Source organism: Trachemys scripta, chromosome 3 (genome assembly GCF_013100865.1).
Source record: "Trachemys scripta elegans isolate TJP31775 chromosome 3, CAS_Tse_1.0, whole genome shotgun sequence".
NCBI classification, from domain to species: Eukaryota; Metazoa; Chordata; order Testudines; family Emydidae; genus Trachemys; species Trachemys scripta.
Genome location: NC_048300.1, coordinates 174260391 through 174332479, shown reverse-complemented (window position 1 = coordinate 174332479; position 72089 = coordinate 174260391). Strand labels below are relative to the sequence as shown.

Sequence of the window (72089 nt, the reverse complement as noted above, 5' to 3'; positions counted from 1 at the left end):
AACAAACACCGACTATCAGAAAGCCAGCTAGTGTACAAAGCACATAACAAACACAACCCGCACCAAGACAGAGAGAATGAATTACTCTATATAGCTTGGTGTTTAGCGCATTCATCTGGGGGGTGGGAGACCCAAGATCCAGTCTCCCTAATCCAATAACTCTTTAATTATTTATCCAGAGTGCAACAGCTTCAACGAGTGAGATTGAGGGAGTCCCATATCAGAATATCCTATAGCCCAATGGTTAGAGCACTCATTGGTGCAGTGGCAGATCCCTGTTCAAATCCCTTCTACCCCTCAGATGGAAGGGTGTCTTGAACTGGGAGGGGGGAGTCTACCACATCCCAGGCAAGTACCCTGACCACAGGGCTAAAGGTTACAAGGAAAGTTTTCTTCCTTCCCTCTGGGGCTTCTTGCTAATGGCATAGGCACCTATAGCCAAAAAAGAGTTTGCAGCTGATAATCACAAGCAGAGATAGGCACCTAGGTGGACTTGGGCAACTATCTCCAAGAGCGGGGCAGTGCTCCTCTCATAGTGACATCTCCCATTGGCTAGTTTAGGCATCTCCCTGCCTAGCATGCTGGTTTTGTGGATCTCCATCTGAGGTGCCTAGCTCTTCCCATTTGTTTTATAGGAGCCTAGGTTCCTAACTCAGGCTTTGTGAAGTTCAGTGGTTTTTCTAAGTGCCTAAAAGATAGGTATTGTGACACTCAGCATCACAACACCTAATTCCTTTTGTGTATTCTGGCCTAGGTGCCTAAAGATGCAGCTAGGTGCCTAGGATTTTCAAAGGCACCTAAACAGATTAGGGGCCTAACTCCTGTGCTATCAATGGGAGTTAGGCACTTAACCTGTTTAGGTGCTTTGGAAAATCCCACTAGGTGTCTATGTGCATCTTTAGCTTAAATGCCTTTGAAAATCTGGCCCCTGATTCCTTATTTAGGCTCCTAAGTAAAAGTGAACTGATTTTCAATGCTGAGCATCTGCAGTTTCCATTGAGTTCATCTAGGCGCCCAGGTTTGAAAATGGTCTTTATCGCTTGCGTGCCTAATGAATATTCAAGTTCCATTCAAAAAATTATGAAAAACCAGATGTTCAAGCATCTAATTAGTTTTTCTGTTTTTGAAAGCTCTGAAGTTAAACAGTCCATTAAGGCCCACATTCTTAGGGAATTAGGATGACAATGCCCTTTTGAATTACTTGCCAAATCTGAACAACACGAATACACAACTTTGCCTCGCCTATCTCTCTGCTCCCACTTCCTCCCACTCGCCCTTTCCCTCTCTGCCCTGCTTTTAATCCTCTCTTTCAACCACTCCCTTTTATTTCCTTTTCCCACTCTTGGCTTTGCACCTTCTTTCAATCCAGCCCTTTTGCTTGGGACAGCTGCCCATTTCTTGCATGTCAAGAAGGTGCCCTCCCACTCTCAACTAAAATTCCTTTCATTAAACCCACTTTTTCCATAACACTTTTTAACATTGAGCTCCATGTCTCCAATATCCCTTCACCCTCTCAGGATTGGACAGATGTCTGTGGTGTGTTATATTTGTCTAAGGACTTGTCTATACTATGGGCACTACAGTGGCACAGCTCCAGCGCTGTTGCTATGCCACAGTAGCACTGTAGTGTAGATGCTTCCTACAGCGATGGAAGGGGTGTTTCCATCGCTGTAGGTAACCCACCAGCCTGAGTGACGGTCACTAGGTCAATGGAAGCACTATTCCATCAATAGCCACATTTACACCAGGGATTAAGTTGGCATAGCTACGGCGCTCAGGGGTGTGGATTTTTCACTGCTGTAGCTATGTCAGTCTAAATTTTAAGTGTAAACCAGGGCTGAATAAGGAACTTAGACCACAAGCAATGTGCCCTCTAATTTTCCCACCCATGTGCGGAATGAATTTTGTTATGTGCAGCAATATGGAGGTGATGTGTGATACATCACCTCCAGATTGGTGCACATAACACAATTCATGTGGTGAGGGGGGCCGAGGGGTTCGGAGTGTGGGAGAGGGCTCAGGGCTGGGGCAGAGGGTTGGGGTATGTGTGGAGGGGTGAGGGGTCTGGCTAGGGGTGCGGGCTCTGGGGTAGGGCTGGGAATAAGGGGTTTGGGGTGCAGGCTTCCCCGGGACTATGGTGGGAAGAGAGGACTCCCCACAGCTCTCTCTCCCTGCAGCAGCACCTGGGCTGGGGCAGGGGGATAGGTACCTCTCCCCTGGCCTTGGGCTGGGGCTGGGCTGGGGCCAGGGGAGGGGCACCTTTCCCCCCAGCCGTGGCAGGTCCGGGGCTGGGCTGGGTTGGGACGGGGGAAGGGTGCCTCTCCCTAGCTGCTGCAGGTCCCGGGCTGCGGGAGAGGCATCTCTCCCCGCTGCAGCCCTGAGCGCCTTTGTGGCACTTAATAAACTGCTGCGCAGCCACGCGGCTGAGAGGGAACTTAGCCCACCAGCTCTATCCATCCATTGAATTCAGTGGAAACTCAGGATGCAGCGACCTTGCAGGATCAGCCCTTAGATTGTTAGCGCAGGGATTTTGTCTTTTTTGGATCTGTAAAGGATGTGCAAGCTCACAGCCCTCGATAGGTAAAGCTGTATACGTGGAGGAATAATGTTCTTTGATATAGAATAACGTTCTTCCCATCCACATGATGCCCATCCATGATTTTGCTCTTAGAATTTTGTTGGGCAGCAAGATCTTCCAAGTTCCAAAGAAGGAAGAATTACAGTACATCAGCATGGTTCCTGATGGCTTGTCTACACACAGAGGCCTGGTCTACACTACGAGTTTAGGTCGAATTTAGCAGCCTTAAATCAAATTAAGCCTGGACACGTCCACACGACGAAGCCCTTTTTTTCGACTTAAAGGGCCCTTTAAACCGGGTTCTTTACTCCACCTCCGACGAGGGGATTAGCACTAAAATCGGCCTTTCCGGGTCGGATTTGGGGTAGTGTGGATGGAATTCGACGTTATTGGCCTCCGGGAGCTATCCCACAGTGCTTCATTGTGACCGCTCTGGACAGCACTCTCAACTCAGATGCACTGACCAGGTAGACAGGAAAAACCCCGCGAACTTTTCAATTTCGTTTCCTGTTTGCCCAGCATGAAGAGCACAGGTGACCACGCAGAGCTCATCAGCACAGGTAACCATGATGAAGTCCCAGGATCGCAAAAGAGCTCCAGCATGTACAGAATGGGAGGTACGGGATCTGCTCACCATATGGGGAGATGAATCAGTGCTAGCTGAACTCCGTAGCAGTAAACGAAATGGCAAAATATTAGAAAAAGTCTCAAAGGCCATGAAGGACAGAGGCCATAACAGGGACGCACAGCAGTGCCGCGTGAAAATTAAGGAGCTAAGGCAAGCCTACCACAAAGCCAGAGAGGCAAACGGACGGTCCGGAGCAGAGCTGCAAGCATGCCGCTTCTACGCGGAGCTGCATGCCATGCTAGGGGGTGCTTTGAGTCCATCAATGGAGAATCACGCAACAGGGAAGCGGGTTCGGGGTACAAGGAAGATGATGATGAAGACTATGAAGATAGCTCACAGCAAGGAAGTGGAGAAACTGGTTTCCCCAACAGCCAGGATATGTTTATCACCTTGGACCTGGAACCAGTAACCCCCGAACTCACCCAGGGCGTGCTCCTCGACCCTGAGGGCACACAAGGGACCTCTGGTGAGTGTACCTTTGTAAATATTACACATGGTTCAAAAGCAAGCGTGTTTAATGATTAATGATTAATTTGCCCTGGCAATCACAGCCAGTACAGCTACTGGAAAAGTCTTTTAACGTGTATGGGGATGGAACGGAAATCCTCCCGGGACATCTCCAGAAAGCTCTCCTTCATGTACTCCCAAAGCCTTTGCAAAAGGTTTCTGGGGAGGGCTGCCTTATCCCGTCCGCCATGGTAGGACACTTTACCACGCCAGGCCAGTAGCACGAAGTCTGGAATCATTGCATAACAAAGCATGGCAGCGTATGGTCCCGGTGTTTGCTGGCATGCAGACAACATCCATTCCTTATCGCTCTTTGTTATCCTCAGGAGAGTGATATCATTCACAGTCACCTGGTTGAAATGGGGTGATTTTATTAAGAGGACATTCAGAGGTGCCCGTTCCTGCTCAGCTGAACAGAAATGTTCCAAGCTGTTAGCCACATTGCAAACCCATTTTAATGGGTGCTTGTTATGGGAAATAAGGGCGCTACTGTTTGAAACCATTCCCACATGTTAAGAAGGTTAAAAAAGCCAAAAGACTGTGGCTTACCATGGCTGCCTGCAAGCCGAAATCTGTTGCCTGGCACTGCGTGAGTGATCTCTCACACCAAACCGGCAGGCCCTCAATGTAAGAGGAAAAATGCGACCTTGTAATGAAAGCACATGTGCTGTGTAATGTGAACAGCAAAATTTAACGTGAAAGAGAGTACCCATTGTTCTCTAAAATGTGTCTTTTTTAACCACCTCTCCCTTCTCCTCCACCAGCTGCAAACGTTTCTCCTTCACAGAGGCTAGTGAAGATTAGAAGGAGAAAATGGCGGACTCGGGATGATATGTTCTCGGAGCTCCAGATGTCCTCCCACGCTGACAGAGCACAGCAGAATGTGTGGAGGCAGTCAATGTCAGAGTGAAAAAAGCACAATATGAACGAGAGGAGAGGTGGCGGGCCAAATTGCGGGCTGAAGAGAGCAAGTGGCGGGCTGAAGAGGATAGGTGGCATCAGCTTGCTGACAGAAGGCAAGAGTCGATGCTCTGGCTGCTGGAGCATCAAACTGATATGCTCCAGCGTATGGTTGAGCTGCAGGAAAGGCAGCAGGAGCAGAGACCGCCGCTACAGCCCCGTGTAACCAACAGCCTTCCTCCCCAATTCCCATTGCCTCCTCACCCAGACACCCAAGAACGCGGTGGGGGGGCCTCCGGCCACCCAGTCACTCCACCCCAGATGATTGCCCGAGCATCAGAAGGTTGGCCTTCCATAAGTGTTAAAGTTTTAAAGTTTTAAACTGCAGTGTGTCCTTTTCCTTCCCTCCCTAGTTGTTATCTCCCTAGTTGTGTGATGAATTATTAAAGAATGCATGAATGTGAAGTAACAATGACTTTATTGCCTCTGCAAGCGGTGCTCGAAGGGGGGAGGGGAAGGTGGTTAGTTTACAGGGAAGTAGAGTGAACCGGGGGGACGGAGGGTTCATCAAGGAGAAACAAACAGAAGTTTCACACCGTAGCCTGGCCAGTCACAAAACTCGTTTTCAAAGCTTCTCTGATGCGCACCATGCCCTGCTGTACTCTTCTAACAGCCCTGGTGTCTGGCTGCATGTAATCAGCGGCCAGGCGATTTGCCTCAACTTCCCACCCCGCCATAAATGTCTCCCCCTTACTCTCACAGATATAGTGGAACGCACAGCAAGCAGCAATAACAATTGGAATATTGGCTTCACTTGGTCTATCCGAGTCAGTAAACTGCACCAGTGCACTTTTAAACCTCCAAATGCACATTCCACCACCATTCAGCACTTGCTCAGCCTATAGTTGAACAAGTCCTAACTACTGTCCAGGCTGCCTGTGTACGGCTTCATGAGTCATGGCATTAAGGAGTAGGCTGGGTCCCCAAGGATAACGATAGGCATTTCAATATCCCCAACGGTTATTTTCTGGTCCGGGAAGAAAGTCCCTTCCTCCAGCTTTTGAAACAGACCAGAGTTTCTGAAGACGCGAGCATCATGTACCTTTCCCGGCCATCCCACGTTGATGTTAGTGAAACGTCCGTTGTGATCCACCAGGGCTTGCAGCAACATTGAAAAGTACCCCTTGCGGTTTATGTACTCGGTGGCTTGGTGCTCCGGTGACAAGATGGGGATATGTGTTCCGTCTATCGCCCCACCACAGTTTGGGAATCCCATTGCAGCAAAGCCATCCACCTGCACATTTCCCAGAGTCACTACCCTTGATATCAGCAGGCCTTTGATTGTGTTGGCTACTTGGATCACAGCAGCCCCCACAGTAGATTTGCCCACTCCAAATTGATTCCCGACTGACCGGTAGCTATCTGGTGTTGCAAGCTTCCACAGGGCTATCGCCACTTGCTTCTCAACTGTGAGGGCTGCTCTCATCCTGGTATTCTGGTGCTTCAGGGCAGGGGAAAGCAAGTCATAAAGTTCCATGAAAGTGCCCTTACGCATGCGAAAATTTCGCAGCCACTGGGAATCGTCCCACACCTGCAACACGATGTGGTCCCACCAGTCTGTGCTTGTTTCCCGGGCCCAGAATCGGCATTCCACAGCCTCCTCGGCTGGTTTTGCTTTGGCATCTTCTGGCTCTGCATATACTCCAGGACAATGCGTGTGGTGTTCATAGTGCTCATAATTGCCGCGGTGATCTGAGTGGGCTCCATGATCCCAGTGCTATGGCGTCTGGGCTGAAAAAAGGCGCGAAACTATTGTCTGACGGAGGGAGGGAGGGAAGGAGGGAGGGGCGAATGATGACATGGCTTACAGATACAGGGAATTAAAATCAACAAAGGTGGCTGTGCATCAGGGAGAAACACAAACAACTGTCACCCAGAATGGTCCTCCCAAAGATTGAACTCAAAACCCTGGGTTTAACAAGCCGTTGATTTCATGGAGGGAGGGGGAAGCAAATGAATACAAAACAAATCTGGTCCATCTATTTTTTACATCTTAAGCTGGCAGCAGACGGTGCAGCATGACTCATAGCCATCGGCATCTTCTGGGTGCTTGGCAGAAAATGATGTACTACGACTGCTAGCCATCATTATCAAGACGATTCAATAGGCCAGGAGACAAAACATGTCTGCCCACGTGCCTCTGATTGAACTCACTGAGGAATACGACGATGATGGGTATGAATCGTAATATACCATCCATTGCCAAAAGGCAAGGAGCTGCTGCTGTGCAGCAATGCAGCTCCACGTCTGCCAGCACCCAGATAGCCGATGACGGCTACCAGTCATACTACATCGTCTACTGCCAAAAGGCAATTAGCTGCTGCTGTGTAGCAATGCAGTACCATGTCTGCCGGCACCCAGATGACATATGGTGACGCTGAGCTGAGCTGAGCGGGCTCCATGCTTGCCGTGGTATGTTGTCTGCACAGGTAACCCAGATAAAAAGGCACGAATCGATTGTCTGCCGTTGCTCTGACCGAGAGGGAGGGGCCTGACGACATGTACCCAAAATCTCCCGCGACACTGTTTTTGCATCATCAGGCATTGGGATCTCAACCCAGAATTCCAATAGGCGGCGGACTGTGGGAACTGTGGGATAGCTACCCACAGTGCAAGGCTCCGGAAGTTGATGCTAGCCTCGGTACTGTGGATGCAGTCCGCTGACTTAATGCAGTTAGAGCATTTTATGTGGGGACACACACAATCGACTGTATAAAACCGATTTCTATAAAACCGGCTTCTATAAATTCGACCTAATTTCATAGTGTAGACGTACCCAGAGTTATTCTAGAAGAGCTGTTCCTGATTAACTATTCTTGATTAACTCCATGTATGGATGCCCTTATTCTGGAAAAAAATCAAGAATAGTTAATCTGCTTTAAATTCACACCCTACCTTATTCCAAACTAACTTTCATGTGTAAGCAGGGTCTGAATGAACACTCCCCTGACAGCTAGCTGGGAGGGGGAGAGACTTCAGGAGCAAACTGTATTTACGGGAACACACCTACTCTGCTTAGATATCCAGCAGATAGAGCAGTGTTGCTCAAAGTGATCAACTTTGGCTGGTGTTGGGTTACAAATCACTTTAGTACTGAATGCAGGGGTAGTGAAATGATGTTATCAATGTTGTTGTCTTTATTGTATGAATAAAGGGGAGCAGAACTGTGCTTAACCTGTGCCAAATGAACTCTCAACTGAAAGGACCTCGTTAAGTCAGGGGCTTGAATGCCAGACCTCTGTGAAAGTAAGAGGGGTAGGGACAGGTGTCCCAGCCAGGAGGTGTTGATTCTCTCTAAGGGTCCCCGGTCTCGTTTAACCTGTTCCTCCCCACTGTTCAAAGATAGAGCTAAATAGACTTCATTAGGAGCCTTGTGTTATGTTAAGAACTCAATGGGAGCTGAAATCAGTTGTGGTGGGGCTGTGTTTCTGCCCAGCCTACTGAGAGCTAAAAATTACTAAGAGACTGACCGACAGAGGTCACAGCAGAGAGGCAGGAGATGACTGATGGGCGGCTGGTGAAAGTGGCATGCAGTCAGACAGTGAAAGTGGCGAGCAGTCGGCAGGGTGGCCAGGTGGCAAGGAGAAGTGGCTGGCAGGGTGGCCGGGCGGCAAGGAGAAGTGGCTGGCAGAGTGGCCAGGCGGCAAGAAGCAGCAGCGGCAGGGAGGACAGAAGCAGCGGTTGTCGAGGCGGCCAGCCAGAGCAAGTGCTCAGATGGCAGAGCAAGCCAGGTGTCTTCTTCCCCGGATGGGAGGTGAACTCAGAGAGATGCACTTCTGAACCCTGGGTCCTCACTGACCAAGGACAACACTGTGAGTGGGGTATGGTGAGGAGCAGAAAGGGGCATAGAAAAGGAACTTTTGGTTGTAGAACTCAAAAACATGAGGCAGAACTCAAAAACATGAGGCTCACAGTTTTAGGTTTGCGAATCCTGCTTGTTGCATTTTCCCTAATTAACGTTCGGTGACTTCCCTCCTTTCATTAAAAGTTTCTTTGCTACACTCAGACATTTAGATTGTGGGCTGTCTATAGCGGAGCCTGTCCGTTTGCCTGTCAATGATGCCAGATCAACTTTGCTCAATTTACAAGTAAAACAATGGGTTTTTCTACTAGTCAGCTCTACAAACTGCCTGGAACATAATCATCACTTATAATGATTCTATAGCTGTCATCTAGATAACAATTCTGTTAGTGAGGCAAGAGCCAGAAAATAATTCAGGTCATTCTCTCATGGCTGTGTTGGCTTTGCCATGCTACCTAGAGTAAAAAAATGTTTATTTTGGTCAGTGAAGTAAGTGGGTACGATAATTGTGGAACAGATCAGCTGAGTAGGAAGATACCATTTTACAATCATTTTTCAGACCTTAACCTCTCTTTAAAATTTCAAAGTTAAATATGTACAGCCTGAATAGATGATGACTAATAATAACAATCTACAAATATTTGAAGTAAAGGGTCGATAACTGGGAGAATGGAATGAAATTGAGAGGCAAAATTTAAGCCTAACAGCATGGAAAAACACCCTGACCTTAAGATCTCTTAATTATGGAACAGGCTTCCTAGGAAAGTGATGAAAACTTTGGGACATTTAAGATTAGACTAGACAAAGCAGTAGTAAATGTACTAGTTTGCTAGAAGATGATAATGGCTACAATCAGTCACAGGACTGGCTAAAGTAGATGCATCTTCATTCAGGCTATCTGGAAGGAGCAATTGAATAACTCTCTGTAGTGATAGCTGGAAACAATAGAAGCCATTCCTCCCCCCCTGCCCAGGAGCAGCGCCAGAGTTTTTGCTGCCCTAGGTGGCAGTGCTCCTCCTCTGAGCATTCGGTGGCAGGGGTCCTTCCGCTCCGCGTCTTCAGGGCACTTCGGCAGCGGGTCCCGGAGCGAGTGAAGGACCCGCCTCCGAGAGAAGCAGTGGAGAGCATGCTCCTTGGGGCAGAAAACTTGCTAAAGAGGCAGACTTGGATTTCTGAACAAGGAAACTGCCTCTTGTTTGTTTCTGATGCATTTAGGGAATTTTGGGTACATTATTTTTAAATAAATAGGATTGCACTGAAGAAACACCTGGCTCTTGTAATCAGTTTCTCCTCCTAACAGAAACAACTCAGCAAGCCCCCCAAATATTGGCTAACTGCTTGGCTCCAAGGGGCAACAGTACAATAGGATCCTTTGGCTGGAAGTTAGACTAGATGATTGCTGCCAGGTGTTTTCCATCTCCCACAGCTATCACTCTATGAATATTTAAACCCTGATTTGAAAGGGCTCTCCCTAATAACAATTTCTAACAAACTGCAGGTTCAAAACTCAGATATCCAAACATTTAGCTTTGTTTTATTTGGTGCAAGTCCCCATGGTTGGATAGCTATATTAATATAGAGCTAAATTTATAAACTGGTTGAATAACTAGCTGATGACATTTGAAGGAGGTAACAGAGCACTGAAAGTAAACAGAATTAGATCATGGATTAATTTACTGAACCTCTTATGGATGCAGACTTATAATAGATATTTTGAAATATTTTCCTAGTGTCTGGGAGCTGATGTCTTCACTGGAATACAGCACTGGAATCATTCATTCAGTTTTTCAAAGTCATCCAGTGCCCAGCAGATGTGGCATTTCTAAAACGTTACTGGCACCCATCTAATCCAGAGAGACTGAAGTCCAGCAAAAAGGCTGACAGACACAATACAATAAGGAGTTACATAACACACGTCAGTAAATGGTGAGTCATTGATTACACGGCATTTCAGACTAAGTCACGGCAGTGACTCACCATGTCCCACCCTTATTCGGATTCACCTGAATATACACTCCTGCCTGTTGATTCATAATTTACGTTCTGCTTTGTTTTCTCTTTCTGACAAGCACAGCGTTCAAAATAAAGGTCAGTCAATTATACCAAGTACACCAGATCATCTTAAGAGGCAAAATCTTAACCCATCTCACTCCATTTTACCAAGCTGCCCTGTCAGCTTGTAGTGGCCGCTGCTGGAAGGGGTGTGTGTGCGTGTCCTCGCCCTGAGAATTCACTCCCCTCTTCAAATAAAGTAATCCACGTTTATTGACCTTTTTAAAACCACCTTTTGGAATGGGCCAGTGGGGAGGGTTGTGGTGTCTGAGGGCATGTGAGAGCTGAGGGGTTGGGATGTGTGAGGTTCTCTTGTGGGATGGCTGCTTTCTGTCAGGTGGGATTGCCACTGTTTTATTTTTGGTTTTATTCTTTGTTCGGGACTGTGGAGGGGAGTTTGAAAAGCACTTGCAACTGGCCTAACTCTGCTCCTGCTGAAGTGAATGGCAAAATACCCATGAACTTCAATGAGAGCAGAGTTAAGCCAATACTGAGTGCATTTGGAAATCTCACTCTGTATTGTTAACCCTTGCCAGGGCACCTAGAGCCTGGGATAGGCATGTTTGATGATCAAAGGAAATAAAGCAGACAAATATATTTTCTTTTTCCAAGCCGTTTCCTTTTTGTTCTGTTGCCTAGTTGCCTGAAGATACAGGACTGGGAAAAGAGAAGTGGAAGAGCGAATATGTGTCTATAAGGAAACCATAGCACTCTTAACTGTGTAATGTTAAAGTGAAGTTCTTCTCTGAAACATGGCTCTACAAACAGCATTGGAGGGTTCCAGGAGGATTCAGTCTCAGTGGCTTCCCCAGCAAATTTGCTAGATGTACAAGTAAAACATTTATTTTTTGTTACTATTCGCCCAGCACACTCAACCTGATTTTGGAGAATCAAGCTGGGTTCTTTCTGGCTCATTCTCATTACTAGTAATAAAAACTCCATGGGCCAAATTCTGCTCTCTGTTAAACCTGTGCAGTTCCAGTGTCTTCAATGGGGTTGCATGTTGCACACGAGGGCAGCAGTTGGCCCCATAACTGGAATTTAGTTACAAATGAAGTTGGTGATGAATGAACTAGAAGAGACTCTCACTTCCCCATAGCTGTTGCCTCTGCTGCACTCTCAGGAGTATAAAATAGCAACAGCTTATTTGTCAGTAAAATCAGCGGAGATATGTCTAAATACACCGGGGAGGTGAAGGAGAATCCTGGCCCCATCCAAGCCAATGGCAGAACTCCCAGTGACTTCAGTGGGGTAAGGATTTCAACCAGGGAGCAAACCCAGGGAGTTAGAAGGTGCCATTGTTACAGTTGCTATTCAGAGCAGAGCTTCACTTTAAAACGGGAGCCTTAGGTCTGTGGCCCTCTGTTTCTCTTCACCACTCACTGAGAAGGGTGGAGGGGAGCAAACCAATGGAAAAAACACACAAAGGGAAAAGGAACTACCCTCTCCTGGCTGCCTTTCTCTAACTTACCTCCCACGGGGTGGTGAGATTTGTTTAACATTTGAAAAATGCTTTGGGATCATGAAATAAGTTCTACTATTATAGCCCCATTCTTCTAAGCACTGTATGCTGTTTATTCATTCCAATACATGATGATTTTGGCCATAAAATGCAATCTGATTGTCTCAGGAGGCTTTCTGCCAGTGATTACTATCTAATAAATGTGGAAGTTGGAACTACAAAGCCTGTTCACCAGGCAGATCACCGTGCCACATCCAAATGTGCTTTGTCAAACAATCCTCATTACAAAATCCCAAACCTTTACAATTACAAATATTTAATGAAATCCGTATTGTGAGGTTCTCCTGATCCTCTCTTTGCTTTCTTCTCTCACCTCAGCAACAGCAGACTGAGCAATGCTTTGTAAAAGAAAGATGATGCTGTCCTGCAGTCACTCACCAGATCAGGAGCAGGGCTCCAGAAGACTGTCTTGCTTTGGTTACTCACTGAGCCGTGGCTGTGGCTTCCTTTTTTCAAGCCTTGTTCAGGCTGCTGCTCCCCAGACAGCTGAGTTGCTGGGGGGCAGGCGTCGACTGTTTGGACCACGTCTACACTGCAAACTTACATCGGTATAACTATGTTGCTCAGGGGCGTGAAAAATCCCCCCCCCTGAGCGACACAGTTATATGAACCTAAACCCCTAGTGTAGATAGTGCTATGTTGATGGGAGAGCTTCTCCCATCGACACAGCTACCGCTTCTCACAGAGGTGGATTAACAACGCCGAAGGGAGAAGCTCTCCTGTTGGCATAGGAGCATCCTCACTAAACGGCTACAGCGGCGCAGCGCCACCGCTGCAGCTTTGTAAGTGTAGACCTGCCGTGAATGTGTGAGACCTAGCTCACAGCAGAGCTGCCGAGGGTGGATAGCAGAGAAAACAAGGGACGGGGCTTTTCAATAGCAGAGATTTAAACACTAGGGGGTAGATCTTCAGATGATGTAAAAGGGAACTCCGACAATTTCTGCTGGTCTTTATTAGCCATAAGCAGCGTTTCAATGTGTCTCGTACTGTCTCATTGTTCAGCTGTGATTAGACTGTGCAGTTACCATTCAAAGACTATTGTCAAATGGCTGAAATTCACCCTCTGGTTGAGGGCCTGATGCACCACTTATGTTCCACTCCGGTCTCAGAACTGGGCTCAGGAGGAAGAATTGAAGCTTGTGCTGGCCCTCTGCACAGGAATGAATTTTACGCTGCATTTTGATCTTTATAATTTAATATTCATTTGTATTTAATTATGTTTTATTTTATATGCCAGTTCACTTTATGACTATTCTCCTGGGTGGATTAATCTGTCATTAATGTATTAGATTTTAAAGGCTTCTCCCCCCTCCCCACACACCCTATTAAATGATTTAATAAGCTCAATAAGAAACGCAGGGTGTGTTTTATGCAGCCAGTCTACTCACACCCTGAGTGTGTTGAGGTACAAAGTGCACACCCAAGTTGTGTACATGCACACATACTGGCCTGGCCTGTTGCTGACATCCTTTCACCTCCCCAGGCTGATTGAGGTCATTATGCCTTGCAAGAGGTGAACTCTAGACTTATCTCAAAGAAAGCTGTTTATTGTGAGCAGAGCTGAAACTAACTAGCTTAGGTCAGTTGAACTGGATCTCTGCCGGTTTCCAGTGGTCAGTTATAATCCTAGGATCTTGAGCTGTTGTAAGCACTGAAGAGGTGTAAGATATCCGGATCCAGCTGCTGTTTTTAGTGCACTTTGTTTTTTCCGTGTTTGAGCCCTGTGCTAAACCAAGTAATTGGTTTCTACAGTAGAAAGCAACTACCACTCACCCATTGCTGCAGATTGTTCCTATAACAACACACTGAGAGACACTGAAGTTGATTAATATTAATTGGGCTCTGTCAATCTGTGTTCCCCCCACCCCCCAATACAGAGGAAGGTAACTCTTATGCAGTGTGGGGGAGTCCCTGTGATGTAGGGCTCCTGTAGTGTTTCTTATTCCACCACCCCCCTGGTGTACAGGGCATTCCCCGGACATCCCTACACTGTGGCAATTTCCAGCTGCCATAGTGGACCCCAGGGACGATACCTGGGTGTAAATTAAAACAGCCCTGAGACTGCTCTAACCTATGTTGGGGGCTGGCCCAGTTCCTGGCTTATTTGGGGGACTGTAAAACCACCTTTGGTCCCTCTCCTTATGGGTGATGAGCAGTTTAGATGCAGATCAGGATTGGAACTACTGATTTCTTTTGCTCTTTATTTCATCCTCTCTTGCTCTGCTGAACATGCTCTTCTACTGCCTGGCCCCTTTTATACTTCCCAGTTGTCTGGTCCTCCTCTTTTTCTGCATATATCTTCCTGCTTTCTGCCTTCCCTTCTCCAGCCATGCTCTGTGGCATCCTCCCCTCCCCCATACATACTGCCAAGCTTCATTGTTACCTTCCCCCTTGGACATTCCTATCCCACCAGCAGTTCTCATCCCTGAGGGGGCCTTCTGTTTTCTCTCAGATAGCAGTACCTGGTAGCAGAAGCAGCTATGTTGGCTCCACCCCTTTTGTTTGCCACTGCTTTTACAAGCCTCCTCCAGGTGGTTCATTGTAATGCTGGACCCAGGTTTGGGAACTGCTGCCTTAGAGCATTAAAATAGAAATAACTTTTAGAATCTAATTCATGTTTCACCAGATCTGATGTATGCCTGGTTCTTGCATTTCCCTTCACGGGGCAGTGAAATTATACCGGTGTATTTCTAGTCAGTTTTGTGTGACTTGCACTAGCACATGTTGCAATGTTTGAGTTGCAAACACTGCTAGGAGCTATTTAAATTAAGAAAAATGTTTTGATTGAACAATTATTTCAGACTAATTTTGAAAACATTTCTATTAATGTTAAGTTTTAAGTTTAAGCTCAGTGGGGTTTGAGAATTGGCCTGATAAACCAAGGGTTGTGAGTTCAATCTTGAGGGGGCCATTTAGGGATCTGGGGCAAAAAAATCTGTTAGGGACGGTAGTTGGTCCTGCTGTGAAGGCAGGGGACTGGACTCATGACCTTTCAAGGTCTCTTCCAGTCCTATGAGATAGGTAGAGCTCCATATATATATATATAAAAGCTTTTAAATGTTTATTTAAACAAAGCAAATCTGATATCTGCTTACCATATCTAGTGCTTTCAGCTAAGGAGCTTTTAAAAATTAGTTTGCAAGCATTAAGCTTTAGCACAGCCCTCTAAGGTAGTGAGGTATTATTCCTGTTTTATAGATGGGGGACATTGCGGCACAGAGAAGGTAAGTGACTTGTCCAAGGTCACAGAACAAGTAGTAGCAGAGCTAGGAATAGACCCCAGAATTTCAGTTCACTGTTTATTTGCCTTTATAGGTAGTTGTCATCGTACAGATTATACAGTATACTATAGTGGTGCTATTATAATAAGAGATGTGCATAAGATATTGCTCAAACATATGTATTACCTATGAATAATGACAATAAAACCACAGAAAGGACCCACTGAAATACAAGATCAACTTTACCATTGGATCATATATTGACTGTGACAAATAAAATTACTATTTTATGGGGTTGACAGTGCTTACTCAATAGCCACCTCTTTTCTTGAGAATGTGGGAACATGAAGGAAAAGCATAGAAGGTTAAATAAATTTTACATTCACTTTAAAAATGGATGTGCATAAAGAAAAATAAATCCTACTGTCCGCCAAAGGGTAATTCATACATGTGAAAACACAAGAGCCTAGAAAGCTGCTGACAGATGCAGAACATAACCACTGCAGCATGATCTCATACTAAGACCTATATTTCCTCCCTGAGAGGGCATCTCTCCTAGTGGTACTAACAGGAGTTCTGCACAGGCATCCAGAAGAAACTACACAGGCCTGATTCTAAGCTTCCTTACACGTGCAGGTCCCGGATCCTGCAAATACTTATGCATATGCTGAACTTCAGGCACGTGTGTTAAGCACAAGCATAAGTGTTTGCAGGATCACAGCCTAAATCAGGACTAACTGTACTGATGGCAATAGAGTTAAATTGGAAGAGAAGGATGTAAGTGTGACCAGACTCCACCTATATACTACTATCAATGTGTCAGTTGTGTGAGTTTTGGCTGATTCTTATCTTGCTTACCCCAGTTTTATACCTGTGTCTCCACTGACTTAAGTGTGGATTTGTGAGGGGGTGTATAAACCCCACACTGGGACAGAAGGGGTTAAGGAGCAGTTCTGGGCCCAGGTGGTTCCACTCTGCTGCACCTGCAGAGCCTGTTCCAGATGGAGGAGGCGCTTAAAAGAGAGCCAGACAGCTCAAAAGGGGGGTGGGAAATTAAGCTCTATGAGACTATCCAATTTTGTGGCCATTATGACATCTGAATTGGCAGGCATGCTGTTGGCACTGGCCTGGATAAGCTGAGCTACAGTTCCTATCCTATCTGATTTTTTATTGGGTATAATGGTGATCAGAAAGGGAACCTCAGAAAGCAGAAATGACTTAATCAATGAAATATTGTTCGTAACTATGGAGATAGTACAATTAGATATACCTATTAGTAATAGCGTGGATTCTGGTGCACGTCGTAATACCTGGCAATGAAATGGCAGATAAAGCAGTGAAAAATCCCTTAAAAAATGAGGTTGATATAAAGATCCCTCTGAGTACACAGGACTTCAAAAATTTGATAAAGAGAGAACCTAAGAAGGAATGGCAAGAAACATGGACCAAAGAGAAAAATGGACAAAAGTTCTATGAACTATGTCCTAAACTTGAGGATAATATTCTGCTTCACAGCTATGACAGAAGAGACACAGTAACCATATTTAGAGTGCTAACAAGTCACTGTGGTCGGAATGGTAATTTATATCTACTAAATATTGAGCAATACGCAAAGTTAAAGAAACCATTGAACATGTGCTGTGGCGATGCAGCGAGACTTATATGGAAAGAAAGATTCTTTATGAAGAACTGAAACCATCTCAAGGAAAGGATTGGTGAGAATACTGGGAAAATGAGGCAGCATTACAAAAGCATTACTGTTTTTTTAAGGATACAGGACTTAAATAGTGCCTAGTTCTTGAGCTGGCCCCCTGCAAGGGAGTGACTCTCACCCCAACCATGTACAGGATTTGGTGATAGTGACATGATTGGAACCTTACAGAAGTTAGACCCATAACAGTGCCAAGGGGTAAAATGAAATCTCTGTAATATTTCAGGCTGCATGTTGCAGACTCAACCATCATTGCCTTGGGCTCGCAATTGGAAGGGTATCTTTCCTACCACACGGGCTAGAAACTTTTTTTTTTAAATTAAAGCTTTTAAAACAAATTAAATGCTGACTAACTTGGAGTCAATGTATCCATTTTCCCTCCTCCACTCTGTAGATCCCAAGAATGGTAGGTGGTAGATGTCCAAGAACAGTAAGGAGCCAGTGAGGCAACCCAAAGGCTTTGTGAAGATGTCCTGGTCTCTGTAGAATGCCTGAGGTAATTTTGGATGGGTGACAGGATTGCTCTGCTCTGAAGAAAGTCTAGTACACCATATATAGTCCAAACTTCCTGGAGTTAGGAACAGAGAAATTGGCATACTGGATCAGACACAACTAACATCTAGTCCTGTACCCTGTCTCTGATAGAAGCCAGGAGATACCCACACTGAACAACCTGGGGTTAATGAGCTAATGTGGGTTCAGGTAGCTCTGCCCTGTTACACCTGTGTGAAATGTCAGGATTGGAGGGAAGAACTTAAGAGGCAGAGCTCCAGCTCAGTTGATGGCAGGAGGTTGGCTAGACTGACAGACTGGCTGCTGAGATGGAAGACTTTCTGACCTCAAATGAAGTCACTCTGGAAGCTGAAATAGAGCCTGTTAGAAAGGGAGAATGGCTACAAAGCAGGAGGGGGAAAATAAAAGAGTAGAAGCAGAAGCAGATGATGATGACATTCGCAAAAAAGCAAAGTTGAGGAAGGAAATAAATCAAAATGTCATAACTGTAGGATTACTAGCCAAAGAAATAAGATTAGTTGATGTTAACCCTGTGAAAGTAGCTGACTGGATTAAAAAAGGCACAGAGGATATAATAAGAGCCAGGAGATTGCGAGATGGGGATCTTTTAATTGAATGTAAAAACAAAGAGCAGACTAATAACCTGCTAAAAGCTAAAACACTAAGGAAAGTTAAAATAAGTTGCCAGCTACCAAAGAATTGGACTGAAATGAAGGAGGTAATATATGGAGTGCCATTAGAACTGACCAATGATGATATAATAGAAAGCATAGAAACTAAAATGTTAGTAAGTAAATGACTAAATAGTAAACGAGGAGGAGAAAGCAGGCCATCAACAGCAGTACCGATTATATTTAAAGGAAGGACTCTACCTGAAAAAGTAACACCAGGATTTCAGCTATTCAGAACCAAGACATATACCCCCAACTCTTCTAAGGTGTTGTAAGTGCCAATGGTATGGGCATATAGCAAATATTCACAAAAGGGAAAATGAGATGTGGTAAATGTGATGGGGGGAACATTTCTATGAAAATTGTATAGAATGGGCAGAGGTCAAGTGTAGTAACTATGGTAGTAATCACAGTCTGGCATATAGAGGGTGTATTGCAGCAAGACAAACTAAAGAGATACAAAAGACAAAAAATTGTTAATAACATATCTTATGTGTAGGGCCCTATCAAATTCATGGTCCATTTTGGTCAATTTCATGGTCATAGGATTTTAAAAATTGTAAATTTCATGATTTCAGCTATTTAAATTTGTTGTAATTGTAGGGGTCCTGACCCAAAGAGGAGTTTTTGGGGGGTGGCAAGGTTATTGTAGGGGGGTTGCGGTACTGCTACCCTTACTTCTTTGCTTCTGCTGGCATCAGCGCTGCCTTCAGAGCTGGGCAGCTGGAGAGCGGCAGCTGCTGGCTGGGAGCCCAGCTCTGAAGGCAGAGCCACTGCCAGCAGTAGCGCAGAAGTAAGGATGGCAATACCATACCATGCCATCCTTACTTCTGAGCTGCTCATGGGCAGTGGGTCACATAGGCTGGGGGAGGCTTTGCCTCCCAAACAGCCAGGCGTGATGCCGCCCCCTGCTGTGACCACTCCCTGTATGTGGCTCCAGTCCTCCAGCTCCAGTCCAGCCCCTCAGTGCTCTGCTGAGGCTGGGGCCCTGCACTGCCCACCTTCCCACGCCCTGGAGCTGGGGAGGCTGGGGCCGGCCGCCCCCCCCCCCCCAGGCTGGAATGGCTGGGGCTGCGCGCTGCCCACCCTCCTGTGCTCTGGAGCTGGGAAGGCTGCAGCTGGTGGCCGCCTGCCCCATCCCAGGCTGGGGAGGCTGGGTCCGCGCGCCTCCCATGCTCCGGGACTAGGGCCGTGGCCACCCGCCCTCCCGGTGCTCCTTTGTGGCTGGGAGGGCTAAGTGCAGGATTTGGCTGGTGGCTGCAGTAGGGAGGGCGGTTCTGGGCTCCGGTGGGTGGGGCACATGGGGAGCTTCGGCTCTGGTAGGGGGTGCAAGGGGCAGGACTTCAGGTGTAAAGGGTGGGGTTTGGGGCTAGCCTTCCCCAGCTGGCAGTTCACTCATCGCCTATGGTGCTGCTGCTGCTGGCAGCTCTGTCTTCTGATCTGGGCTCCTGGCCAGCCGTCACTCTCCAACTGCTCTCCAGCCATCCAGCTCTGAAGGCAGCAAAGACATAAGCATGGCAATACCACGACCCCCCCTAAAATGACCTTGTGACCCCCCTGCAATTCCCTTTTGGGTCAGGACCCCCAATTTGAGAAATCTGCATAGTACAGGGTAAAAGCACACAAAAGATCAGATTTCATGGGGGGGAGACCAGATTTCACGGTCCTTGAAGCATTTTTCATGGCTGTGAATTTGGTAGGGCCCTACTTATGTGGAAGCTGTATGGATACTCTCAAAACATCAGGTGGAGAAGGAAATGAAAATCAACACAGGAAAAGCAGAACTGCAGACACAACCTCACTCTATAAAGAATATGATAAACATTATGGAAGGAATAGGCAATAATATGCTAGTAGTGGAAAAAAGAAAGGTTTATAGTATTTATGATAGAAGTGATACATCACACATTACAAGCAGGGTAAAAAATCAGAAAAAATGAAAATTATACCAAGGGCAATGGAAAAATGCTTGTATGTTAGCAATCTGTCAATGGATTGAATCCATGTGATTTTGAATGAGGTTAATGGTGACATATGACTAATATGGGGATCACAATCTTTTGTTGGAATATGCAGAGTTTGATAGCATATGGTCAAGAACTAAAGGAAAATATCCTGAAAATGAACGCTAAACTACATTTCATATGTAGCCAGGAACATGGTTGGTTAAAAAGCTTGCTCTTAAAATTCCCAGGTATATTGCCTTTAGACAAGACTGAAAACTAGGAAGAGGAGGAGAGGTTAATACTTTCATAAGGGAAAGGGCAAACAACTTGGAAGTAGAGAACGAAGACATCTCAAATATAATATCTATAACTAATGCGGGAAATTAGAATGCTCTGAGTTACAAGAAATAGTGAAAAGCAACAGAGGGTCCTGTGGCACCTTTGAGACTAACAGAAGTACTGGGAGCAATNGGAAATGATCACTCCCCATTCCTTCTTCCTTATTTATTTCCCAATTGCATCTACTTGCAGTATCTCCTGTTATAATTCCCAGGTCTAAGCAAGAAAAACTAACATCGGCTGCATTAAATCTAGTTGGGGTGCCATCGTTTCAAACCACTAGATTGTTTTCATCAATTAACTTTTCAAAGCATGCACCATTGTTATCCATTGTTGTACTGCTCCACAATTTATTTTGACTGTTTAGGTCACCACACATAATATATGGCATTCTTCACTATCTCTTATCAGAGGGGTAGCCGTGTTAGTCTGAATCTGTAAAAAGCAACAGAGGGTCCTGTGGCACCTTTGAGACTAACAGAAGTACTGGGAGCAATAACTTTTCGTGGGTAAGAACCTCACTTCTTGCATCTGAAGAAGTGAGGTTCTTACCCACGAAAGCTTATGCTCCCAGTACTTCTGTTAGTCTCAAAGGTGCCACAGGACCCTCTGTTGCTTTTTACAGATTCAGACTAACACGGCTACCCCTCTGATAAGAGATAGTGAAGAATGCCATATATTATGTGTGGTGACCTAAACAGTCAAAATAAATTGTGGAGCAGTACAACAATGGATAACAATGGTGCATGCTTTGAAAAGTTAATTGATGAAAACAATCTAGTGGTTTGAAACGATGGCACCCCAACTAGATTTAATGCAGCCGATGTTAGTTTTTCTTGCTTAGACCTGGGAATTATAACAGGAGATACTGCAAGTAGATGCAATTGGGAAATAAATAAGGAAGAAGGAATGGGGAGTGATCATTTCCCTACACTTATTAGTATTCACGGGCAAGGTAAGATTGCATGTAATGAAAAAGTACTCACTGGAATTTTAAGAAAGCTAACAGTAAATGTACTGAATTTGTGAATGATCACTGTGTGAGTGATGACATAGAGAATTTCAATGATAATGTGCTAAAGGGATTAATAGCAACAGCTACTGTAGCCATAGGTAAAATTCTGAAGTACCCCAAAACTGAAAACTCACTTCCATGGTGGAATGAGGAGTGCAAAATGTTGATTAAAGAAAGGAATAAAGCCTATAAAAAGAAAAAAAAAGGTGAAGATCTAATGAAGTATAAAGGAAGTAAGGCAATAGCATAAATAATTATATTTTTTAAAAGTCCAAGAAAGAGTTAGAGGCAGTAGCGTTGCTAGAGGGGTGCAGGGAAAGCAGTCACTTCCCCTGAGCACATTTTCTAAAAGCGGTGCCTTTCCGGGCAGCCAGAACTGGGCTCCGGACTCGCCCCAGCAGCTCTATGCAGAGTGAGGCGGCCGCGCGGCGGGGAAGGCAATCACCTCCTGAACCGTCCCAGGTGAGCTCTTGCTCCTGGGCTGGTGATGCAGGAAGCCGAGACCTTCCCTCAGAGTCAGTATTGAATCAGCGCCAAAGCATGATGCTCAGGGGACACTGTGCCGCCATCTCTCAGAGGAAGCTTAAAACCAACATCCTGACCATGTGTGATCACTAAAGAGTCCACTTCCTCACTGCTTAACCCTCCTGTCCTGGCCAGTGTGGGCGATTGCATCCTGCTGACCCATCTTGCCCCTGCAGTTGTGACAGGAGGAGACATTTTTTCACTTTGTCGCCTCTGTCACACCATTGTGGTACAAATTGGCTGTCAAGTTCCTCCCCAGAAGCAGCTGCATTTCAGGCTGGGATGAATGGTCTCTCTGTACGGATGTATTCTATAAAGCACTACGCATGAAGTGCATCAATGACAAGTACTGGTATCCTGCTGGCATGATAGCCAGGGCACCATGATACTGTGTTGCATTGTCTGCATCTTTAGTTGTGATGATCCCTCACTGCAGGACACTATTGTGTGTCCTGGGACACAGTCATTATGGGACACCATCACAATGCACTACATTAACATGCAGCTCTTTAATGGCTCATGCTCATGGGACACAGGACATTTACAACACTGGAATCATAGGATTGGAAGGGACCTCAGAAGGTCTTCTAGTCCAGTCCCCTGCACTCGTGGCAGGACTAAGTATTATCTAAACCATCCCTGACAGGTGTTTGTCTAACCTTTATTAAAAACTCTTTGTACTCTATATGTACAGCTTCTAGCACAGCGGGGCCCTGACTTCACGTGAGGCTTCTAGGCCCTACTGGACTTGTTATTAATAATAATTAATATGCCACCAAGAAATAAGGGAACCATTGGCTGGAAACCAAGCATCCAGCACTACAATAGGCACCTGTCACTTGGAAGTTAACAAGGCTTCCAAGTTTTCGGTTTTCTCACATCAGGACATCCAAGGAGACCTCGACAGAACAGCACAAAAGCCACAATCTGGTGGGCAGAGCTCCTGGTGGCTCTGAAGCCCAGTTGGTGCCAGAGGAGGAGGTGGAGAAGGAAGGAAAAGAGGGGTGGAGGGGATGTTTTTTTCTCATGGTCTCTCTTCAGCGGCATCTTTTCTCCGCGAGCAGCGGCAGCCCGGGGAATGACTCTGCCACAGCCGAGCCGCCGCTCTGCTCCAGGGGCAAGGGGTGACAATTACAAACTACTGTATTCTGTGATTTACTTTCTAGAATCTAAAGTATATCTAAGTATAATCTAAAGTTCTCCTGTGAAATGCCGGCTGTGCAACCCTTCCATGGCTGGATCATTCTTGTGTTTTTATTTTAAGTACAAATAGGTATAATGAATTTAAAAGTATGTAATTAGTAATTTGATATGTCGGGTGGCACCTTTTTTTAATGTGTTCGCTCCCCCTGATGTTAGAACCTGGCTACGCCACTGGTTAGAGGAAGTACTGCAGGTGAATAAATAAAGATACCAAGAAATCAGAAATATACACGTAAATTAGAAGAACGAAAGGAATTCAGACTAAGAGTAGTCACATCCCAGCTCTTATTGCAACTGACAAAATAATTTGAAGTTCTGATAACAAGAGAACAGAAGTTTTAGCAGCAACTTTCTGAAGGGATGAGTAATGGTGAAAATCAAAGTGTAGTTTTCAATCATATTAAAAGACAATTCATTGAAGAGAGTCTTGATCTATTATGCAGTTGAAGTAAACATGAAGATACTACACTGAATGAATGGTTTTGTATGTGGGAACTTGAGAAATCTATTGGTATCAGCAAGAATACGTCTCCAGGTAAAGAAAATATATGCAACAGAATGTTTCAATAGCTCTCTGAAAGCAGTTTGAGGTTTCTCTTGGAATCATATAATATTATATGGGAAAAAACATATAATAGGGTGGAAATATGCAGTAGTAATTCCAATATGAAAACCTGACAAATTATCCACAAAAGTTGATGCTTATAGACCAATTGCCCTTACAGCCTGCCTGCGTAAAATTATGGAGAGAATGGTGAATGAAAGATTGGTTTTGTATTTAGAAAAGTATGGCATGATAGATAAGATGTGGAGTTGTTTTAGGAGATGAAGATGCACCACTGATCACACTGTTAAATTAGAAACTGAAATTTTAAAAAATTAGATATAACTATTTTGAAAGGCATACGACATGAGATGGAGGGAAGGCTTGTTGTATGAAGTAGGTGCCTTAGGGATAGGAGGAAGAATGTATGGGTGTATTAGAGAATTTTTGAGTAAAAGGACCATGCAGGTCAGAATTGGGAAAGTTATGTCGAATATATATAATTTTAAAAATGGTTCACCACAGGGAAGTGTTATCAGCCCAATCTTATTTAATATTATGATAAATGATCTGCTAAAATGAATAAGTGCTGTGGTAGGTGTCATTCTATTTGCAGCTGATTGTGTTCTATGGGTTGGGAACAGGAATATTGAGGTGGCAAAAAAGAGAATCAACAATGCGTTCCGAGAGATCTCTGACTCGCAAAATGCAAGGGATTTCAAAATTTCCATTGCTAAAACCAAAGAAGTGATCTTTACAAAAAGGGAAGGTACAAAGGAATATAAACTGTATCTGTATGGAGAGCAAATAGATATTGTTAAAAGGTTTAAATTCCTAGGAGTAATACTTGATACTAAATTACTTTGGAAAGATCATATAGACTATGTTAAAGATAAATGTACAGGGGGGATTAACCTGCTTAAAAGTCTTGCTGGGACTAATTGGGGGGCAGATAAGAAAACACTGCTGATAGTATAAAGAGCCTTAATCAGACCAGTTATTGACCTCAGCTGCCAAGCTTTTGGGTCAGCATCGAAACTGGAACTTAAAAAAATAGATTTAATATAAACCCAGGCACTGCAAATTGTGAGTAGTGCATTTATTACACAATCTATACGCATGCGATAGATAGCTTCTAGTTACACTACACATGAAACTACTGAGCCTAACTTTCTGGGCCAAAGTACCAAACAAATATATGAGGATACTTGGGAACTAAGAATGTAAACTATTGCACATGATGTTAGAACTCCACATGCGGTTCAAGTTAACGTATGGCGAAGTGTGCAGAAGTTGAAAGACATGGAAAAGCTAAATAAAGTCAAAAATTTTACTCATGCAAAAATTAGTTATGAAAGGAAAGTTGTGTGTCCAAACATGGATTTACTTTTATTTTATAAACTTTAAGATAAAAAAGAGACAGTAAGTATTAAAAATGAAGTATACTAGTATGTAAATGATAAGGATGTAAGCAGAGTCTGAATGAGCTCTCTCCTGACATCTAGTGATTAGCTGTGGAAGAGGACTTCAGGAGCTGATCTTGTTTACATGGGCACACCCACCCTGCCTAAGTGCTCAGTATGATGGGACTGCTTGCCCAAACGATCACTTTTGGCTGGTGTTGGATCCCCAATCTCCTTGTTATTGGGGCAGGAGTAATAAAGGGTTGTTATCCTTGTTGTGGAAATCAAGGGCAGCAGAACTGTACTTGGCATGCCCTGATTGAGGGACTCACCGTCAACTAAACGACACTCACTAGGCAGGGGACATGAGTTTGAAAGCCCAGTGAGTGGAGAGAAGGTAGAGACAAATGTTTGTCCTTGTGGTGTGGGGCGTGCCCAAGGGACCCAGATGCCTTTGTCTCTCTACTGTGTAATAATGGAGCTGATTAAGATTCAATTGAGAGTCATGTTACACACTGCAGAGCTGAAATCATTGAGGATCATCCGAATAGCTGAAATTATTGAGAGCTGTGTTAAGTGGTGGGACCTGAAAACATCTTGGCAGCAGGGCCGGTGCCTAGGGCGCCAAGATTTGGGGGTGCCAAAAAGCGTTGCCCCCAATTTTTTTTTACAGCGTTCCTGGGCTGGGCTGCCAGCGGCGTGCTGACACGTGCAGCTCAGACTCCCTCTCCCAGCGCAGCAGCCGCTCCACTTCTCCCACCTCCCAGGCTTGCGGCGCCAATCAGCTGTTTGGCGCCACAAGCCTGGGAGGGGAGGAGAATTAGACTGGGGGCAGCGGGGGTGGCGTGCTCGGGGAGGAGGCGGAGCAGAGGTGAGCTGGGGTGGGGAGCTGCCGCACGGCTCCCTGGGTGGGGGGAGCTGCTGTGGGGGGGGGCGCCTCAGGGCGGAGTGGGGGGTGGGGAGCTGTTGCATGACGGGAGGGGAGCGCAAGGTGGAATTTTCGCCTAGGGCGTGAAACTTCCTTGCACCGGCCCTGCTTGGAAGGTTGGTGATCAGCTGGCAGGGCAGCCAGCAAAGTGGCTATTGGAGAGGTGTGATGATTGGCCAGCAGGGTGGCTGGTGGAGAAGAGCAGAGCACCAATCAGCCAGCAGGGTGGCTGGTGAAGAGGAGTGGTGAGTGAATCCCTGGGCAGTAGAGCGAGTAAGGTGCCTTCTTACCACCCCCATCCCCCAGGGAGGGAGGTGACCTCTGCAGATGTACCTCTGAACTCTGGGCCTGCACTGATCCAGGACAACAACTGTGAGTGGGGTCAAGAGAAGGGATGGGCATGTTAAAGGGACTTTTGGTTGCTGGATTTAAGAACCTGAGAGAAAAGGACACTGCCCAACTTACTTGGGGGTGGGTCTTTTGCTCATGATTTATGTTTATGAACCCTGTTTGTGGTGTTTTGCCAGTTTGTTGCTGGGTTATTTCCCTCCTTTTATTAAAAGTTTCTTTGCTACACTCAGACTCTCTTCTTGCAAGAGGGGAAGTATTGCCTCTTAGAGGCACACAGGGAATGGTGCGTAATTGTCCCAGGTCACTGGGTGGGGGCTCCAGATGGTTTTGTGTTGTATTGTTGAAAAGAAACCCCTAGGTACTGAACCCAGATCTTGTTGCTGTCAACTCTGACTGGCAGAAAGGTTATAAGAATGGCCATACTGGGTCAGACCAAAGGTCTATCTAGCCCAGTATTCTGTCTTCTGGCAGTAGCCAATGCCAGGTGCCCCAGAAGGAATGAACAGGACAGGTAATCATCAAGTGATCTATCCCCTGTCGCATATTCCCAGCTTCTGGCAAAGAGAGGCTAGGGACACATCTCTAAGTGCAGTCAATTTTGTTAAATATATACAGATGGGTCCAAATAAGAAAAGACTGGAAGAGTAGAGAAGGCATATTTTATTCCAAAATTTGGAATTAATACATCTAAAAGACTATCCAATTTTGTAGCTGTTATGACAACTGAACTAGTAGCATTGAATTGGATCTAGGATGTATGACCAGGAGCAGCGGTCATTTCTTCAGAACCAAACTCAATCCTTATATTGATAAAAAAGGGCATCTCAGTAAGTAAAAGTGATTTAATCAATGGAATTACTCTAATAACAGAGTTAGTACAGATGGGGATATATGGAGCCATTAGTTTGGATCCCAGGGCATACTCGGACAAGGAACGAAATTGAGGACAAAGCCACTAAAAATGCTGTAAGAGTGGAAGGATAGACATAGAAATAACCTTGAGTAAACAGGAAGTCAAAAGCCTACTACAGAAAAAATTAAGAAGAATGTTAAAAAAAGTTTTAAAAAAATATAAAAAGATTATTTTGAATTGTGCTCCAAAGTATAGGATAACAACATACTTCAGGGCCTGGATTGGAAAAATGAAGTGATTTTGTTTAGATAGGCCATTGTAGCTTAAACAAAAATATTTTTTGAATAAATAGACACAAAGATGGACTATGTGTGCTCTGTAAGGTGGAAAAAACAATTGATCACCTTTTATGGGTATGTAATGGCTTTGATAAAGGGAAAAGTTTTATGAGGCATTTAAATGTCGGGGGGAGAGATAGCTCAGTGGTTTGAGCAGTGGCCTCCTAAATCCAGCATTTGTGAGTTCAATCCTTGAGGGGGCCACTTAAGGATCTGGGGCAAAATCAGTACTTTGTCCTGCTAGTGAAGGCAGGGGGCTAGACTCAATGACCTTCCTAGGTCCCTTCCACTTCTAGGAGATAGGATATCTCCATAAATTTAACAAAAGTTCCATTGTGTTGTTTAGTAAAAGTATCAGGGAAATGAGGCATTATTAGAAAGGCGTTGTTATATTACCTGAAAGACACAGGGCAGAGCAAAAGAATATAAACTGTAAAGTAATTAGGAATGATAGTTGGTGGCAGCTATAGATTATTCAGCCAAGTCTGCTTTGCCATTAAAGAAAGAAAGAATTGATGGCAGACCAGGGAGGAGGTCAGACCTTCAGAGCTCATTTCCTGAAGAGAGGCCTGACTGCAGGCAGGAATCCCCTAGCAAACTGTTGCACAACAATCTCTCACTGAGGAAAGGGAGGGACAGATATTGATGCAACTTGAATGGGAATCTCTATTACCTGTGAATACAATTTATTTGAGTTTTTATTCCTTGACCACTCTGGAAGAGAGACATTAAAGTGACCTGGCCAGAGGGTCAAGTCACAGGAAGAGGCAGACCACCGCAGGTCTGGAGTGACCGTTTGCAGGAGATACCTGACAGGGAGCAAGATGCTATGTCTGGCCACAAGGAGGTGGTAGTCAACCCATTCACAGGCAGGGCTGGCTCCAGCTTTTTTGCCACCCCAAGCGGCGAAAAAAATAAATAAATAAAAGATAAAACCACGATTGGCGGCACTTCGGCAGCAGCTCAGCCGCGCCGCTTAATCCTTCGGCGGCAATTCCTTCACTCTGAGAGGGACTGAGGGACCCGCCGCCGAATTGCCGCCGAAGACCCGGATGTGCCGCCCCTTTCCATTGGTCGCCCCAAGCACCTGCTTCCTGTGCTGGTGCCTGGAGCCGGCCCTGTTCACAGGCCAGTCCAAGATGCTTCAGAGGAAGGTGTAAGCACTCTGCAGTTGTGGTGTAACCTGCCACACACACTTCACTTCCTGGTGTCTAGTACTTAGGGGTTGGTTCAAGTCCTGAAGCATGAGGTTTAACATCGTTTCCAAAATTTTTGTTGTCATTAATCATAATTCTGAATATTCTTGATATCCATATAAATATCTAGTCCCTTTTTTAATCTTGTTAAATTCTTAGCTCAATGAGTTCTACAGTTTTATCACACCTTGTGTGTAAAAGTATTTCCTGTATAAGTTTTTAAGTTGATTCTAGCTTTATAGGCAATGTTATGGTGGAGGTTGGGTGAACCCTCATTGAAGTTGGTGGGTGTGATAGCTGTCTTTTATTCAGGATAAATGTAAGAAGCAATTTAGCTCCTTCCTGGAGTAAATTAGCTGAAACAATAGGCACCACCACCCAAAACATGGGCCACATGCAAGGCTGGTCAGAAGCAGAGCTACATGGGCAGAGGGGTTTTGCTGGTATTTGATGGAGGTGTCTGAATATGTGAGCAAAAGAGCTCAGAAGCAGCCAGAGAAAAGCAAAAAGCCAAGCAGACAACAAGAAAAGAACTAGAAGTATGGCATGGACAGAAAACTGAGAGCGCTTTTTGGACACAATTCTGGCTAGAAAGAGGCTTGGAACTGTGAGCAAAGAAACTGTCCCCAGTTGTTTGATTCCTACTGTGTTCAGAGAAACGGGATTTTGTGTACATTTTTTGTAAATAAACAAGATTGCATCAAAGAAATACCTGACTCCATAGTCCATTTTTCCTCCTGACAGAAACAACCCACTAAACCCTGAATACTGGCTAACTGCTTGGGTCAAAAGGAGTAACAGTGTGTAACAACCAGCAATAACTCATCAGCTTAATCTTTTTCCTCAAGCTTGGCTTTTCCCAAGGTCTTGCCTGCAGGATGTCCTCTATGTTAGATCTCTCCCCTCTCTGAGTGATAGGCTGGAACTAACAAAATCCACTTGTCAGCATAAGTCAGAAGAAATTACCATGGATACAGGGTTCCAGCACTTACTTTTAGGGTGACTCCACAGAAGAGTTCTACATTTTTATGCTAAGTCTTGATAGGCACCATCCTGTTACAATGGCGTCCATTCAAATGCTTTAGATTTCCAAACATTGTTTAGGGGCTTTCCAATTTTCAGATTTTCTTCCCACAATCACTGCTGTAACCAGGAAGTTATCCATATACAATTACACTTTCCCTCAGGACAAAATGGAAACTAATATTGAGCAATATCTTGATTTCACAATCAAACAGGTGGGACCATCTATTTTGTGCCTTAATTGTAGCACTTCCATTTTGGGTTGCAATGCTGAACTTTTTCTTGCTTTCCAGTGCAGGTCAAATGATTATTCATTATTTTTACAGTGCCCAGAAGTGTGGTACAGGCTCTACCAAAGCATATAGAAAGGTCTGGACCCAGATTCTCAAAGATATGTAGGTGATTAACTCCCATAGACTTCAGTGGGCAGTAGATGGTAAAATACCTTTAAGGATTGTTGGTGTGCACTAAAAAGTCTCTAGTGTGCTTTAATATTAAAGCCCACTAGGGAACTTTTAGTGCACACCATCAGGGTCTACGCCGACCAATTAACATGCAACATGTTAGTGTGCTTTAGAAATCACACCCCAGTAGAGCACACACGTTACCCCACTGTATAGACATGCCCTAAAGTCCTGATTCTGTAATTGACTCTGCCTAGGCACTGGTCTCAGATGGTTCACTGAACTCAATGGGTATTTGCATAGAGGCAAGGATGTGCCCATGCACAGTCAGCTGCACAATTTTTAGATTTGCTACAATGACAGGGGGACAAATAGGGTGTATAGGGGAGAAGAGCTAAAGAAGGGCAAGTTTAATATTGCTATCATATGGTGACTCCACTTTGAAATAAGCACGTAGTAAGACTCCGCCACATTTTTTTTAAAATTAACTCACTTTTTGCTGTTGGAATGGCAGCGAGTTTTAAGGAAGGCTTAGGGGCCTGATCCAAAGCCTATGGAAATCAATAGAAAGACTCCCACTGACTTCAGTGGGTCTTGGATCAGACCCTAAGGCCCAATTCAGGAAAGAACTTAAGCATATGCTTAGGACCCTTGAAGTCAATCGGACTCAAACACAAGCTTAAAGTTAACTATGTGCTTTAGTGCTTTCCTACACTGGGGCTACAATGAGGAGAGGATGGTGTTTGGCAAGTAGGGATTGGTGATTGGTGGGGGGAGAGGGGAAGAATCCATGTATAGGAGTGGCCTGGATGAGGTTGTCAAGGCTGGTATCCTTGGCAGCAGGGAAGAAGTGGGGGAAGGCGCACAGCATGATAGGAGGCAAGGTTAGAGATACAGGCCAGGGCAGAGCCTTGAAGCAATAACATCAAGTGTGAATTGACACGCAGGGTAATGGAGAGCCTGATAAAATCTCATGCTTAAATGAATTCCCCATTTGGAAATTTATCAGTAAAGATTTTTAGGATTGCGTCTAGATGATCAGTGTGACTAGGTAAGGAATGATAAATGCTCCAACAAGGAAATACACTAGCAATAGGGAATGTGATTCTGTCACAGACCCACTCCAAGCCATCTCTGCATGTGCTGGGTTATGGACACTGGTGTGTTTGAAACAATATTTATTGTCCACATAAGTCAGGGACATTCTATCTTTTTTTAAGAGCAACCTCATCTCTGGCTAGTCTGGACAACAGTAACAGAAGCAGAAATTCTTTTGTACAGATGCTTATCAGTTAATTTTGATACATGAGGATGAGGCAGGTAATATAATCAACTTCACGGAGGAAGCTTCTAATTATATCATGAACAGATCTGAGCTCTTATAAATTAAGCCAGTTACTGTAAGTACAGACATAACACTGTCTCAGATATCACATCATTTGAGGGCACATTACAAGGTTCCCCCGACTTGAGGTCCTGCCTGTTTCTCTGAACCATACTGCTGCAGCTGGGAAAGGCTGAGGTGCTGGAGCTGAATAGTCCTTGGTTTAAAAGACAGGAGACTGGTGATATAGATACCTCTCTATGAGGTAGGGTGACCAGATGTCCCGATTTTATAGGGACAGTCCTGATATTTGGGGCTTTTTCTTATGTAGGTGCCTATTACCCCCCATCTCCTGTTCTGATTTTTCACACTTTCTATCTGGTCACCCTACTGTGAGGGACTCTGAGATTTATAACCAACTGCCTCCCTAGCCCCCCTCTGCCTTGGTCCAAATGAGCCTGGGTCTGCTACATTATGCAGCATGCCCTGAAGAATCATCCATTTCCTCAGGATTTTGGCGAAGGAGGGCTTAATGGGTGTTGGAGGCTGGTGTGAGGGGTGCCTGAGTCTTTTGTGAGGGGAGGGAGGCTTAGCTGCTCCTTTTCTTATTTGTCTGTAACCTTTGTCAAAGGCATCTAGAGGTACCTTTCTGTTATGTCTGATGAAACATTAATACAGTATTTTGGTTTAGTTAGAAGCTTATTATTCACTATTTGTATTACCGAAGCAGTGCCTAGGAGCCCCCCCCGTCATGTATCAGCACTCCATTGTACTAGGTGTTGTACTAACACAGAACAAAAGGAGCCCTAAAGAGACAAATTATTCATGATTCTGATACTTTACATGGGTGGGAGGCGGGGTCATTTAAATCCACAGAGCTTAGGAAATTGCCACCCAAATGAATTATTTAACTCTGGAGTTGCCACTGTGTGGGAGAGAACAGGATGATAACACTGACCCAGGAACCTATCCTTGTAACAAAGCCCGATGCCAACTCTGTCTACATATCTATTCAAGTGACATCATCATAGGACCTAATCACATCAGCCATACCATCAGGGGCTCGTTCACCTGCACATCTACCAATGTGATATATGCCATCATGTGCCAGCAATGCCCCTCTGCCATGTACATTGGCCAAACCGGACAGTCTCTACGCAAAAGAATTAATGGACATAAATCTGACATCAGGAATCATAATACTCAAAAACCAGTGGGAGAACACTTTAACCTGTCTGGCCATTCAATGACAGACCTGCAGGTAGCTATCTTACAACAGAAAAACTTCAAAAACAGACTCCAACGAGAGACTGCTGAGCTGGAACTGATATGCAAACTAGATACAATCAACTCAGGATTGAATAAGGACTGGGAATGGCTGAGCCATTACAAATATTGAATCTATCTCCCCTTGTAAGTATTCTCACACTTCTTATCAAACTGTCTGTACTGGGCTAGCTTGATTATCACTTCAAAAAAAATTTTTCTCTTACTTAATTGGCCTCTCAGAGTTGGTAAGACAACTCCCACCTGTTCATGCTCTCTGTATATGTGTATATATATATATCCTCACTATATGTTCCACTCTATATGCATCCGAAGTGGGCAGTAGCCCACGAAAGCTTATGCTCTAATAAATTTGTTAGTCTCTAAGGTGCCACAAGTACTCCTGTTCTTTTTGCGGGTACAGACTAACACGGCTGCTACTCTGAAACCTGTCAGGATGATAATGTCATCCTTCCTATTTAGCTGTTCTCCCAGGAGAGAAATGTTTAATCCCTTTAACTGCTCTTTCCTCTGACAATCACTAGGATTGGGAGCAATGTCAATAATGTACCTATTTCTTTTTTAAATAGAATAAGGTGGAAGGGATAAGAATGGAGAATGCTAGGAGCTTCATGGAGAAGGGTATGCACCAGTGTAACCCACATGCTTGCATTGCAGCACTTAGTCGTGTAATTAAGGGAAGAAACAGTTGGGAGGTTGCATAGATCTTATTTTTGTTTTGGGGGACTCTGTGTGCCTACAGACTTGCCAGAACTGGGCTCTGCTGGACAGGCCACAAACATCCAGAAATTGGATGAGGTGGGAATTAGACATATTCCTTAGCTGTTTGAAGCTGCTTGGGTGATTTCCATTGTGGGCAAGCAGCCTGGCAGGATATAACTAGAGTCACTTTCTGAGAGTGGAAGGGGTAGGACTTTGTTTTGTCAGAAAATGCCAATTCACTGGACTTTGAAATGTTATGTCGAATCTATTATAGATTCAACTAAACTTTCACTGAAACACAAGCAGGTTTCCACTGAAATCAGAATGAAAGCAAATTCAAAAATTCTGACAATCTAAAACCCACAAGTTTCAGCCAGCTATAGTCTGCTGTAAGGCTTGTGTTCCAAGAACTTTCCCAGACTGTCAGATTTAGACTTCCTCGTCCCACTGGAGAAGAGGCGGTCTAAAATTGGTTCAGGCTGTGCAAACCACAGACTCTTGTTGCAGAGACTCAAAAGGAGTATCAAGGAGACTGTGGCACTATCATTTGTTTCTGAGACTTTAAGGATCTTGCATGTCCTACAGAGAGTTTGGATACCACTCCAGAGAAAGGTTTCAGAGTAGCAGCCGTGTTAGTCTGTATCCGCAAAAAGAAGAACAGGAGTACTTGTGGCACCTTAGAGACTAACAAATTTATTAGAGCATAAGCTTTCGTGGACTACAGCCCACTTCTTCGGATGTAGTCCACGAAAGCTTATGCTCTAATAAATTTGTTAGTCTCTAAGGTGCCACAAGTACTCCTGTTACTCCAGAGAAACTAAGAGAAAAGCCCTAGGGGAATGTATGTGTGTGATTGAACTTGTGATAGTAACAAGTATTAATACTTGGGGAGCGAGCGCCCTTAAAATTTTGTCAGTAACAACTCTTTCAAATACAATATCCACAATTGTTTCAAGGGTTATAGTAGAATCGTAGATATGTAGGCCTGGAAGTGACCTCAAAGTCATCAAGTCCAGCTCCATGCTCTGAGGCAGGACCAAGTAAACGTAGACCATCCCTGACAGGTGTTTGTCCAACCTGTACTTAAAAACCTCCAACGATGGGGATTGTACAACAATCCTTGGAAGCCTGCTCCAGAGCTTGCTACCCTTATAGTTAGAAAGTTTTTTTCCTAAATCTCGCTTGCTGCAAATTAAGCCCATTACTTCTTGTCCTGCCTTCAGTGGACATGGAGAACAATTGATCACAGTCCTCTTTATAACAGCCCTTCAAATACTTGAAGCCTGTTATCACTGTCTTCTTTTCTCAAGACTAAACATGCCGAGTTCTTTTAAGCTTTCCTCAGAGGTCAGGTTTTCTAAACCCTTTTATCATTTGTTACTCTACTCTGGACTCTCTCCAATTTATCCACATCTTTCCCAAAAGGCGGCACCCAGAACAGGACATGCTACTTCAGCTGAGGCCTCACCAGTGCCAAGTAGAGCAGGACAATTAATTCCCGTGACTTACATATGTCACTTTGAGTTAATACACCCCAGAATGATATTAAATGTTTTTGCAACTGCATCACATTATTGACTCATATTCAATTTGTGAACCACTATAACCCCCAGATCCTTCTCAGCAGTCCTACCACCTAGCCAGTTATTCCCCAGTTTGTAATTGTGCATTCAATTTTTCCCTTCCTAAATGAACTACTGAGGAAACTGTTATGTATTCACGTATATGTAAATGTTTTCCTTTAGAGATTTGGTGTGGCTCTCATTCTATCAGAGACTTAACTCCCATGTAGAGTCCTGAACAGACTAAACTTTGGTCTGTACTACAGCAGACAGGTGAGCTGAGGTACAGGCAGGGGGGGGAAATATACCACCTGTCATTAGCATATTGATTTCCCCAAACCCGTTACACCAGCCAGAGCCTCCTGGTTGAGGCAAGAGTAGGAGGTAGGTTGAAGTAACTGGTGGCTACTAAATTTTGCACTTTCTCTACAAATGTGGCTGATATCCATCCTAGGGGTAGGCTAGGTGACATGTAATCTCTGTTTCAGTTAGCAAAGGTTTTTGGGATCAGAGGTGCTGTATAAATACAAAATATTACATGAATGTGTGTCCGTACACCAGCCCATTTGACAAAGGCCACTAGCCATCAGATGTTAGTGGCCTGATCTAAAGCCCACTGAAGTCAATGATAGTCTTTCCACTGACTTCTGTGGGCTTTGGATCAGGCCCTAACTTGAACATGATCCAGTCCAGGGGTAAGAGGCTCTGTATCTCATTACTAATCTCCTGAACCATCCTGTCTCCCCAACAGATTTACTGCAAAAAAATAATCTTGTCCTCAGTCTGACTAAACTGGCAAACATCCCAGCAAAAGTGCCAAAAAGCCCTGAGTGTCTGATGTGACTAATGTCTCTACTAATGTCCCCTTAGCCACAATACCTTTACCACAGCAATTGCTGCAGCATATGATTTACATCCATCCTTGAGATTCCTGAAAACTTACGGTGACGTCATGTTTAAAGGTCTTGGAAGGAAGAAGTGCTTATACTGCTGATGGCTATGTAAGTTCATGTGTCTCATAAATCTGATGCTGAAGTGTGTTTTTGTCAAAATCAGAGAGTGCCACACACAAGCTGAGGTCTCTCTGCTGAAATGACGCAAATCCTAAATCTTATTTTGATGCAGACAGCTAGCAAGAACACAACTTCCCTGCATTCTTATCCTCCTACAGAACTTGAAGTGGGGATTCTGAGACACAGCACAGGAGATCATGCCTACACTACAGCCCGTGTCCTTGTTAGTGCTGCCATCAGCTTGAAGGACAGATCAAAGGTGTAACCTGATCCTCTCTCTAGCAGAGGACTAGGGTTTTAGCATCTTTGTTGACTTTGTTTTTACACATATATACATATATCTGGGCCAGCCTGTTGTTTCACAATGTCCTCCCCCTCTTCCTGCCCCCGCACACACACACAGTTGCTGCCTCTGTCCCACCTCACCCATGCTATTCAATTCAGGCCTTATGGAGGAACTACAGAGATACTTCCAAAGGGTTGGTAGAATGAAAAATGAGGCAGCACTCACTCTTCTATGCTCCCTCCACCAGATATACCATTTCTCTTTCCTTCCACCTCTGTGACTGAAGAGAATGATAGAGGTCTGAGTAACTATGGTGGAAAATCTGTTGATGAGCAGCCTGCCTCTGAAATCTTAGCTCCTTCCCCTATGAGCTTCAAACCATAGGGCTACACTTGGAATGGTACAGAGGGGCCTAGCACTGGTCCCATGTACTGAGGGGAATGTCACCTTCAATGCATAGGCTGCCAAAGATGAAGGGCTAGATTCTGACTATATGCCTGCAGAAGGGTAATTACTCATCCTTAAAGCCCTCAGTGGGCTACCCAGAGCTTGGGTCTAGGTATGAAGGAGAAAGCAAGACTGCTTTCCTGTTTTCCTGTTGGAGCAGGTGGGCAGAGAGTGGGTGGGGAAATAGGTGAAGCCTTGCCCATTGGCCAGTGCAGCAGGGGGAGTAGTTTATTAGTACAGGTCTATACCAGCAGGAAATTACTACCCCCTGGCACTCCCCTCAGGAACAAGAAGGAAGCAGGGGATAGAAACTGTGACTCAGACAGGTGTCTCTGAGGCACAAGGCCTCCAGGGACTGACTACTCCTGGGTTGATGCCGCTTATGCATCACCCTTTGCTCAGAGCAAAGCCTAAAATCAGGATCTAGCCTGAACAGGAGATGAAATAGCGATCAAATTAAGATGAATTGCATTAAAAGCCATTTCTTGTCTGGTATTTTGATTCAGAGCTGTAATTTGTGGCATTCTAAGTCTTCTAAATGGCCTCCTCCCTTAAGAAAGTAACTAACGCCCAGTGGCTAGGAACTATGAAGACAGCTCTGCATGCTAATATCAAGATGTCTACTCCCTGCAAGATCCTCTCTGGGACCAAGGCTTAAGGATGTTATGTTTAGGGGATGCTTTTAAAACTGTAGTAAAAACTGTGGTTACATTGAATCTCTCTGTTAGTGAATCCGTCAAGGAGGGAGTTGCAGAGGTTAGTTTAAGGGTAGAGCCTACTGCTTTAAGGGGATTGTCCACTCCAGGTGCAGAATCATTTGGGAGAGATAAAAGGAGCCAGGGAGAGGATTGTCTGCGATCAGTACCATTCAGACTCTCATCCAATGTAGTCAGTATAGAGGGGCAGAGACATTGCTGGTAATGCAGGGTAAGAAATGACTAATTTATTATTATTAATAAAATGGGTATTGTGGTAGCACCTAGAGGTCCCAAGTGAGATCAGGGCCTCATTGTGCTAGGCACTGTACCTACACAAAGAAGGCCCTGCCCAAAGACTTACAGTCTAAATACATGTGACAGCCACAGGGTGAAAAAAGCATTATCTCCTTTTTTACATGTGGGGAACTGAGGCACAGACCGATTGAGTGACTCGCCCAGGGTCACCCAGGAAATCTGTGGCAGAGTCAGGAATTGTATCAGATTTCCTGAGTCCCAGTCTAGTGCCTTAATCCGAAAACGATCCTTCTGAAACTAGCAATAAGAGCTGACTTCATGGGCTCTTCCATGATGATAAAAAACTCAGTCTCCTCTTAATCAGGACCCAGACAACAGGCTAGCCAACAAGGTATCCCAGTTAAGAACACTCTATTATAGTAACAAGGCTGTAGGGATCAATTAGTTAATGGTTGTTTCATGTTTTGCAGTGATGAAATTATCCAAGGATAAATAGTAGAGTACTGTATATAAATAAGGTACATTGGCTTACAGGGATTGATTACGATCACACCCTTGAAAACTTGCCAAGTTTTCCTTTGCTAATGAAATATTACCTTAGTATTTGCAGCTTTCCCTGGTATTTCCCCGTTCCTACAACCTGAATACTTTGAACATTACAGATGCTGAAGTAAAGTTATTCAGTGTAATTATCAAAGACAATTGGTAACGTTTTAATGGTAACTCTTGTACATAAGTGTAAATCTCTTGCTTTCAAGGGGTCAAACCTTTGTCACAAAATGTAATTTGACCCATTATTATGAGGGTAGATGAGAATCACGCTGAAAGTCTTTTTACAGTATTTTTCAGGCTACTATAGACTTCAGAGCCTGATTCTGCTATCTTTACTCACATGGAATAGTTCATTACTCCACAAACAGTCCTATTGATTTGAACAGGGCTAGTAAATTATTATTCAGATTGATTTAGGGTGTTAGAAAATTGGGCCCTAAATGGTTCTAGCATGCCTTTCAAAAGCCATTTAACTTTTCACACTCAGATGTTCTTTTATATGAAAGAGTACAACAATGGTATAAAAAAGGTATACAATGGAATAAACTGAAACACAAAAGATATTCGATACTAATCCATCAGTTCATCATTATGGTGTTCTACAGACCCAAATACATATGAAAAGAACCCCTAGGAAGCAGACTTTGTTGTAAAGTATTCTGTTAACAGTGCTTTGAATACAGTCCCAAACTTAGGCTGACACTGCAGGAGAAAGGCTTTGAGTTTTGATCTATGCAAACTAATCTATTGAAGCAAGCAGTGGGAAAGGATTATTCTGTATAAGCAGCTTCATTTGTATTGTTAAACCATATCAGCAAAATAATCTAGTTGCTATTATTTCCTAGACTCCTTACATGTGTGAGGGTGAAATCCCTCAACTTGATTCCAAGTATGATATTTGATTGCTTAATGTGATACGATGAAGCCTTCAGTTTATCTTTAATGACTCCTTTACCTATAGAACATTCTGTTTTGGTGCTCTCTCTCCTACAAGTTTTCAGAACTGGCTAGAATTATAGGGAGAGATCAATACTATAGATATAGCTCTGTGCAAAGGATGATGTGTAAACTGCTTCACCCCAGGAGTAGCTGTGGGAGGCACTGGAATTCAGAGACAAGCTTCTAAGTTGCTATTCCTCTCCTGCTTTGTTCTTGCTTTTGGGATGTATCCTAATTTATTACAACCTCTGCACCAACTCAGCTGTGCTGGCCACATGTAGGGAGCTGCAGTCAAGGCTCTACCCATTCCTAGGCCATTTCCTAGCCACCTGCTCTGGACAAGTACCCTTGATTACTGCTATGTATCCAGATCCAAAGTCTATCTAGTCACATAGAAGTGTAAAGGAGATTCTTACTGCCCTGTGTGTTTGTCTAGTGTGAGTCACAATCTAGCCCATCACGATTTTTCTTTAATTAGTATATATTAACATGAATGCATTATTGTCTCTTGAATTAAACTGCATTGTGATGGAGTTATTTTTCTGTTTAGAAACCTCATATGATCCTTTTAAAAGTTTTGTGCATGTGAGTGACAGTATTCAAAAATATATCTGACACAATTATTTCTTTGGGGAAAAAAGAAATAATGGAGAGAAAACCACATTAAAAATCTCCAAGTTAGGCTAACAGTACTGCGTAGGCCTAGGACATTAAATAGAATAACTGACAATGTTGCCACTCCTCAGGGTTCTAAAATATTAGGAAACATTGGAAATACTGGGCTTATTCTCACTGGAAAAGAGGAGGGTTAATGGAAGTGACCTAATCGAAGTTTTCATGATTAAGGAAATGATATTGGGCCTGCATGGGAGCTTTGCTTGAGTAAGGACTGCAGGACACAGCTCACTCAGTAGAGACTCATACTGATAGGAGGTTAAAAAGCTAGAGGATGTAAGATAAAAATTAGGAAACTCTGGAATAAATAAGAAAATCAGGCAGAATTCATTCACACCAAAGATAAGCATATGGAACAGGGTGCTGGAAAAGGTAACCTGAAGGTACAAATGAATTCAAGAGATTTGCATTTGTTTCTAGAGAATGAGGGAATTAAGGAGCATGATGGAAGAGCACAATGTTGGGATTAAGGTAAACTAAAAATAGGCAAGTATATTGCACTGGACAGTCTTTTCCTGTTTCTGAAATTTATTGTCACTGTTAGCACTGGTTGGTCTGCTCCAAGCCTTAATGGCCCAGGAAGGTTATGGGTCTATTACAGGAGGGGATGGGTGAGGTTCTGTGGCCTGTGATGTGCAGGAGGCCAGACCAGATGATCACGATGGTCCCTTCTGACCTTAGTCTATGAATACAATGCTGGCGCCTTTCCCCACCACAGTGAAAGGCTCCAGCAGTGAGGGGAAGGGGAGTCTGCCAGTCCCTTTCTCCACTGTCTCACTCTTGCCAGAGCCTTTCCCCACTGCTGGATTCTTTCACTGCAATGGGGAATGACTCCATCAGCCTTGAGTGTGTAAAGTACATACCATAGGGTTCAGGCATGTAGGGCACTCTACTCTGCTCTACTCACCTAAGAAGTGCCTCACCATTTACACTGCTATTTATACCCATGCTAGCTGTGTCAAACTCTATAGGCCACCACAAGTGTAGATTTACCCTGGGCCTCCTCTATCTTTATTTGTCATCATGGTGCTGACAAAATTATGTAGAAGCTGAAGAGATCTCCTTATCTTAAAATGTTTTATTCAATTTGCCTCAACATTTCAAAAAGATCCTAATTGAGGACAAGATCTTGCATGTGAAATTTTTGTGTGTATTGGTTTAGTGTTGGCAAAGTTAGTGGGCAGTTAAAATGAGACTTATAATGGAAAGCTAGCTGCTAACTGTCTCTCCAATATAGATGGTACAAGAGTATTAATTAATTCATGTTTGTTAAGTACTTGAGAACCTATGATGAAAGATTCTATAGAAATGCAAATATTATAATTATAAATTCTTTATGAGCTCATATGTTTTGCCTTAGAGGCACAGTCTCATCCTGAGGTGTGTAGTTATATACGTAAATCTCTGAACATTATGATGAAAATATACCTCAAAGGGCCTGACCCTTCCTTGTGAGCTGTCATTCCGCCCACCAAACTCCCTTTGACTGCAGTCAGTTCGGCACATGGAACAGCTGTAGGACTGGGCACTGCGTTCGTGAAATGAAAAGACCCTTGTATGCCTACTGGCATTACAATGAGGCAAGCTTTTATTTTCATTTAATACACATTTTCCCGTTGCTCCTATTTTAGTCTGTCTTACTAATAGAGGAGATGAGATCAGGCCACAAAATTCAGATCTGGATTTTGACCACCCCTAAGCTCGTGGTATTCAGGGTTTTGGTTCGACTGGCAATATAAAGACATCCTAACTCCATTTAAGTCAAAGGGAGTTTTATAACTGACTTAAATTGAGCTAAAATTTCACCCATAAGCTATTTACAAAAATTGAATCCATATCCTGGTTTAAAATGTGGACAACTCCCCAAGTGTGGGGCATTCAGCTCTGGGATTTTGCTTCAGGCCCATCTCCAGCTAATAATATTGAATGAATGTAAAACAGGGAATGAATTGGGCCTATGGATATTGTATAGTTAAAGCTACTTATAGAAAATTGTAATTTACATGCCTCATTGTTTGAAAATGCTTTACATGTTTTATGAGTGAGTGTCATTTGGTGATTTCAGTTAGTTATTTTCCTTTAGACTCATTTTCTTGCTTTTTAAGAGGCTAATTCTGCCCTTACATTCTGCCCAATAACTCTGCTGGGGCTGGTGAACTCCATGCAGTTAAGTGGGGGGCTGTTTGTGGAGAGGGAAGAGAGCTGCTTCACAGAAGTTACTCCAGCTTAATAACACCCATCTCTACCTTTGGGTCCCAAGGCATCATAATAGTTATTTAGGGTCAGGTTCTGAGAGCTTTACCCATGCTGAGTAATTCCTCACTCTGCGTGAACCAGTATTGAATCATTGCGGTTGCCTTTGGAGTAAGGTGCTACTCAGCATAAAGGCATACTCAGACTCTGACCATCAGTACTGTGTGATAAAAGCATTGCACATCAGATGTTCAGTTACTGTCTACCAGAAGAAGTATGGTCTGTCGGTCTGAGCATAGCAGTGATGTGCTGGCAGAATTTTCATTCGGACCTTTTTTTATCTCTGTTCCTGATATAGGTATCATTCCTCTGTTCATGTATATAAAACAATCCATCAATGCCATACTCTTTCCCCTTAGTCAAATGCATTAGTACCATACTATATCCTGAGCCTCAGATTTCAAACTGATGGTATCACTTGAATTAACCGGGCCTTCTTGTCTTTGACATCAGTGGGAATTTTGTCATTGATTTCAATGGGAGTAAGATGAGGTCCATTGTTTGTCAGGATTTGAAGCACTATAAAAAGCCTCAGCATTATTATTATAATAGTACTGAAGCCAAATCTTGAGGTTCAGAGTGCCCCCGTGAGGTTCTGAGCTCCTTTAACACCTAACCAAACGAAGGCTGAGGGGAGATATGATTGCTCTCTATAAATACATCAGAGGGATAAATAACTTAAATAACTCCTCTCCCTTCCTGGTAAGTGTGAGTGCTGACAGAAGAACAGATGGATATAAACTGTCCATCCACAAGTTTAGGTTTGAAATTAGATGACGGTTTCTAACCATCAGAGGAGTGAAGTTCTGGAACAGTTTTCCAAGGGGAACAGTGAAACCTAACTGGCTTCAAGACTGAGCTTGGTAAGCTTATGGAGGGGATGATATGATGGAATGCGGGGCGGTCCATCAGCGACTGCTGATAGCAAAACCTCCCAACAGCTGGAGATGGGACACTAGAAGGAAAGGGCTCTGAGTTACTACAGAGAATTCTTTCCCAGGTATCTGCCTAATGAATTGCCCACATGCTCAGGGTCTCATTGATAGCCATTTTTGGGGTCAAGAAGGAATTTTCCCCCCAGGTCAGATTGGCAGAGACCCTGGGGGGGTTTCGTGCTCCTCTGAAGCATGGGGCATGAGTAACTTGCAGGTTTAAATTCAGAGTTCAGAGTTACGAACACCAGAGTTACAAACTGACCAGTGTGACACTCTGTACCTCGAGGGGAACACCCTGCACTTCCATGTTCATCCTTATAATATGATTGTGTGGTATCCAATGCAAAGTATGTCATGTCGGGTGTCTTCGGAACAGGGCTGGCTCCAGGCACCGGCTTGTCTCATAGACTCATAGACTCATAGACTTTAAGGTCAGAAGGGACCATTATGATCATCTGGTCTGACCCCCTGCATGCTGCAGGCCATAAAACCGTCCCTACCCCTTCCCTGGACTCTGCTGTTGAAGTCCCCAATCCTGTTTTAGGTGACTTCAATCGGCAGAAACCCTCCTGCTAGAGATCCCTGCTCCATGCTGCGGAGGAAGGCAAAAAACCTCCAGAGGCTCAGCCAATCTGCCCTGGAGGAAAATTCCTTCCCGACCCCAAATATGGCGATCAGTAAGACCCCGAGCATATAGGCAAGAGTCTCCAGCCTGACCCCTGTCAGCCATTATACAATTTACCTACCATTGCTTGGTTTTCCTTGACTACTATGTTTTACCATTAAACCATTCCCTCCATAAATTTATCTAACTTAATCTTAAAACCAGACAGGTCCGTCGCCCCCACCGTTTCCCTCGGAAGGCCGTTCCAATATTTCACCCCTCTGACGGTCAGAAACCTTCGTCTAATTTCAAGCCTGAACCTCCCCACGGCCAGTTTATATCCATTCGTTCTCGTATCCACATTAGTACTAAGCTGGAATAATTCTTCTCCCTCCCTCGTATTAATCCCTCTAATATATTTAAAGATAGCAATCATATCCCCCCTCAGCCTTCGCTTTGTCAGACTAAACAACCCAAGCTCCTCTAGTCTCTTTTCATACGACAGGTTTTCCATTCCTCTGATCATCCTAGTGGCCCTTCTCTGCACCCGTTCCAGTTTGAGTTCATCTTTTTTAAACATGGGAGACCAGAACTGCACACAGTACTCCAAATGAGGTCTCACCAGCGCCTTGTACAACGGAAGCAGGACCTCCTTATCCCTACTAGATATACCTCGCCTAATGCATCCCAAGACAGCATTGGCTTTTTTCACCGCCACGTCGCATTGTCGACTCATAGTCATCCTGCGGTCTACCAGGACCCCTAGGTCCTTCTCCTCTTCCGTTACTTCTAACCAATGCGTCCCCATCTTGTAACTAAAATTTTTATTAGTTATCCCCAAATGCATCACCTTACACTTTTTACTATTAAATTTCATCCTATTCCTGATACTCCAATTCACAAGCTCATTCAAGTCTCCCTGCAGGATATCCCTATCCTCCTCCGAATTTACAACGCCTCCCACCTTCGTATCATCTGCAAACTTTATCAGCCCACTCCTGCAATTGGTTCCGAGGTCAGTTATAAATAGATTAAATAAAATGGGTCCCAAAACCGAACCTTGAGGCACTCCACTAGTAACCTCCCTCCAACCTGACAGTTCACCCTTTAATACGACCCGCTGCATTCTCCCCATTAACCAATTCCTTATCCACCTCTGGATTTTCATATCGATCCCCATGTTTTTCAGTTTAACCAATAATTCCTCATGGGGTACAGTATCAAACGCTTTACTGAAATCCAGGTATATTAGGTCCACCGCATTTCCCTTATCTAATAAATCCGTTACTTTCTCAAAGAAGGAGATCAGATTCGTTTGGCACGATCTGCCCTTCGTAAAACCATGTTGTAATTTATCGCAATTGCCACTAACCTCCAGGTCCTCAACTAGTTTCTCTTTCAGAATTTTCTCTAACACCTTGCACACTACAGATGTTAAACTAACAGGCCTGTAGTTACCCGGATCACTTTTTTTCCCTTTCTTGAAAATAGGAACCACATTAGCTATTCTCCAGTCTAACGGGACCACCCCCGAGTTTACAGATTCATTAAATATTATCGCTAATGGGCCTGCTATTTCCCGCGCCAATTCCTTCAATATTCTCGGATGAAGATTGTCAAGCCGGTGCTTGGGGCGGCCGCTCCGGAGAGGGGCGGCACGTCCAGGTATTCAGCGGCAATTGGGCAGACGGTCCCTCACTCCCCCTTGGAGTGAAGGACCTCCCACCGAATTGCCGCCGCAGATCGCGATCACGGCTTTTTTTTTTTTTTTGGCTGCTTGGGGCGGCCAAAACCCTGGAGCCGGCCCTGCTTCGGAAGGCTCATGATGCACTGAGCATTGTTGTTATAGTAATGTTATAGGTTGTAATTTCATTTATATAGTTATGAGGCTAAAAATGTGTCTTCTGGGCTTAAAATTCTCCAGGAGCAGAGGGGCAGTTCACACCTCATCAGAGCATGTATGAGACAAACCCAGCCCAGCCTCACAGGAACAAAGGACACTGCCTAGGCAGCGACAAAGGATCTGTTGGACTCTCGAGTAAGTCACCCCCCTTCCCTTGGTCAGTTTGGGACTATGATGAGGTAATGCTCACCTGACTCTGAAGGGGTGGGCAAAACCAAGGGGGAAGAAAGAACTTGATAAAAGGGAGAGACGTTTGCTATGCTCTCTCTCTTCCACCTACGTCTACAGACCACCACCACCAAGCAACTGAAGCACTGAACGAAGGGGTGAGTCTGGCTGAAGGGCAACCAGCCAGCCTGTGGTGAGAAGCATTGAAGTGTGTAAGGGCACTGAAAGTGTTAAGATCAGCTTAGAATATGTTTTGCTTTTATTTCATTTGACCAAATCTGACTTCTTGTGATTTGACTTATAATCACTTAAAATCTATCTTTTGTAGTTTATAAATTTGTTTGTTTCTTCTACCTGAAGCAGTGCGTTTGGTTTGAAGCATGTCAGAGACTCCCCTTGGAATAAGCCTAGTACATATCAATTTCTTTATTAAATTGACGAACTCATATAAGTTTGCAGTCTCCAGCGGGCATAATTGGACACTGCAAGACGGAGGTTCCTAGGGTTGTGTCTGGGACTGGAGATATTGGCTAGTGTCATTCGGTTGCACGATCCAAGCAGCGGCTGGCTAAAAGTGCTCACTCACATAGCAGGGAGCAGCTTACATGCTAGAGGCTGTGCAGGGAACAACCCAGGAGTGGGGGTTCTCACAGCAGAGCAGGGTAAGGCTGGCTCCCAGAGTCGAGGATTGGAGTGACCTAGCAGATCACTGGTCCAGATAACACCAGGGACTGTCACAACCAATCAACCACACACCACAATCAGGCAGTAACAGAGACAAAAAAAAAAGAGCAAATACAGTACTATAGGCGCCGACTTCGTGGGTGTTCCAACCCTGGAGCACCCCTGGGGGAAAAAATGGTGGGTGCTGAGCACCCGCTGGCAGCCACCCTATCAGTTGCCCCCCGCAGCACCTCCCGCCCGCCGGTGGGCCCCGTGGATCAGCGCCTCCCTCTCCCTCCCCTTGCCTCCTGCCTGCCACCAAGAGCTGTTTTGCAGCATGCAGGAGGCTGGGAGAGAGGAGGGAGGAGCGGGGATGCCGTGTACTTGGGGGAGGGGGCAGAACTGGGCGGGAAGAGGTGGGCAGGACAGGGCAGGGGCGGGAAGAGGCAGTGCAGGGATGGGGCCTTGGGGGAAGAGGTGGAGTGGAGTGGGGGTGGGGCCTGGGACAGAGCTGGGGGTCAAGCAATTAAGGAAATTTGGCTCCAGTGTACAGTACAGTACTGTGTTAAATGTAAACTACTAAAAAAAAGGAACATTGGGAAAAAAATTGACAAGGTAAGGAAACAGTTTTTGTGCTTGTTTCATTTAAATTAAGATGGTTAAAAGAAGTATTTTTCTTCTGCTTAGTAAAGTTTCAAAGTTGTATTAAGTTAATGATCCATTGTAAACTTTTGAAAGAACAACCCTAATGTTTTGTTCAGAGTTACGAACATTTCAGAGTTACGAACAACCTCCATTCCTGAGGTGTTCGTAACTCTGAGGTTCTATTGTAGTGTAAATAGTGAATTCTCTGTAACTTGAAGTCTTTAAACCATGATTTGAGGACTTCAGTACTCAGCCAGGGGTTAGAGGTCTATTACAGGAATGGGTGGGTGAAGTTCTGTGGCCTGCAACATGCAGGAGGTTGGACTAGATGACCACAATGGTCCCTTCTCACCTTAAATCTATGAGTCTACTGAGTTCAATACTCCGCACCTGACAGAATCAGGTCCATTATAGTTACACATATATGATGGTGTCAATTTTGTTTAATAGGGATATTTTATCTATGAGCATGAGTGAGTGAAAAACGAATCATCCTTCAGTGGCATGAAATTGTTGCTGTATCAAGACAAAGCCTTTCTGCTGACCCCTGACACTCATCAGTGAATGATGCAATTTGAATGTTTTAGAACAGCAACCTGCTAACAAAGACAAATTAAAAAAATAAAACTGCACTGCTGCTATTGAACTTTAAGCAAAAGTTTCCAGTTACATCAGAAGTCTCTCTGATACTTGATCTCCCTCAGACTTCCTGCCATTGCCAGCCGCTATGTCAGTTCGTCTCTGACTCTCAGATCTACGTCACAGTTGTAGCAAGGAGAGGAAAGAAACAGAATTCAAACCATATGAAAATATGCTAAAAAAAGAGGGAGAAAATACATTGAATTGTTAGGCATGTTGGACTTGAATTTCATTGAGCCACGTTAGTATTTCTATTTGCTTAGGGACAGACATGGGTGTTGCCCCTCCTCCTGAAGATTTGCCTTATGCAATAGCCAGGCACAATGGCAGTGCAGGGAACAGCGCCTGCAAGAACTGGATCCTCGAGGTACCTCTGGGGTACACATTAGTTCAAAGGAGGCAGGGAAAAGCAAGAGGAGGCAAAACCATGGTCCTGTACCCCTTTCTAAGGGCTGGTCCACACTAACCCCCCACTTCGAACTAAGATACGCAACTTCAGCTACGTGAGTAACGTAGCTGAAGTAGAAGTATCTTAGTTCGAACTTACCGCGAGTCCACAAGCGGCAGGCAGGCTCCCCCGTCGACTCCGCGTACTCCTCTCGCGGAGCAGGAGTACCGGCGTCGATGGCGAGCACTTCCGGGATCGATCCCAGAAGATCAATTGCTTACCGCCGGACCCGGAGTTAAGTATAGACGTACCCTAAGTCAGCTCGGTGATTGCAGCCTTGTACTGCCCCACTGCCCCCTATGAAGCTTGTGATAAGATGGCTCCATCCCCACCCGCCAAAGCAGGGCTGTGTTTAAATCCTCACACAATGTAGCCCAGAGGGGAAGGATTCTCTTCTGCATTTTACACAAAGGTCTGGGACCCAGGAAATCTGATTTCTATTCCCACATTTGCCACAGACTTTGTGTGTGACCTCGAGTAGGTCACTTAATCTCTCTATGACTCAATTTCTCTGTCTGTTTAAATTGAACTATTTACTAGGGTATCAAGCAATTAAAAAAAATTAGTTGTGATTAATTGCACTGTTAAAGAATAATAGAATACCATTTATTTAAATATTTTTGATGTTTTCTACATTTTCAAATATATTCATTTCAATTACCACACAGAATACAAAGTGTACAGTGCTCATTTTATATTATTTTTGAGTACAAATATTTGCACAGTAAAAAACAAAAGAAATAGTTTTTTCAATTCACCTAATACAAGTACTGTAGTGCAATCTCTTTATCATGAAAGTTGAACTTACAAATGTAGAATTATGTACAAAAACATAACTGCACTCAAAAATAAAACAATGTAAAATTTTAGAGCCTGCATGTCCACTCCGTCCTACTTCTTGTTCAGCCAATCGCTCAGACAAACAAGTTTGTTTATATTTGCAGGAGATAATACTGCCCCCTTCTTGTTTACAATGTTACCTGAAAGCGACAACAGGTGTTTGCATGGCACACTTGTAGCTGGCATCGCAAGATATTTACATGCCAGATGCTTTAAAGATTCATATGTCCCTTCATGCTTCAACCACACTTCCAGAGGACATGCGTTCATGCCGATAACGGGTTCTATTTGATAACGATCCAAAGGAGTGCGGAGCAATGCATATTCATTTTCATCATCTGAGTCAGATGCCACCAGCAGAAGGTTGATTTTCTTTTTTGGTTGTTTGGGTTCTGTAGTTTCTGCATCGGAGTGTTGCTCTTTTAAGACCAGAAAGCATGCTCCACACCTCGTCCCTCTCAGATTTTGGAAGACACTTCAGATTCTTAAATCTTGGGTCGAGTGCTGTAGCTATCTTTAGAAATCTCACATTGGTACCTTCTTTGCGTTTTGGCAAATCTGAAGTGAAAGTGTTCTTAAAATGAACATGTGCTGGGTCAACATCTGAGACGGCTATAACATGAAATATATGGCAGAATGCGGGTAAAACAGAGCAGGAGACATACAATTCTCCCCCAAGGAATGCAGTCACTAATTTAACTAACTCATTTTTTAAACAAGCATCATCAGCATGGAAGTATGTCCTCTGGAATGGTGGCTGAAGCATGAAATGGCATACAAATGTTTAGCTTATCTGGCACATAAATTCCTTGCAAGGCTGGCTACAAAAGTGCCATGTATTTTAAATGCCTGTTCTCACTTTCAGGTGACATTGTAAATAAGTGGGCAGCATTATGTCCTGTAAATGTAAAGAAACTTCTCTGTCTTAGCGATTCGCTGAACAGAAATAGGACTGAGTGGAATTGTAGGTTCTAAAGTTTTACATTGTTTTGGTTTTTTGAGTGCAGTTATGTAACAAAAAGAAATCTACATTTGTAAGTTGCATTTTCATGATAAAGATATTGCATTATGGTACGTGTGAATTGAAAAACGCTTTGTGAATTGAAAAACACTCATTTTTACAGTGCAAACATTTGTAATAAAAATAATAAAATAAAGTGAGCACTGTACACTTTGTATTCTGTGTTGTAATTGAAATCAATATATTTGAAAATGTAGAAAAGCATCCAAAATATTTAATAAATTTCAATTGGTATTCTATTGTTTAACAGTGAGAAAAAAAGTGTGATTAATCACGATTAATTTTTTAAATTGCGATTAATTTTTTTTTTAGTTAATCGCGTGAGTTAACTGCGATTAATCGACAGCCCTAATATTTACCTTACCTCATGGGGTCTTGGACAATTTAATTTCTTAATGTAAAAGCACCATGAGAGCCTCAGATGGAAAGCATTACAGAAGTATTGCTATTCACATCAAAGTCTAACATCCTTCACCAGAAACAAAATTGAGTATTTCCCAGTAGAACACTTCCCCTGCAAGCTACCCTAGTTCCAGCTACATACACTTACTCTTCTGCTAGCCCATACATTATATTACATTATTATTATTGTTATTATTATCTATACCAGTGGTTCCCAAACTTGTTCCGCGCCTTGTGCAGGGAAAGCCCCTGGCGGGCTGGGCCGGTTTGTTTACCTGCCGCGTCCGCAGGTTCGGCCGATTTGCTGCTCCAGGCCAATGGGAGCCACTGGAAGTGGAGGCCAGTACATCCCTCAGCCCGCGCCGCTTCCCGCAGCCTCTATTGGCCTGGAGCAGCGAACCGCAGCCACTGGGACCGCGATCGGCCAAACCTGCGGACGTGGCAGGTAACCAAAGCGGCCCGGCCTGCCAGGGGCTTTCCCTGCACAAGCAGCGGAACAAGTTTGGGAACCACTGGTCTATACAAAGCCTAAAAGTATGCTTGGTGCCTTACAAAACAAGGCAAGATCCTTGCCCCAAAGATCTTACACTCTAAGATTAGTCAAAACACAACCAGAAGATAGCAAAAGGAAGAGACGGGGTAGAGGAAGGGGAACATGATAAGAATGTATGGTAGCATATGAAATACATTCTTCTGCCACAACAGCATAAACTTCCTCTTCTGCCAGACAACAGTGGACCATGTAACTATTAAATCTAATGTAGTCTCTAAGGCCTTATGGAAGTTGGGAAGGCTCCGTGTCAATATCCCCATGGGATCCCATATGACGTTGGGTCTGCTCTTCAGACTCAGGTTTTGGACTGTCACCAAGTTTGCCAATGCTTCTGTTTCTATCGTAAGCAGCATATTACAAGTTCTTGTTATCTTCAGAACACTTTTTTAAGTCTTTTGACAGCTTGTCCACTGGAGGAAAAAAAGAATTGGCAAGCTTCCTTTGTTGTTGACTGTTGAGCATGACTGGTAATCTCAGGTTGGCAGCCAGCACTGAGACCCAGGGCATTTTTCTGTGGGAGGACAAAGTAAGAAGCAAAGATTGCATTTTATGACAGTTTGTGTTTCTACATTTTACCAGTTCAGGCCCTCTTCTCATTTATATACTTGAATACTTCCCCAGCAAAACCTAACCTTCCCCCCAATTCTCCCTTAAAACCAAACACTTTCAAGGGGGTCAAGAGATAATCACCCAGCAAAAAAGTTTTTTTGGAAGGAAATAATGCAATACGTCAAATATTGGAATGCAATTCTAAAGCAGCCAATACAGCATCAGGAGAGCTTAGGAGTGAACCAGCACCTCAGGTAACTACAACCCACTGCTGTTATCTGGCCCTCTTTCCCTTGTATCCCTTGAGTTCCCTCGCCAAATATGATTGCATTCCCATGCCCCTTCACATATTCCTGCCTTCCTATCCAGTATAATTACTACTTAATATTCATTGCCTTTGCTCTCTCATCCAGAGATGGTCTCCCTCCATCTAATTACAATTGCTTGTCATCCCCAGTTTCTCTCTGCATTTAGATCATCTAATGAACCTATTAAAATGTGGCCTATTCATCTGTCATAGCATTGATATGCCCCAAGAGGCTCTGAATGGCACACCCATTGTAGGCAATATAGCAGAATCTTCTGAGACACATTAGCACAGCTGCTGGTCAGCAGACAACGGCTGGAAAAATAACAGATTGAGGGGCCCGGTGAGGCATCAGTTATGCAACAGGCCAACAATAAATAGAAGTGACCTCAAAAGTTTGGATGCTTATCAAAAATTACTTGAGGTGGGTCCTGCTGCATTCTAAAGCTCAAAGGAGTAGGCCCAAGTTATATCCATGATCGTCTCTTTTGGCCTCAGCCTGATGAGTATTTGTTTTCTGACATCACCTGTCATTTAGGGGCCATATTAGGTCAGCAAGCAATTGTACTTTTGCTGTAGTGAGCCCTAAAGTGACACCCCCATGGCGTCCATCTCAGTCCATCCTTCCTGACTTCTAACACATTAAACAAAATCCCCAGAGATGTTTTCAGCATTACAACTATTCACCCCACGTTTTTGGGGGGAGGGAGCGGGAGGTTCTGTTAGACATCCCCTGATTGATGATGTTTTGATATATATAATTTTTGTGCAGTACCAAATGTCTATATGGAAAGGAGCACTTCAAAAATAAATTAATGTTGATGTTTCATGCAGGCTTGATTCCCCCCCACCCACCCCACTACTTCCTGGATTTAATCATTTATGAAACCTTCCTAAAGTTAAGCATGCGTGTGCACGCACGTACAATTTCAAAACATTCATTTTTGGAGATTTTTTTTCTTTAGTTGGTTTATTTTTTAACCAACCTCAGTAGCATTCCCAGACCTTTCATTGGCTGCTGCTCAAACTTCTCTTCTTATCTACCTGCTCTTCTAATTATTTTTCTTTATTTCAGTCTGTGACAGGGTGTACCAGGCATTCACTGACCCCTGCTGGAAGCCCCACTCTCTTTTCACACCCTGCCCTAAGAAAGTGTTCTGCTGGAAGAGAAAAGCAGCAAGTTCAGACATCAAGGGGATGCACAGACGCCCTCCCTGGCAGGCGGCAGACCATTGTGGAACCAGGACACAGGGGGGCGCTAGAGAGGAAGAGTCCCTGCGATGCTGTGCCCTGACACAACTGGGCGCTCTGGTGGTGAGTGCACACTATAACACAATCCGTAAATGGGAATCCTCTGGGATCCTATTCTTCAGCATCACTCTCAAAAGACCTCAGGAGAGCTGGGTGCAGCTCCTTCCGCCTTCCAAAGAGGCTCACTCAAGCAATGAGAGACTATTCTTCCTGACTGTGCCTGAGTATCTCTTGCCTTGCATCTTGTGTAAGTCAGTTCCACCTGTGCAAACTGGATGCAAAATGCTACCTGGTTAGCATTTCCCACTCACTTGCACCAATGAGCAGCATTTTACATCAACTTTTCACAGGTGTAACCACTCCTACAAGGCACAATGCAGCAGAGAGTCAGGCCCACTGCTTCAACAGTACCCCTAACTGGCGGCTTGCTGGGCTGTCCTTACAATTTGTGGCACCCCATGCAAGAATCCTAACCTGCTTAAGAGGGAGGAGTGAATCTGGGCCAAGTGTATCTTCTCCTTTGTTCTCATTACTTGTCATTTCTATATTTTACTCCTGAAGACAGTGGCAAAACTCTGACTTTAATGAAAACAGGAACAGCCCCTTTGGGAATTAGGAAAATGCTCAACACCTGAGCACAGGTCACCCTGATTTGTCTTTTTGTGATAGCAATTACTTGTAGATTTCATGCTTTTCTTAGAAATAATCAGAGACTTTTTAAAAAAAAATCTGCCCTGTGGTTACTAACTTTGGAATCAGTCTTGTATCCACTAAAGAAAATGGCAACACTCCCACTGACACTATGGAAGCAGGATTGGATCCTTTAATTTCATCTGAAAAAAATGTTTAATCTAGGACTTTTTTGAAAATAGGAGCAGAGGGTAAAGAAGTCCCAGTGTAAATATAGTGCCGCTCTGAATGGTAGCAAGGGCAGTCACTCCAGGAGGAAAAAATTGTTACTTCTAAAAGGAGCATTATTCGTGACAATATATGTATATGTGACTTTCCCCCCCTTAATTGTTCATTTTTTTTTCTAGTAACAAAAAGCCCACCACCAACACACACAAAAAATCAATGCCAGTAATCCAATCCCATGCAAGCAGCCCTACAATAACCAGCCAGTGTACCAGGAGACAAAATAACTCCACTAAGGAAACAGATTTCACTGTCAAGACAACAAGGGGAAAAAATTGTCAAAGTTCTAAGAAGTGTCTTTCAAAACATCCTCTAGATGCTGCTAGCCATTTCCCTTCCTCTGCCTTGTTATGGCTGTGGCAGGCATCTCTGTGTACAGATGACAGTTTTGACATACATAGCATATGTTGAAATATAGGCATATACAGGTTAGCTTTAAGAGATGTTCATCCCAAGTGTAACTCCATCAACTTCAGTGGAATTACACTATAGATTAATTTGGCCCAGAGTGTCAGCTTTGACTCTGAATTTCCTTTCTTCAGTTTGTGCCAAAAACGTGATGTGTCACTTCATTTTCGGTTTGTGTGTGTGAGTGACTCTGCTCCTATTAAAGTCAATGGAACTTTGCCACTGATTTCCTCCTATGTTAGATCATGCTGACTTTATCATTACAATCCCCTTATGTAATACAACAGAAAACTGTGAAACAGATCAGTTAGATAGTTTAAATTTTCTTTTGTTTTGCAACTATCAGTGGGGGAAAACTGTCTCTGTTAAATTTAGTTTCACAACAGGTGAGCTAAATCCTGAGATAGGATGAGCAACTCTCAACGAAGTCAAGACAATATTTGGCTTAGCCTTAAACCTCCCCCAAACTACATTTTTAGTACTATATACATTTTTAAGCAACATATACCTAACTCCCCTACTTTTTAAATTTATATTGGGTCAAGTTCAGATATAGTGTTAACAGGGTTGGTGAAGGGTCTGCTTACACCAGAACTGAATTTGGCTGGAGTGCAGGAAGTCATTTTCTTCCATGTACTGCACACTTCAGTTAAAGATTTAGGCCCTGATTCTACAAAGACACATGTGCTTAACATATGCATAGTCCCACTATGCAGACTCCTGGCATAAAATATGATCTGATTTAAAAAAAACACACCCAAAGAAACAATGTTGTGCAATGCCTTACGTGTGAAATATATCACCAACGGGTCTAAGCGTCATAAGATTAAATAACCAAATTACCCGGTTCAAATCATACACTTTAGAGGGAAAATTAAGTAGCAGCAAAATATTTATTTTCACTAAACCTAAAATTGTTGCTTCAATAACATTGTTAACTTGCAATACAGCAGCTTATTGACAATAATAATTGCATCACACGTCTACTGCATTTTTCAGCCTAAAGGATTGCATATAGTATTGTGAAATTACAACCGCTACTGGGGTGAAAAGTAGCAACAAATGAGTGTACAACACACTAACAGTAGGGGAAGGGACATTTTGGCACAGGAAAGCAGGACACACCCCTTCCCCTGTATAAGTCTCTTTGATGATTACTCAGAGACAGGAAGTAAAATTTTCACTCAGGAGCCTAAGTCTGTGAAGTGCTTAAATCCCCTTTGAAATGGGACTTAGGCTCCTAAGCCCCCAGATCCTCAAAGATGCTTAACTCCCACTGAAATCAATGGGAGCTAGAAACCTAAATCCAATGAGGATCTGGGCATAGATCACACAGATGCTTTTGAAAGTTTTAACCGGAACCTGTCTTTAAGGTCTCAAGTGAAAGACAACACATGGTCCTCAATTTATTTACTCTAGAAAGGGAAAAAGGTGATCTGACCCTCACTGCATTCGAATCTAAACTGCCCCGCTGAGATTTGAATCTAAGTTGATTTTTAAGGGGTTCCCAGTCAATGACCACTGCAAACCGATGTGAACTTCAATGGAAATCCCAGTGCCAGGAAGGGGGGATTGGGAGCTGTCTCAACACGCCAGCTCTGTTATGAAACCCATCCCGGAAAAGGAGCAGGACGGAAAGAGGGAGCAGGTGGAGGGATTGCAGCAGAGAGGGCAATAGCAAAGGCAGGGGTAGCAGGAGTGGGTGCAAAGGAAGGGGAACAGCAGAGAAGAACCGGGAGGATGGAAGCACCAGCAGGGAAGAGAGGAGGGGGAGGAGGAGCCAGCGAAAGGTTGCCTGACTGGTCTGGACCCAAGGCCTTAGAACGCGGCCCCTGAGGGGAGGGAGGAGAAGGCGTGGCACACCCCGTGCGCGTGTTCGAAAACTCTAACGTCACAATAGCGGCCGGCGGCGGCGGCTCCTGCCCGGTCCCAGCCGATCGGGGCTGGTTTGAGCTGGTGCGTTGTCATAGCGACGCCGTCTGGTCTATAAATACGAGCTCTGCTGGCGCTACGGCTTTTGTCAGTCAGTGCTCTAAAGCCGGCCGGCAGCGCCTGTGGCGGCTCCTCCAGCCCGGCTCCTCCTCGGGCGGCGTGTCCACTCCGGCTCCAGCAGCCACCGAGCTCAGCGGGGCCCGTCTCTGAGGAGGAGGCACGGGACTAGGGGGCCGACCGGCTGCCGGGCGAGGCGCTGAACCATGGCGGGCGCTGACTGAGGTGAGGGGCCGGGCGAGCGGGGTAGGCAGCCGGCCGGCCGCTGGGGCCACGTGTCTCTCCAGCCCCGGCGCAGGGACGGGCTGGGGGCCGCGCTGCGCAGCGGCGATGACCCAGCCGGAGGCGCAGAAAAGGGGCGTCCCGCGCGGGGCGGTGAGGGGCCGCGGAGCCGCCAGCCGCGCCGGGACAAGGGGCTGCGCGGTCCCTGGTGAGAGCCGGTCTGGTCCGCCATGGCCTTGCGGACGCGGCCTCCTCCTGCGCCGCGGGCTTGGCCCCGGATCTCGGCTGCGGCGGGCACGGCCCGGCCACCGCAACGGGATCGCGCGGTTGAAATGGTACAAAATCGCCCCGGTGGTTGTAGTAGCGATTCCCTCCAAACCAGCGGGCACGTAGACTGCCCGGAATCGCTTACGTGGACGGGGACTTGAAAGTTTTCCTTTCAGTTTATTTTGGCTCCTTTAAATTGGCCCGCAAGTGAATGCCTGAAATCCTCTGCATTTTGGAAAAACATGCGACGCTGTTAATGAGGGGGGCTTTCCTTGGGCCGGGGGAGCTCCGTGTAGCTGTTGGTCGTAGTACTTTGGAGCGAAGGAATTAAACATTAACTTGAACTTCTAGGTTTATAGTGCTGGATGTGAACTTTCTCTTTGTGAACTAGGCACCTATGTCAGTACTCCTTGGGGGATGCAGGCCGTGTGTTCATTTAGAAGACTTAATCTGTAAGGAGCCGCATGCAGAAATAGACGCTAAAGTGATGCTGCAGACTTCCTGTGTGTTAACTCAAGCATGCGCTGAAACTACCGGTCGAACAGTTCGGTGATAACATGAAATTATAGCTCTCATTTCGTCATAGTAATGGTTGAAAGAACATTAAGGTTGCAAAGTCAAGATGCGAAAGTTAGGAAATACCAGAGTTAAGGTTGCCCGTGCAATCTAAATTCAGCCCCCTTGTGTATTAGGATACAGTTTTAATTACATGATGCACAATTTTTTTCCATAGCTTCCTTGCTTCTTTCAGTGCATATGGCAAACAGGACTCACTAAATGTGACTATTTAGCATTTTATAGCAATTAAAGGGAGCTGTGATTTGAACATAGATGTCAGTTGCACATGATTAAAAATCAGGTTTCCATTTGTCTCAAACTGGGCACCCAGAAAATGAGTACATAAACTAAACTTTTTACAGATGGTCAATTAAGTGACTTGCATAGGAACTCTGTGGCAGAGACAGGGAGAGAATCTGCCAATTCTCCAGGGTTGCATTCAGCTGCCTTATTCTTCCAAAAGTCCCCTGCCTCATTTGTTAAAGACCTTCCAAACTTCTCAGATGAGGCAGCAGTCTTACAGACAATAGCCTTGTTGACTATCCAACCCCAATTTATTTCTTGTCCATTGAATGAAGGAAGGTTCTGGGAGAGGTGAGAGGCTAATGGTAATTAAAGACCCCCAATGAGTAGGTTAGATAAATGTCTATCAGGGATGGTCTAGACAGTATTTGGTCCTGCCATGCGGGCAGGGGACTGGACTCGATGACCTCTCGAGGTCCCTTCCAGTCCTATAATCTATGAATGTATACAGCACTAGGGCATTTCCTGAGTACTAAATTTTGCAGCCATAACCCTTTCAACTTGCAGTGTTTTATGTATTTTCCTAAGAGGTGTGTGGGGGTTTTTTTTACCTTTTTTAAAGGTCATGTGGAAGCATATCAAGCTCTGCCAAAATCATTACCAAGGTTGGGGGTCTTTAGATTCACAGCACAGATGTCTACCACTTGAGTTAATAAAATAATTGGTTGCCATCCTCCATTTGGACCAGCCTGTAGAAATGCATGAAATACATATACTTGACTAATGAGTTTCACAGCTATTTGTTAGACAGCTGAGGAAAACCGAGACTTGGGACTTCTAAGTTCAGTTCCAGATTCTGGAAGGAAGTGTTCTCTAGTGGTTTCAGCCCTTGTCTCCTGGCATTTGAGTGAGGCTACTTTCTCTTCAGTTGCCTGTGTGCCTGTGGGGAAAGCATTGGCTGAACAGGAGAAACCATCTCCTGTCCTCCTTTATTGTCACACCAACTTGGCAGCCATGTGGAGCAATTGCAGGGAAAGGCCTATTCACTCCCTGGTCTGGAACATGTTCTGTAAAAACAATGTTTAGAGAATTTAGCTGCCGACCTCAGAGTATGTACAGATAGCAATTTTCAGAGTCATAACTTGGCCAAATGTTTGTTGCATATCTAACTACCTGTAGAGTGACTAGAGAGATGAAATGATGAATGGTAGTAAACAGGCATGTTTAAAAATACTTATGACGTTTTTATATAACTTGCTCTACTTAGTGTGTACTCAATGTATTCCTGTTTCTAAAGTAGAAAAATGACAATTTCAATAAATTTGATAGGGAAGTTAGGTTTTTTTTTACATTCTTTTTTTTCTTTGAACAGTTTCAATGCAACATCATACAACTGCAGAGGACAGAAAACTTGCCTTGATCTATCAAGACTTTGCTTTTCTGAAGCACGTCTTTAGGCGCACAGTTGAAAGAATTTGAACAAAGCTGATATTTCTTAGTTGTCCATGTAAGTTTGTGGATCCTGACTATCATTTTGTGTGTGTGTGTGTGTGTGTCTTTGCTTATTTGAATGAACTAACATACTTCTTTCGATATCCACAGTTTGTTGCACTTACACTCTTAGAAACAATGAACAGCTTCAGCAATGAGGAGTTTGACTTCACCTTCCTTGATGAAGGCTTTACTGCCAAGGATATTCTAGACCAAAAAATAAATGAAGTTTCTTCCTCTGTAAGTATGCTAGCAAAAGATGAGTGCATTTTCTTAAAAAACAATTTTATATGTTAACTGTACTCTGTACCATACATATTTCTAAGTTTTACTTTCTGTTCAAAAAATCCTATACTGTAACTCTGCAGAACACTGAGCTAGGGGGCATAACTGAAGATGACCTGTGTGGTTTTTTCTTTTAGGATGATAAAGATGCTTTCTATGTTGCTGACCTTGGGGATGTCCTAAAGAAGCATTTCCGATGGTACAAAGCACTCCCTCGAGTAACACCCTTCTATGCCGTCAAATGTAATGACAGTAAAGCTATAGTGAAGACACTTGCTGCCCTTGGTGCAGGGTTTGATTGTGCTAGTAAGGTAAGATCTTCAGTTTTTGATGGTAACTTCATATATGGATGTTACATACAATCAAACAAAGCTGAAACAACGAGGAGTGTTTCTTGATTGTCAATGCTGCATCTTCACACACTTTCTGGATGAGATCATCCATTTGTTTGTTTCTAGCTAGTAGTGTGTAATCTGTTTCTTCTTTTTCCAGACTGAAATCCAGTTGGTACAGAACATTGGTGTACCTCCAGAGCGAATAATATATGCAAATCCTTGCAAACAAATCTCTCAAATTAAACATGCTGCCAACAGTGGTGTGCAGATGATGACTTTTGATAGTGAAGTAGAGCTAATGAAAGTTGCAAGAGCTCATCCAAAGGCAAAGTAAGGGGTTTTTGGTTTTGTGCATCTTAATGGGCTTAACATGTTTAAAGTCCCCTACCCTGTATTAGCTGTGTGCCTGGGTAACACACACGTTCAGCTTGATTTCTAAGCTTTTAACACTAACACAACTGGAAAAGAAGGCAGACATTTTTCTGTCCAGATACACATGTCTGTCAAGTACAGTTTTGTATCCTACTGGCTTACAAAGAACCAAGGACAATACAAACTTGCTTGCATGTTAAATTAGGTCCACCTTTGTTAAGCCAACTTTGCTGTAAAATGTTTTAAATTTGACTTGCTATAAGTCTCTCAGCGGTTCTCACTGTGGGTTGTTACCCCAAAATGGGTTGCAACCCTGTTTTTAATGGGGTTGCCAGAGCTGGTGTTAGACTTGCTGGGCCTGGAGCCAAAGCCCGAGCCCCTCTGCTTGGGATCAAAGCCGTTAGAGTTTTAGCCCTGGGTGGTGGGGTGCAGGTTACAGGCCCCCTGCTTGGAGCTGAAGCCCTGGGGCTTTGGCTTTGCCACCCTTCCTACCCCTCCTTCCCAGCTTGAGGTATGAGGCTCAGGCTTTGCCTTTGTTCCCCCACCTGGGGCAGAGGGACTTGGGCAGGCTCAGGCTTCAGCTTCCCTCATGACTAGAGTTTTGTTGTTAGAGGGGGGGTTATGGTGCAATGAAGTTTGAGAACCCCTTCTCTAAGTTACAAACCCCATTCTCCTGACCTGAAACCTATTTCAACCAGATTGACTGCTGCTCTAGAAAATCTAGAGGGTTGACACTAAATTGGACACTGTTTCTAGGCTAGTCTTGCGCATCGCAACTGATGACTCCAAAGCAGTTTGTCGCCTGAGTGTTAAATTTGGAGCTACCCTCAAAACTAGCAGACTTCTTCTGGAGCGGGCAAAAGAACTTGACCTTGACATTATTGGAGTCAGGTTAGTAATAACTTTGATCTGTATATACAAACTGTCAAAACATCCGTCTAGAAATATGCATTATAATCAAAGTCTACATAAATATGTAAATGACTTGCCCACTCACAAGAACTGACACCTTAATCTGCTACTACATATTACTTTTGTCTAAATAGTTACTTAAATCTTCCAAAAGGCAACTGAGATTTGCAACTGTTTTCCAGTTTCCATGTTGGAAGTGGCTGTACTGACCCAGAGACGTTTGTTCAAGCTATTTCTGATGCCCGTTGTGTCTTCGATATGGGAGTAAGTATGAATTTACTTGCCTAAGAGCATTGCTTCTGGACCACTATTTTATGGTACTGACTTGTCAGAATGAAATGCCACTCGAACAAAGTAATGTACAACTTTGGAACCAAAAACTTAAAATAAGAAGCTTTATAACCTTTCCTGTACAGTTAGTATTCAGTGTCATATGGTCAGTTACTTTTTGAATCTTGGTAATCCTTTGATAGCTGACCCAATATTAAAGTTTTGTGGGGGGGGAAAAAAGACTTACTAAATCTTACGACCAATTTAAAAAAAAAAAAACAACTTTACCAAAACCAATATAGAATCTTAAACATTCCCTGTTCTTACAAAGCACTAGTGCAGGAGAACTAGCAAGTTAAAAATTTACTAGTCAGTTTTCTTTGTCAGAAGTATCAGTAAAATGGATTTTTTTCAGGGGGGAGGGGGTTAATCTTCAAACTGAGTTGGTTTTGACCTATGTTAGACTATTCAAGAATCACTTCTTTGCTTGACTGTCCCATTTTAACACTGCAGACAGAGCTTGGTTTCAGTATGCATCTGCTTGATATTGGTGGTGGCTTCCCTGGTTCCGAAGATGTCAAGCTTAAATTTGAAGAGGTATGATGATTTCTAATTAATACTTGGTTTATCAGGTTGTGAAGATATTTTGATAGAGTGAACTTGGGCAGACATTTATTTACCTGGTATCTTGGTTCCCTTTGATTTGTATTAAGACTAGTGGAATCTGTTTTTGATTCTGAACTGAAGTCATAATTTCTCCTGTTAATTGCAGAATCAAGTAGCTGATGGCCTTAGCCCTTTAAATACATATGACGTTAGTTAACAGACCAAGTAAATGCTAACATGGCAAAGGCTTGTGTTAGAGGGCTTTCCCTTCCTCCTCCCACTTCCCTGGTTCTTGACACAGACAGCAAAAGACCAGAAGTCCAAAGTGCACACAATGCAATGTTTGTTTGGGATTAGTTTCCAAGCAAGCATATTCCAAAGCCCTTCACACCAGTTGGGCTTATCTCTATGCCGATTAGTCTTTTTCCCCAGTGTTCTCTTCCCAGCTCTGACGCCGGAGAGCGTTTACCCTGTTGTTCCCTGTTCCCGTTCTCCCTCCTTAGCAAACATGATTCCAATTTCCCTTCCACTTCCTATTTGACCCCAGTTTATATAGTAATAATCTCAGCTATACCATAACCAGTTGTTTTACTGAAATTTAACTAACCAGTCCTAACACATTGTAACATAATTTTCTAACCAATTATATCCCACTACCCTAATTAACTTACACCTAGCAAAATTAATTGTACAGTAGACAAAACAATTAGAGAACCAGATAAATTAACAATAGAAAAGAGGGGGTCCGTAAAGATAAAACAATACAGAAATGGGGGTTCCACAACCATTGATAAGTGATAGCATCCTATCTGGCAAGAAATCAAACAAAGTGTTCTTTAACCATCTTAAGATCTGTTTCTTTATCTGGTAGTGATGGGAACGATCAGGACAGGATTGTCTTCATAACAGCCCAATACCACCTTATTTCAGTGTGACTGGTTTGGAATGTGAGGCTGTGACCATAGGTTTCCTAGCTTATGGCTGCTCGTGCTGTTTAGCCAAAGGCCTTAGTTGGAGGCCTTGCTCTTAGGCGAGCCTAGCGAGAGAAGGCCCATACACAGGCAGACAGTGATTTTGATTCTTTGTTTTTATACCTCTAACCAGCTAAGTGACTAAAAATGCATCTCAGATCTTAAAGTATAGGCCTTTATTCAGGCCTGCTTGTATCTATATTCTAACACTCCACCCCTTCCTTTTTCTTTTGGAATCCTCCTGCCCAGGTATCCCTAGAAAAGCATAAGACATATGGCGACACATTTCCTGATAGGGCCAAGCATCAATGTGTGAATGCTCCATCTGTCCCACTGCCCCTTGTGTAGTACAATGCCCTACACCTTCTCTTGTACAGGCATACTATGTTTATTCCAATTAGTGTTCCAGCCTTCCCAGTATAGTGGGCCTGAGAAGGTTGGGTCCAGGTTGTCTAGTACACTGGTGGTGGGGGGGGCTTACTACATTACTTATAGGTTCGAATTAGTGGCCGTTCTTTAGAGGGTTGTGCCCCTCTTGACTGTTTTCCATATACAACGTAACACAAGTATAATTAACAATACACCAGCCACTGTGATAACCCACAGCAACACTGAGAGTCCTGACCACTGTAGTATAGTCCAACATCCTGGCCACCACCCAAAAAACTGCTTCTCCTCCTTTGATGGGTCAAAATTTTAACACCATTTTGGAGAATATATTTTATGTGGTGTCCAGTTGCAGTGAGCTGCTCCAGCAGTCTTCACATGCTTTTGTCCATATCATGAGTCCACTGGATATTTACAGAAAAATGGGGTATTGTCCAAACAAGCTCAACCATTTTGCATGGAATTGGGTAGTAAGCACTGGTTTGCTTGTGCACAGCAGTGCGTTCCATAGATCCATATGTGCACCATAGTCCTGATGGCAGTGTAGATGCGTGTAAGTGTGCCAGATGCTGGTGGAATTGTGTCCCCAAGTGTTGTGTACATTCCTAGCAAACACATATATATCATATCACATCACCGCAAATGGGGGCCATTTGCAACAGGCCATTAATTCTGCCCCTCCATGGCCATTGAGGAAGGACACATTCAAATATTTTCTCAGGACAAACAATTACTTAACTGAATTATTGTCCGTTTTACACCATTTCATCCTCCCCATCTATCCCCCAGTGGTTCAGAGAGCTCCTCCCTTTCTCATTATTCCCACAGGGCTCATGGAGATCACCTTAGTTGCATTCCTTTCCCACAGTAGCATGGTAATGATTACACAGGTGCTAGACCCAAAGTTGATGTCTTAAGGCTGTTCTGGAGTAAAAATTGGGGCCTCTGTTTTAGTGACATAGCCTTATTTTATCAATTGAGATGCTGTTGTGACTAAGGAAACAGTTGCTGTGGGAAATCTAACATTGACTCTTCTGCAAGAAAACATGAGTCTTGTTTTCAATTTCTAATATGAAGAAATTGCTGCCTTGCCCTGTATGATTCTTAATGCTGGCCCTAGTGTAGAACCAGCTAAACAATACCGGAAGGGTGCTGTTCAGTAAGATCAGATTCAGTACACTGAAGTCTAAATCCTGATTTAGAAATGAGTTCATATTTCTACGTCTGTTAATACATACACAAATAGTCAAATCTGTGAAGCTTCCAGAAATAACTAGAGAGAGGAATAATTTTCTAGACCCTTTCTTTTTTCTTTTTTTTTTCTTTTAATTTGTTTAGTCTACTAAAAATAAGAGGAATTTGTGACTAGGAAAGTGTACATCTGATCTAGAAACAAAACAACTCTGATTCTGTGAAAATTCAACTTCCAGAAAGGTCAATTGCTCAAACTGACTTGTGGGAAGCCATCCAGAGTGATTCTCCTTTAGTTTAAATCTCTTAATTTCTGAGACATTTTTATAAGTTTTTTTTTTTTTATTTTATGCCTTTAACTACATGTTGAAATAACTGTTTTTGCAGACAGCAAGGTACTAATTTCATACCAGTAAAAGCTTAAACATGGAATAAAATAACATGGGGAGACACTAAAGCTTTTAGACCATGCAAATAGCTAATGCCGTGTACTGATTTTAGCGCTTTATGACTGGGCTGTTTTAGATTCTTATCCTTTTGGCTCTGGCAATAGCCAGTTTAATAACCTTTTTTAGTTTGGTACTTTGTACAGTCACTAACAACCTTACATGTCTCTTGATTAGATCACAAGTGTAATCAATCCAGCATTGGACAAATACTTTCCTTGTGATTCTGGAATAAGAATTATTGCAGAGCCTGGCAGATACTATGTTGCATCAGCTTTCACACTGGCCGTTAACATAATTGCAAAAAAAGTTGTATTAAAGGAGCAGTCAGGTTCTGATGGTATGTAAAACTAGATCTCCTAATCTCATTTGCAACCAGATAGAAAACTCACTTTCCAAAGGTTCTTATTTTCATATTTTCATCTCCTTTTAGATGAGGATGATATTAATGGCAAAACTCTTATGTACTATGTGAATGATGGAGTGTATGGATCATTCAATTGCATCCTATATGATCATGCACATGTTAAGCCAGTCTTGCAAAAGGTACAGTATACCTCCAGATCAGGGGTGGGCAGATTTTTTTTTTTTTTTTTTTTTTTTTCCCCTTCTTCTCCTGAGGGCCACATTGGGGTTCAAAAACTGTATGGAGGGCCAGATAAGGAAGGCTGTGCCTCCCCAAACAACCTGGCTCCTGCCCCCTATCCACCACCCTCTATCTAACCGCCTGTCCCCTGACAGGCCCCCTGGGACTCCCACACCTATCCACCTGCTCCCTGTCCCCTGATTGCCACCCAGGACCTCTGCCCCTTAGCCAACCTCCCTGCACCTTTACCATGCAGCTCAGCTGCCAGTCCCAGCGCTCTGCACTGCCCGGCCAGAGCCAGCCATGCCACTGTGCAGTCTAGAGCACCGGGGCAGGCCGGCGGCTCTCGCAGCTGCGCTGCCTGGCAGGAGCTCACAGGAGCGCTGACGACACAGCGAGCTGAGGCGGATGGGGGACAGCAGGGGAGGGGCCAGGAGCTAGCCTCCCCTCCCGGGGAGCTCAAGGGCCAGGCAGGATAGTCCCGCAGGCCAGATGTGGCCTGCAGGCCATAGTTTGCCCACCTCTGCTCCAGATGCTAAATCAACATAGACTGCTCATTCCACTGTGCAAATAAACTCAAGCATAATGCCTTCATATTCCACCACCACCATCTTTACCATCCTGCCACCACTCCTGACAAATGCCTGGGTTGGCAAATGTGAGCTCTGGGCCATTCAGTGGAGCAGATTCCAAAGTTGAAGATCACTTATGTAGGAGGCCCTGCCAGCTGCTGTTTTTCTTGCACACTTTAGAGCTGGAGTTCTATGCTTTTAATCACCTCAATCATGGCAGCTATTTGTTTGGGAAAACTCCTGCTTTAGTCCTGTGTAAGAGAAGTGGTAGTCAAAAGTAATGTGTAACTTGCTTCTCTCTTCAGAGACCTAAACCAGATGAGGGCTGTTATTCCTGTAGCATTTGGGGACCAACATGTGATGGCCTGGATCGTATTGTTGAGCGCTTTGATATGCCAGAGCTGCAAGTTGGTGATTGGATGCTATTTGAAAATATGGGTGCCTACACAGTTGCAGCTGCTTCCACTTTCAATGGATTCCAGCGGCCAGCAATAAATTATGTGATGTCAAGGCCAGCATGGTTAGTAGCTTGTCGCACTTCTGCTTTAGATGGGAGACCTTTACTAGGTCTGCCAAGAGCTCTTGATAGTTTTGTTTCAAGTGAATAACTCCTTGTTGACTATTTATCCAAAGGTCCATTTATTATGAACTGACAAATGTTATTTCACGTAGAATTGTCTTCTATAGCTAGCAGGACTTGAAGGGATGCTCTCTAATTATAATAGCCTAAAACTACATTGCTGAGTTTGTGGGGGTTTTTTTAAGGGGACCAGAGGAAATAAATATCAGCTCCCATTTGTTTTCAATGGGATTTGGACACACTGCCTCGTTAAATGCTTCTGAAAATTCCACCATAACATAACATTGCTTAGTGAAACTCATTGCATTTGTTAGCACTGTATCTAGAGAATATAGTTTTCCCTGTGTAGTAGGTCATCCCTTTGCATGGGTCTTTCACATAGCAGCTAAGGTGTTAATTTTAAAATGGGGGTGGGGGAGGTCTTTTTGTAAAACCACAAATTTGGCTGAGAAACTTATCAGGTGAACAGTAGGCTTAAAAATGTGTCAGTCACTTGGGTTGCTTTACAGATAATATATTGAATTACTATTGTGGTCATCTGACAGGAAGAGAATTTTTCCATTTGCCAGAGTGACTATTTCTATGCTGGGGTGCTTAAGCTCTCTAGTGTGGATGTAGCTATACTGGCAGTTACCCCCCCCCTTATTTTTTTTATTTAGTTTATTTTTTTAAACCAGTACTGCAAAACCACCTCATGAGTGAAACTAGCTACACAGTAAAAGCACAATTCTGCCAGCATAGCTGGGTCAGTCAGGGATTGTACCTCTTCACACCCCTCATGTTACACAGCTATGCTGCCAGAAGTCTGTGTAGACCTGGTCCAACTTAAATTAGTGGTGTCCCAACGTGTAGCCTGCTGGTATGCATTTAGCCCCTTTAACACCATTTAAATTGCAAGATTTCATTTTAAGTGTCTAGCTTTCTGCATTCATATTTGGAAACGTTGTATTTTGAAAGAAGTGTGAACTAATGTAGACTCTGACATCTTCAAGAACCTTGGGTAGTGAGGGAACACCTAAGTGAAATGCTCAGTTTGTTGTAACGAAGTTTAACATTCCTCTGGCCTGGTCTGCACTTAAATTCTGCTGGTGTCAAGTAGGAGTGGAAAAATCACATGCCACCCAAAATAACTGCATCTACATTAGGGCTTTTGCTGCCAGCAAAACTGGGTGGATGGGGGTATAACTAGGGGTGTGGAGGGGAGACTGAGTAATTGAATGTGCCCAAACAAGTCATTCTAATTATTCAGTGATGCTGAATGCAAATCTAATTTAAAGCTGTTACTTCATGATTCACATTCTACTTCTGAGCAAACCTGTTATCAGTAGATCTGGGGATGAAGTTAGATCATAATTTGACCTGCCCAACAAGATCCTTTTTGATGCTGGACTCCATTAAATCAGGGTAAAATATATAGACTGTTTTCTGACTTATTTTTTTCCTCTTATTTAGGCAACTAATGCAACAGATTAAGGAGCAAGGTTTCCTAGCTGAAGAAGAGGAGCAGGATGTCAGTACTTTGCCACTGTCTTGTGCCTGGGAAAGTGGAATTGAACATCATCCGGCAACTTGTGCTTCAACTAGTATTAATGTATAGATATTGTTTAATTGCAAGTTTATTAATTGAATCTCTAGGGCATTTTGGGGACCATTAACTTAAGTCTTGCTAGAATTTTTAAATGTTTTTTGTTTAAGTCTAGGGTCAGCATAAATGCAACAAAATGGATGACTAGGAGATGGGGGTCACATTATCTGTGTTCCTATGGAAACTATTTGAATATTTTATATGGATTTTTACTCACTTTCAAGTATGCTACTAAAGATTAACCCTTGACTGTCAGACAAGCATTTGTAGCTTGTATATTGGCAGAATGGGCTGAGCTTAGTGTTGTGACCTAACTGTTTTAAAATAAAGTATTGAAATAACTGGCTATTCTCTGGTGTACATGAATTTAAAACTGTCATGAATGGATGTTAAAGTATTGGTGGTTGCTCTATGCCAAATAGACCTAGTAAAGAATGTGCAGTGGATTTAGCTGGCATGCTTTCAAGACAGTTTTGCAAGGCTAAGTTTAGCATTGCATAGTGTACAGTAAACATGCTCTTCTAGGTTTTTATGGTAATACAAATGAGAGCTGAAATACTTATGCAACTGTCAGCACAGGTGGCTAGTCCACTTCTCTAATGGATTAAGTCTGATTTTAATGTCACTGACTAGTAAAAGATTTTAATGCAAACTAGAGGAAGCTGCTAAAAATAGATCGACCCCACACCATGAGGACGTGAGGGAAGTCTAACTAAGATACGCAGTTTCAGCTACTAGAATAGCTTAGCTGAAGTCGACGTATCTTAAGTCGATTTTTTTTCTCTCTCTCTCCTTTTCCCCCCTTCCCCCCTCCCCCCCTGCCATGTGGACCAGGCCGAAGACTTAATAGCAGATATATGAAGGATAAACAACTCTCTACCAGCACATCCACTGATATAGTCAAGCTTTAGCTCCTCTTTTAGAGATTGTTAGAGAATCTTAAATACAGTTCTTAGCTTTAGAACTTTCAGCCACAGTTGACTGACTATTCCACAGGCTTGTGCAGCTAGGCTCATTGCATAGGCTTTATATAAGCCTATGCAATAATTTTTTTTTTTCCCCTTTCTGGCCTTCAGTTGAAAATCAGTTTTTAACTCTTTCAGAGTAAATGGTCATCCCTGCTTAAAACATACCACAAATTAAATAAGATTCATGATTAAATGACAAATAGATGCTTAACATTCTCCACTTTTCAACACCCAGTTGTCTGTATAAAAATTGAGGCAGCTAGAGAAACTTTGACACTGACGGATGTGCAATATCCCAGGCTGCTTGGGGCGGGGCTGTGTTTCTCAAAAAAATTCAGTGCATTTCAACAACTGTCTTTCTTGAAAGCAAAAGGCAAGGCACTACAACAGTTAAATACCAAAGTCCATGAACACTAAATGTGACTGACATTGAACAGCTAGTGCTTCTGCACTGACAATTGAGAAGTTTAGGAAACTATAATGCGGTGAGACAATGCAATACTTTAAGCAACCTTGCACTGGGGAAAGTTGAAGAGGATGCTTTGGTCTTGTGCCTCCGAGGGGAAATCTAGTTTTCTGTAACTTAATGGCACATGATTCAATTGTGTGCTCTATAAAGAAGTCTTCCAAAGTGTAAGTTTGATTTTTAAAATGAGCAGTTGAACAACTGCTCGAACACAAACTTCAGTTAATTATTTGTTTAGGTCTTGTAAACACAATAGCATGGGTTCAACTTAAGGTGTGATTTCTTTTTATTAAGGTGATTTAGTTGACTTCACAAATTTTTTGCACCTGTTTAACAGTTTTTAAAATCTTAAACTGCTGTAACTTTCTCATGTAGACATACCCTGAAGTTTGGCATCTGGCACTGAGGTTCATGACAATGCAAGTCCAGCTCTAATGACATTGAAAATGGAATTACAGGACTATGATGCTTCAGACATGGTGCAGTAGTAAATTGACACACTTCCCCAAATATCTGTTTGTTTCATAGGTTCCTCACCTCCCTCTCACTAATGGGTAACACTGTTACAGGAAAGTTATACAGTAGGGTTTTTTCTTTTTTAAGCTATGTTAGTACATTGTGTTGTCCTGTCTTCTGTGGAAAGTATTTTTGCTTTTCACTTATCACATCTGTTCTGTTTCTCTCAGAAGCTACAGCTAGCACCATGGGACCAGCCAACTGCTCACAGATCAGTTTGTCTTCTGTAGTTCTATATAAACTTCAAAACCAGAAAAAAATACATTAAAAATGCAGCCTAGAGTGCTAAAATGCATCATTTTCATACACAGAATTCTGTACTACAGCATTCATGATGGATGAGTAAACCCTGCCCTCAAACTGCTCCCCTATGTAACTATAGCAGGTACTCCACAACCCAAGTCTTACTGCCTTTGCTACGCAGGCCTTGTCTAGCCAAGGAGATAAATGTTTTAAAAAGATAGCCAACAGATTTTAAACAGTAGCATTTATGGGTTCTGTACCTTTTTAAAAACTTCTTAGCTGGTTATTATCAACCCAACAAGAAGTCTAGGGTCAATCATGAACAGATAGATGGTTTTTAGAAGTGTTAAATCTATCTACTACTATTAGCCAACATGTTCCTAAAGACAGCCCAACCTATTTTCATACTCTAGAGATAGCTACGGTGAGACATTTTCTGAACAGTTCTGGGAAAAGGCTGCAGAGCCTTGGGTTATGGTAGCAGTCTTCATCTTGGCCATGGCAGCTCCTCACCTTGCCTCAGCATAATGATAGTAAAGTATAACCAAGTTTTGCTACATCCAGTGCCATACTCCAAATGGCAGGGACCTGACTCCAGCCATACATTCTAGCTATGGAAGGTCCCTCACAAGCTGAGTAGACTGGCTGAAGCCAGCTCTTCACTTGAGGTGTGTGACCAGCCTCCAAAAGGGTTGAGCCACCATTAGCATAGCAGAGCAATGGATATGGGTGGGGACTGTAGGGTATGCTGTGGGCTGCTGGCTAAAGGTAATTTACCTTCATCTATGAACCTACTGGGCCATCAAATCCTCCATTCTTGGTCACCACACTTGTCAGTCCAAACGCAGCTATATTGTTTCTTACTTCCCCAACCGTGACTTTTTGCAGGAATTCCACCTCTGGATGCACATCTAGTTTGAAGTCCTCCTGTGTCTCAGGTCTCTCCTCCCCTGGCATGTGCTAGTTTCATGCAAAGCTGATGTTTGGACCAGACTCTGCTGCAGCACCACTGCATGCCAGTGACTGCCTTGTTAGATCAGCATCTTCTGGGAGAGGCCACTGCGTGGTGGAAACAGAGCCTAAGCCAGCTCCACTATATGGGCTGTGGGCTGTGCACTAGCAAAAGCAGTCCCTTCTGCTAGAGGCACCCAAGGACTCTCTACCCATCTGACACCAGTAATTTGTTTCTTTCCTTCCTGGGTTCCTGCTTGAAAGCTGAGCCATGTTAAATAAAAGGCATTGCTCAGAAGCCTGCCAAGAATTCTCCTCCTTTTGGCTGGTCACCTCTCACTAAGTCTTACTCAGGCATTGAGGCCAGGTGGTTTGATGATCTCCCAGGTGAAGTTAAGTCTTCATTTTAATCTGTGGTTGGGCACCTCTTGCAAAGGGGTGAAATCCCATGGGATGCTGTCCAGGCATAGGGGTCAGTAAGTGCGTGAATACCTTTGCAGACTTAGGACCCAATCCTGCAATCGCATCTGTACAAATAGACCCTTACACCCCTGTGAAATCCAGTTGAAGTTGACCAAGGTATTGCATGCGCCTCAGCCT

The 72089-nt window shown here is 43.8% G+C and overlaps 1 protein-coding gene and 1 long non-coding RNA gene across 3 annotated transcripts; both read left to right on the top strand.

Annotated features, from left to right (window-relative positions):
• Positions 1–45746: 45746 nt before the first annotated feature.
• On the top strand, positions 45747–54540 carry LOC117874231. Its single transcript, XR_004644923.1, has 3 exons — positions 45747–45803; positions 52979–53217; positions 54192–54540. It is a non-coding gene; the product is annotated as an uncharacterized LOC117874231 (long non-coding RNA).
• A 1938-nt stretch (positions 54541–56478) lies between these two features.
• On the top strand, positions 56479–68691 carry ODC1 (ornithine decarboxylase 1). 2 transcript variants are annotated; one of them, XM_034766505.1, is made up of 12 exons: positions 56486–56691; positions 59129–59263; positions 59359–59487; positions 59670–59843; positions 60025–60197; positions 60996–61130; positions 61334–61415; positions 61935–62018; positions 65200–65362; positions 65456–65568; positions 66486–66700; positions 68213–68691. In XM_034766505.1, the coding sequence occupies exons 3-12, from the start codon at positions 59386–59388 to the stop codon at positions 68355–68357; spliced, it is 1386 nt and encodes a 461-aa protein (XP_034622396.1). In that variant the 5' UTR covers positions 56486–56691; positions 59129–59263; positions 59359–59385; the 3' UTR covers positions 68358–68691. The 2 variants fall into 2 exon arrangements, with proteins under 2 accessions (XP_034622397.1, XP_034622396.1); XM_034766506.1 differs by lacking the exons at positions 65200–65362; positions 65456–65568 and having other exon boundaries at positions 56479–56691.
• Positions 68692–72089: the final 3398 nt, after the last annotated feature.

Excerpts from the sequence above, each read along its gene's own strand:
- ODC1 (XM_034766505.1), top strand. The coding sequence starts at position 59,386 with ATGAACAGCTTCAGCAATGAGGAGTTTGACTTCACCTTCCTTGATGAA. Across the intron at positions 62,019-65,199 it reads TCAAGCTTAAATTTGAAGAG|ATCACAAGTGTAATCAATCC; the intron begins GTATGATGATTT and ends TCTCTTGATTAG. Across the intron at positions 65,569-66,485 it reads TTAAGCCAGTCTTGCAAAAG|AGACCTAAACCAGATGAGGG; the intron begins GTACAGTATACC and ends TTCTCTCTTCAG.